The following is a 71,554-nucleotide window of genomic DNA, read 5'->3' on the forward strand; positions in this document are numbered from 1 at the left end:
AGATCTCGGTCTTCGAGGCCAAATCTGGCCAAATGGAGGCCGGATCGGACTTCACGAGTTCAATATCGGCCGAAAATAGTGCTCTGTGTCACTGTATATGGAAGTTCGCCGGCGGCAGAGGGCTGATTGGAATTGTAAATTCGATGAATGACTAAGGATAAAATAGTAATTTGCTACTTATTACCCTTATGCAACCCCCATTACACGGGTGAAACTTGGAAGTGAGGAATAATCATTCACCTTCTATTACACATTGTAAATCCAATATGTTATTGCTGTTACGATTACAGGTGAAAACAAGCGACATAATAGTCATTACAAATCCGTCATGGAATTTCCATTACGTCCAATCAAACGCAGCCTAAGGCTTCATCTTATTCGGTGGGAGATCCGATAAATGTAATCAATAAATGTTATTTTATTATTTATTAAGTGGAAGTAGTATTTAATGAAATATTTCAATGGTATGGATTTAATAAAATGTTAGCAGGGTTACATATGTGATTTTAGTCAATAGGTCAGTAGACTTCTGAAAATACTTCTCTTTATTTTCTATTTCAAGCGACAATTTTGATTCAGTAATTTCAAATTGTTATCAGGCGAGTACTTTATTATATTTTGATACCATCACTTATATTTTAATAAGTATATTCAATCAACAAGGCAAGTGATCCATCGATCACCAATCGATATTTGCCAGAGAAATTAATGGAACAGGAAGGAACATTAGTCGTTCCTTTCTCATGCTTTCTCATGCCAAAGCATGCGGATCCAACGTTCAAGCCCAACAATGGATGCCCCTAGGTTATACTCCTTTCTATATCAAGTAGAAATTTTGTCAATATAATAAATAGGAAAATGCTTTTTTCTGCCAAAAAGAAATCCTCCGATCTGCCGAAAGCTGCGGTAATTATTAATTGCCCACTAAAGCATGTAAAATTACATTCACCTGTCACTGAGTGTATTCGGAGGATCATTTTCGCAGAAATTTCACAGGATTTAGCAGCTCTCTAATAAATAATAACATATCAATTAACAGATTTCCTATGAAATTGCCTACCCAATGCCCTAAGGCAGGAGTTACGAAAACTAGGGCTTCCTCTTATTCGGTGGGAGATTCAATGAATGTTGTTTTACTATTTATTAAGTGGAAGTAGTATTTAATGAAATATTTTTCATTACTATGATGTTAAAAATGTTACCGGACAGTAGAGGTGATTTTATTTAATAGGTCAATAGATATTTATAAAAATGACTTTTTTCTTATTTTCTATTTCAAGTAATGATTTTAATTCAATAATTTAAAATTGTTATAAGCCAAACGCTTTAATTTATTCTAATATCATCACATCTTTTAACAATTATGTTTAAACACTTTAATTTATTTCGGCTACATCTCAAAGCTAAATAAAAAAAAAAAACAAGCATATTTGGCGACCTGCTATTTTCGTGAGATCAACAATGAAAGTGATCCACCGATCACCAATCAATATTTGCCAGAGAAATTAATGGAACATAAACATTAGTCGTTCCAGTCTTATGCCATAGCATGCGGATAAAATATTTTCCATCTCCTAGTAGTTAAAAGTTATAATTAAACAAAAAAGAGCAAATAATTTATTAAACAAAAATAACCAATAGCCTAACAACCTCTTTTTTTTAATGATTTTTTTGGCTAAGCAACAAAAATAAGAACCTTAGCTCCATGAGGGAATTGACCGTTATAGGTCATGGAAGAAATATTTTATTGCAACTCCTGGGGTCGGGCTTCTTTATGGATCAACAATTCCATCGGCCTTCGCTACCCACCAGTTGCTTTTATGGCACTAAAATGTAGCTGGCAATATCGCACCGACAATTAAATGTCGTGGTGGAAGAGACTATCCAACCTGCTCAGTAGGTTCCTTTAAGCACACGGCATGTTTAACATATCAGAACGCTCTCAACACACATATAATAAATATTTATATGTAACAAAAGCGACCTACGTAGAAATCTCTAGCTACTTCAACGGATTCCTGCAATGTAGCACACTTCAACAATCATCGACCCGAGCTGCTACCGGTCCTATCTTATGGTCTCAATCGGATAAAAGGTTAACGCCAACTGCGGCCCTAAGCCTTATGAAACCAGTTTGGCCTTAGCCAGGATGCTGGTCTTTAATTACAGGAATCATGTGGTAACTATGCACGGCCATTTTGCCTAATTTGATAAGAGAGATGAGACTGTCCTCGAAATGCTTCACTTTTTCTTTTTCTCCTTTTCACTTTATCTTCGGCTAATCGCAGGCAGGTCTACTTTCCCTTTAGCTTGCTAAAATATGACCGTCATCAAGTGCATGGTCTATGGGCATGAAATTTTCAATTAGGCCCGACTAATTCAGTTTGAATCGTATCGACAAAGTACGGTATAAAAGAGTTAATTGTCATTTTGGCCCTTGAATTTTGAGCCAACCATCAATTTGTTCCTTGAAAAATTTTTGCCATCAAAATGATATATCGATTTTCATTCCGTTCGTCAAAAAAGGTCCTCCATTACACTGTCGTGATAGAAAGTTTGACGCGGCAGTAACACCAGCCAGTCTCCAGTACTCTCTCACTCAATTTTTCTAAAAAACATAGCAAGAAGGGCAAGCAGATTTGGATCTCCCAGCTGATTGCCTCCCCCTCCGGCGAGGTTGCCCAAAGTGCCAGCCCCTCTGGTGATCACGCCGGAGGGGAAGGTGGGCCGGCTGGGAGCCCCTAACCTATCTAGTCCTCTCAAGTCGTCTGCCTCGGTGTTTTTTAAATTTTTTTAAAATATTTTTGTTTTTTTAAAAAAAAAACTTTAAATTTTTCTAGCTAAAGACACACGGCTTTCTTCTGTTGGTCATCTTCGGATGAGGTAATGGTGTTATTGCTCATGACAGTATAACGAAGGACCTTTTCAACAGACGGAATGAAAATTGATGGACCTTTTTGATGGCAAAAATTTTTCAAGGACCAATTTGATGGTTGGCTCAAAATTCAAGGACCTAATTTAAAAAAAAAAACTCTTGGGGGAATTACCGAGGGATCATTCCTGGTCATTATCGAGGGAATTACCGACGGAATTTTTTCTCGGTAATCCTCGATAAACTTACCGAGGAGCGGAATTACCTAGGGAACCTGACCCCTCGGTAATCCGTCAAAAGCCCCGCCTTACCAAAGAATTTTCGACGGATTACAGAGGGAAGGTTCCCTTGATAATGGTGTGAATTCCAATAGTTAAAAGTTCTTTATTCGGCCATCATAACCGAACCAAAGGATTACTCAATTAACGTTCGTGAGCACCTACAAATCATTACACACATTACGATTTCATTTGACAGCGTCAATAATATATGATTACTAAGGACTAAAATTATCCAAATCACGTGTTTAGAGCATGCCCGGATATATCATGGGAATATCAAAGTATTTTATTACCATGCTAATTATTCTTAACAATATGTAAAATAGTTTTCAAAATTTAAAGAGAGAGAGTGAGAGATCAAGATAAACTAGGGGTGAAAATGAGACGAGACTATTCGCGAACGGTTCGAGCTCTGCTGAATGAAAGCTCGAGTTCGGCTCGCTCTTATTAAGCTCGAGCTCTCCAATTAAACGAGCCGAGCTTAATAGTATTCGGCTCGCGAGCCTAAATGATCTTTTATTGTTATCATCATCATCATACGTAGTATTTTAATTAAACTCCATGTAATTCGAATTTGAGTGCTGTCAAGTTGTAATTTGTACTTTTGAATTATATTTTGCATGATATTGTTATATAATAATTTAGTTTAGTCTTTTTTATTTAGCCTGGACGAGCCCGAGCTCCAGCCTAAGCTCGAGTCGAGCCCGATTTTTCTATTGAACTTGGCCCATTGGCTGAGCCTCACACAAGCCGAGCCCAAGCCTTTGATTTGTCTAACAAGTCGAGCTCAAGCTTAAGCTTTTAGGCTCGATTAAGTTCAAGCCCAAGCTTGAGCCTAGGAAAAATGTGACAAGCCCAAGCTTGAACTTTGCATATTCGGGCTCAGCTCGGCTCTCTTACACCCCTAGGGTGAACTGTGAAACCGGAGAGGATGGCGGTGGTGGCCCAATGCTGATACACCTGGGCAAGGTCGCCAACGACCTTTACCTCGACAGTGGTGGTCGGCCCAAACGAAATTTCGCAACCACCACTAGCTTTGATTTAGTAGTTCGATACTTAAGTTCTGAAACAAACCCTAATAGAACCACAGCCCATAGAGAATTTCGAAACCGAAATGTTTTGTGAGGAGCAAAGAACACCAATAAGTGAAAAATAATTTATTTTAAGTTAAAATTTTCTATTATTTCACTATTCATTAAGTAATTTTTTACTTAATGACAGTTTAGATCGTCGTTTCTCATCTTTTCTTATTTCTTCAAATTACTTTCTCTTATAACTAATTTTTAAACGCTAATTTAATTGAACTAAAATAAAGTATAAACACATTTTCTATTTCTTTCCCCAATCAATAAGTGCCCAAATCAATTTACACCAGCTTCAGTCGACCTCTCATATGCCAATCTCCCCAACAGTGGCCAAAACCTCCCTATTGACATTGGATGTCGATACTTATAATGTTTAAAATCGCAAATAAAGATTATAAATTTTCTTATAAAAGAACAAATATTTACCTTATTAAAATTAAACCATTTCTCAGTGAATTTCAAATAAATTACCACTTCATTAGCATACTTACACATCCACCCACATGCCAGTTCAACAATTGCTAATTCAATAAATTCTAATAACAAAGAGAAACGGTGAAATCTCCATGAGATAAGGCGGAACAGAAAAAGTCAATAGCGCATCATCCAATTATAGATCTTCTTGAATGTAAGTAAAGTTAAATTAATCTTCGATAGATGGCATCGCCGTATCGATGACCTTTGTAATGTATAAAGTGAGAAGAATTCTTTGGATCCGAAGAGAGAAAACAAATAACTTTGCTGACAATTCCATAATTTTTTGTTTGGTCAGAAGAGTCCTCCGAATATTATCCTGGTCTTGGATTAGGGATCGGTAATAACAGGATGATCATACAATAACTTGCTTCGAACAATTTGAAACATCAAGAGAGAGGCAACAATAACTTATGCCGATTTCCATAGCCTATCTATGAAAGAAAGTTACTCTTGATGATGCCGAGCATTTATGTGGTTTCGATATGCAAATTTGGTGAGTTCAAAGATAAAGGAATCAACCAGATTTTATATCCCCTCCGAAACCCGTCTCAAGAAAACCTGCCCGGTCGAGATGACTGACATCACCTGAGGATCGCAAGACCCACTTGTTGCCTCCATCAGACAAGTGGAATATATTGACTGATGTGTTCAATACCTTCCCAAACCGTCTGCTTGGGCAAGCCCGCTGGTAAAGTGATCGGATTACTCCCCCGTGAGTGACCACCACTACTCGTTCCCCTGCACCGGACGGGGAAATGTGTTCAATTTGGGATCTGTTAATCGTTCTGCTCTAGTAGGCTTCCATATGGACCATAAACAAAAATTAAGCAAGGGGAATTACTTGGAGCCAGGCAAAATGGAAATTCTAATGGCTAAGAAAGAGTTCTCTTATTACAAGTTACCTTTGTGCTTCCTCGCAATATTTTGAAGCGAAGATGTGCATCGTTGGTAGAGTTGATCGATACTTTCTCCACCACCCTGTATTCAGACAAATCCTTGTGAGCTTTTGTTTCTTATAATCTGAAAGCAATGTATGCAAAAAATATATAAGTTGAATCAAGTGAAAGGGCTAATGAGGGCCTTGGGGCAGACTAAATCTTCAAATTAGTCCTGAACCACGTTAAAATGACCACTATCGCGCATGATCTGTGGCTCGACAGTCTTATTTAGGCTAGCGTAAATTAACTTTAGACTGACCACCACTTAAGTGCATATATATATGAATATTATATATGTTATATATACTTGGTGAGTGATAAAAACTCTGCATGGTCTGGTTTCTCCCAATGTAGCCTTAGTTTGACCGCGACCAAGAATTTTCCTCCAATCTTGCAATTCCAATAGGAGACAGATGAGCGAGTGTTAAATAATAAATACTGAACTATACTTACATCAGGTAAATTTATATTTGCAGATCAGTTGGTAGTTGTTTTTGAAACTCATGGCAGTCAAATTATATAGGAGACAGATGAGGCGTGGAGAGCCTAGACTACATCCATAAGAAAAGAATGCTTTCGTGTCATTGAGAAACTGCACGACAAACTCTTAAGCTTTCAACACTCTCCTATGAGAGTAGGTTGGCATATATGCTTCCATGTCATTGAGAAACTGCTCAACAAACTCTTAAGCTTTCAACACTCTCCTATAAGAGTAGATTGGCATACCCTGATTCCTCAAGGAGACAAATGGCCTAGAGACTCAAACAAGGAACCTGTCCCTATATCCCATAGCCTCTCATATAAAAGTTAAGTTGGCACAGAAAAGAGTGCTATTGTAGCTAATGATGATTGGCACTCCTCCGCAAGCTTAGGTGTGGTTTCCTACCCGACACATGAAACAAAGCAGACTGCAGCCAGCAGCATCACACTATGCCCATCAAGTTCTTAGTAAGACTCGGGCTAAAAACCTTTAAATGCCACTATAACTTAACTTTTGTGAATGGATTCAACCATTCTTAGTTGGACTCAAGGAGAGTTCAAGCTCTGGATGAGGCATTAACTGCAAACCTGGACTCCCTAGATCAGTTTTGCAGGCTTCCAAACAAATAGTCAGCTGTGAATACAGTTCATGGGCTCATATAATAACTATAACTTACAGGGATTTCTTGATCAGTCCGATTAGACAAAAAGGCCTTATAAGCCAGAGGTTTAAGGTTTGCTGCCTCTTTAAGCTGAAGGCCTTGAAGATCTCCTAGATTCCTTTCCCGTAGCTTTGGGTCTTTTATTACCTGAAAATTTTCAATTAAATTTCCAACTAGCATGACTTCAACTATTGAAGTTCAAACTAAGCTAGTCTTTCCATCAAGCATAATTTCCTCATTTCAGTTAAAGGAAATTTGTTAATGGCGTTAAACCTCAAATCACATTACTATCTAAAGCAAGCAAGGAGCAGTGAAATGAAGACCAGAAAGAATTATCCTTCAAATTCACAATGTACGCATGAATAAATCAGGGGATGCCTGTAAAAATTTAACAAATGAATTGAATGCAGCTGAGTAGAGATTCCTCCCCAATTTCTTGGAAATTCTTCCTGGTTAAGAACAAAATTGTTGGGTATTATAATCCCACATGGAAAAAATGAAAGAATAACCATGAGTTTATATGAGGGTAGAGTACCACCACTGATCAGCTTGAGCTTTTAAGTTTCTTTCTTTCCTTCTTTAACTGTTTCTTTTTTTGGCCAAATCCCATTTCAAGATATGGGAATGGTGAATTTATAAGAGAATAAGAGGCTGAAAGTAAATTACAGCCAGAGTTAGAATCTCAGTCTAACATATTCATCATGTATATAATGTAAAAGATGAAATCTGATATGCACAGATAGCATAATTACATCTATGAATTCTATTTCCCAGGGCCAGGCAAGCTGTACCTGAGTTTCTAATTTTTTACTCAGGGCCAGCCTTATTTTAATTGACCCTACGAATAACAGTAATACGTTTCAAATGCCCTCCATATTTTGACATAAAAGATCAAACTAATGAAGGAAATGAAGATGCTCCATTCTCCAAACAATTGAACACATTTCTCCCACTTCAACCAGTGCACATTACCCTCTCTCCTCCTTCACCCTTTCACCCTTTCTTTATCTTTACCTTCTAACCTATAAGCTTCTTTTCCTTTTCTTCCAAGTGATATGTGGTTCCTACTTATTCATAATGTTGAATAGAAGTCATAGAAAATCCACATATGCAAAGATAGAGCAACAAACATATCTTTTCATTGGTTTGATTTTGGGCTAATAATATTGTAAACATTGAAGCTATCGAAATACAAGCAATAAAGTCATTTCCCAGATTGTAAACAGAAATGAAATAATGCTATTTGAAGAAACAACCATACCTCCAAACCGCCACAGGCAGTCACAATTGCTTGTGCTGTCTCAAAAGCCCGCTTAAGGTCAGAAGAGTATACTGAATTAATTTTGCCTTCCCTCGAAAGTCTATCAGCCACCTTCATCGAAAAATATGGAGTCAAGAGCAACTTATGTCAGTGATTACGACAGAGAGGGAGCAACCACGCTTGGGAAGTAACTCACTGCAGCTGCTTGCTGTTTCCCAGCTTGATTTAGTTCAACATCTAGATGGCCCTGTTTAGAGAAAATTTAGGTTAAATATATAGTAGGGAAGCGAAAAATAGGAGATGCATTGAAAGAAATGGCATTAGTAAAAGAGGGCCCAGAGCACCAATTACTGCAGATTCTACATCATGATGCAAACAGGCAAATTATTTTCACATGATTCTGCATCAGAGCAACGTGCTGGATTTTCTTGAATTAGGATGTTCAGAATATATTGAATCCTCAGTAATATTATTAGTCCTTGTCATGATTTTAAAGTTTCAACATTCAAACCAACAATTATTCAAACCATGCCAGCCATGTAAGTCGGTTTCTAGTTGCAATATCTCCTCTTGATTTATACAGGAATACCAGTTAAGTATGGATATGGCTTATACAACACAGCCGAGAATGTAAAAAATTTGGATAAAGAGAACCCTCTAGTAAACTCAAATGATTACAGCTATCTGCTACTGCTGCCTCCCTTCAGGAGTCAGAGGGAATTAACAGCAGCTGGAGGTTTTATTTTAGAAGCTGGCAATTGAGAGGTGACAGCTGGGGCCTTATGTGGGAAGAGGAAGTTAACCTTGCAGAAAACATATCACACCTCACTAAATCAGTGTTTTCATCACCACCTCCTCTACAGGGTCACAATCTAGGGGTCTTGAAGGGCTGGGAAGATAATAAGGTCAGTTTACTGGAGAACGGAATGGAAGGGCAGTGAATGAATATCTCATCCTTCCACTCCATCTCTTCATTTGGTTGCAGTTTTGATTGAGAGTTGAACGGGCATTCTATGGGAATGAGCTTTTTACTTTGTCTCGATGGAATGGAAAATCCTCAAAGGAATGCTCATTCCCCCACAACAAATCTAAATAAACTAATCAAGAATTAATATGCAATGTTTGATTCCTCAAATGGTATAGAATTCAAATTTCTTAATGATAATCCGTCATTTTTTTTCAAGGCCAACCCACTCCTCCAAATGAATGGAGCTTGCAGCTGAAACCAGGATCACAATCAATCATGGGCAGATAGTAGTTCATGAATATTTGCTATGCAATGCATGTGAACAAACATCTGCTCTGCAGCACCATTTTTCCCATACATTAGAAAGGACATTGGATACACAGACTCAAGCTATCTTTACTCGATGCAAAGAAGAAGACTAACTTTGCGCGAACATAGGAATGAGAGAGTGAGTGATATGCTGAGCAGTGGCTCGAACCTGAATTCTACTGTCGGAGTTCCATTCCGTTTCCCCGTGACGCACTACCACGATCTCAGCATAATCGGCCTCGACCGAGCCGATTTCGGCATTGCCGTTGCCGTCCGATCGGCAAGTCTCCCTGTAAAGAGAGGGGGGGCGGAAACATCAATAAGATCCGAAAATTTAGTCCACGCAGAGGGGGAAATGGAACCCAAACGGAGTGGACAGGGAACAGGGAACCTGTGATCCGAGGCAGACATGTCAAGGAACCGGCGAGGGTACGGTGATGGGGAGAGAGCTTGAGCGGAAGCCGGAAAGAGAGATGGAGACGGAGACGGAGACGGTGATGACTGCCGTCGCGGGAGGGTATTGTTACGGCTGATGAGGAAGATCTTATTAGAGCACGACAATGAGACAGAAATGGTGGGGTGGGGGTGGGGAAGAAGAAGACGGGGTGGGCGGGTTAAGGGCAAAGCGCATCGGGTGCACAGTGCGCTCATTTTGGACGAATCTTGCTCGCGCGAAAATGCACTTAATAATCTCTCGTTTGTTTGTCTGGCGCTTAAATTAATTAATGCTCGATTAGAATTTCCGTGGTGGGTAACAATGTACGTAAAAATTAGGGCGAATAGTATTTAACTCGAGACGATAACATGATATGGATGTGATACGGAGTTAGCAGGTTTGGATTAATGCTAAATGTGTTTCGTGTCTAAATCGGTCAAACCTGTTTAGACACGATAAATAAATAATCCTGTTTAAACGAGTTCAATTATTGTAATCCGTTTAGACATGGTTAGACCAGTTTATATTATGTGTTATCGTATTAATAAATTTATTTCACATATTGTATCAATTTTATAGAAAAAAAAATAAAGTACACTAAAATCATCTAAATTTGTTTTAGAGGATGTTTTGGGTCGTGAATCTATAAATAAGGGATGAGCCTTATAAGTCGATGTCAAATATGAGATCGAGAAATCACGTGTAATCCTTGGGAAGTTCACGAGTTATTCTCTTGGAGTCTCTAGGGTATCATAGAGTGAGAGAACAGTGAGAATTGAGAAGATTGTGAGGCTCTTTTCGGGCTTGGGTCTTGTAAAGGATACTAGGAAACACAAGTGTAATCTCGAGGTTGTAATATTCGATTTATTGATCTAGTGGAATCTCTTGCTTTATTCATGAATGTTTCCCTAACTTAGAGTGTTTTCCCATGTATATTCCGGTGTTCATTGTTCTTTTTTCTTGTTCTAAATTCCTCGAATTCGGCATCTTCAACAACAAATTGGTATTAGAGCTACGGTCTTGGAGCGGATGAAGATGTCGGGAGCAAAGTTTGAGGTGGAAAAGTTTGACGGATCGAATGACTTTGGGCTATGAAAGATCAAAATGAAGGCTTTCTTGGTGTAACACGGCCTTAAGGGGGCATTAGAAAGGTAGAAAAAGCTGCACGAAGTCCTATCACCGACGAGAGGAAGACGGTGATATCGAAGGTTCTAAGTGACATCCAGTTGAGCCTATCGAATAAAATTGTACGGGAGGTATGCGATCAGGACTTGGCACCGAAAGTATGGGCGAAGCTAGAATCGCTATATCAGCAGAAGTCTTTGACGAACAAGTTGTACTTGAAGCAACGATTGTACTAGTTGAAGATGAGTATGGGGACCTCCATAGGTGATCACATGGACCTCTTTAATCAGATTGTTATGGATCTTGCAAACGCAAAGGCATACTAGAGTTTTGTAGATACCATGCTATATGGTATGACAAGCATCACCTAAGAAGATGTCAAGGTATTGTTGAACTTGAAGGAGTTACAGAAGAAGGTGATGGAGTATCATAGAGGCAACAGTGAAGGCCCGGTAGCAAGGGGTAGATTGAGCGAGAATGGGTCTCATTGTAGGAGTAAGTCAAGGGGTAGAAAGCCGATTTGCTGGAATTGCAACGAGGAAGGCCATCTCAAGAGGGATTGTCCAAGGCGAAGAGGCAAGCAATGGGAGCTTTGAGCTCTCGGGGAATGCGGTAGTGGCGGAGGAAAGGTATGAGGAATGAGATATTTTGATAGAAACATGTGTTAGGAATGCAAGTGCCAAGATTCTCATTACATCTGGCATGTCATGAATATCGTGGATTTTTAATTCGGGTTACACTTTCCATGTTTTCCATGATAGAGGATTATTTTCTACTTATTGGTCCATAGAAGGTGGGAAACTCCATTTAGCTAATGGTGACATGTGTGATCTTGTCGGGATGGATGAAGTGCATATCAAGTTGCATACTGGTAGTAAGATATAATTGGCGGATGTTAGGCATGTCCTTGGGTTAAAAAAAAATCTAATCTCATTGAGTACACTCGATAAGCTTAGCTATAAGTATAGGTGCCAAGGCAGAGCCATAAGAATCTCGAATGGCGCTCTCATGGTGATGAAATGACTATTGCAGAAGAGCTTGTATGTTCTACGGCTTCAACGACAACATTCGAGTGTTCAACTCCTGAAGAAAAGTACTTGGAGTCATTTAGGGATGGCGGTAACCTGCTCGGGACTGGTAAGGTGGAAAAGCGCAGGTTGTACACGCGTGGTAAAGTCTTAAAATTCCTTATCAGCATGGTTTTTTCAGAATCGTGATTCGAATCGTAGAATTGTACGATTCAAGGAGGGGCATGTGATTCCGAGTCAGGAGGTTGAGTCGGAAAATATAGAATCGCATGTGAATCGGGAGTTGAATCGTGGAATCGCGAAATCGGGCCGATTCTGCGATTCCGGATTCCGAATCGCGAAATCACCTTCCTCGACGGCTTGACCCCCCCGACAGTCTACGGCCTCCTCACACGGTGTGAGTCACAGCAACGAGATTCTCCACGGTGTGTGAATTTCTTACTTCTAATTGATTTCTGAATTTCTTGCTTCTAATCTCTAAAAAACAACTTTCTTGAACTTGTATCAAATTGATTTCTGATTGATACTATCAATTGATAACAGGTGATTTCTGTTTATGGGTAATCGTGAATCTTGATGGTTCCAGACTTCCAGTGGCCACTACTGAAATTGTTTTTTGCATGGAAATTGGAATTGCACTGTAATTGTGCCGATGAAATTGCCCTGTATGTAATAATGCTGATGGAATTGCTGATGTAATTGTACTAAAATTGTGCTCAGGAAAGTATGTTACATATATATATATATATGCTATTTTTTTAATTACAGGTAGAATCTTACGATTCACGATTCTACGATCCTCGACCGATTTTAGGTAGAATTGCGATACTGAAAACCTTACTTATCAGTAATGTGGCTTTTGATGTTTCTGCTTTAGTCAAGCAGATCGAGAGTACATGTCGATGACAAGTGGAATAGCTTACAAGCATAAGACAGGCAGAAGTAGCAGTTGAGACCATGGGGATGTTGCGGGCTTGCGGAGTTAGTGGTCTCATGTGATGCGGAAGTTAGGAATACGACTTGTCGAAAGGTCAACTTCAAAGGGTGCACCATATTGAAGCTGAGGAAGCTCGACACTTCAGAGGAGTCCAAGGGTAGCTTGGACTTGAGTGATCACACAAAATGAGGTGGAGCCCATGAAGGGTTGTGACAGAGAAGGTTGAGTCTGAATCGATGTGAACTTTGTCGAATACGAGCATAGGTGGAGATTTGTTGAGGTATGTCTCGTATTCAGTAGAAATCCAAAGACCCGAAAACTCAAAAACGATAACGAAGTTCGATTGAAGAAAAGGAAGCAATCAACATATCGTGCCATGGTGAAAATGCCAATGTGCCACGGCACGAACTACAGAAGCGATCAACAAAGTATGCCATGCGAGCACAGTAATGTGCCATGGCAAATTTGGCCGAGAGAGAATATCTCGCGATTTAGTTTCCGTTTGGTGCGATTCATTGTAACTCAAAATCTATTCAATGGAGGAGTTTTCCTAGGTGGTTTAGGGATATTTTGGATCTATTTTAGAGAATATTTTGGGTCTTGAATCTATAAATACGGAATGAGCCTTGTAAGTCGATGTTGGGTGTGAGATCGAGAAATTGCGTGTAATCCTTTTGAAAAGTTCTCAGGTTATTCTCTTAGAGTCTCTAGCATTTCATAGAGTGAGAGAGTGGTGAGAATTGAGAGGATTGTGAGGCTTTTCTCAGGCTTAGGTTTTGTAATGGGTACTGAAAACACGAGTGTGATCTCGAGGTTGTAATCTTTGATTTATCGATCTAGTGTAATCTCCTACTTTGTCCGTGAACGTTTCGCTTACTCAAAGGGTTTTATACGTATATCTCGGTGTTCATTATTCTTTCTTCTCGCTCTAAATTTCTCGAATTTAACATCTTTCACAACAAATAAAAAAACTGAGGATACTGGTCAGTTATAGGGAGGAATTTTTTAAACCATCAAAGGCAGTGGAGGGAGAAGCTAAACGTGGTGTCAGTGGCATCTTGATTACCATTTTATCCATGTTCTGCAATTTCCTTACAATGCTTTGACAATAGAGGAAAGAAAAGGCAAATAAGGAAAGTGAATGATTGACGAAAACTTGCTTCTCCAATTTGCAGTAGTATAGATATAAGTAAAATTCACTTCAGGAGCAATAAATGCTCCAGTTGTGCAATTGAAAGTAGAAAAAAAAAATTAATTTTCAATTTTAGAATTTAAAAAACACTTAAGATATAACAAACATATTGCACATACAAACATTTATAGTGCAACAAATATTATATTTTAGCACGACGTCAAGAACTGTTTTCAAAACAAAGTTAGTAAGTATTAATTTTTTATTGTAATTTCTAAATTAGCGTACATGTAATAAATTTGAATTAGTAATTAACTTAAGTATATTATACATATTAAAAAAAATTAGTTGCAAAATTATTATTAAATTATTTAACTTATTCTAATTTTATAAAAGATTGTGAAATCTATATATAAGTAAAAATCGCTTGAGAATAAATGCTCTTCAGTTGCTCAATTTAAAATAAAAGAATTGATTTTCAATTCTAGAAAATAAAAAACACTTAAAGATATAATAAATAGATTGGCAATTACAAAAAATTATACGTATTTGAGTATATCATATTATAGCACAATGTCAAAAATTGTTTTCAAAACGAAGTTAGTAAATATTAACTTTTGTATTGTAATTTCTAAATTAAAGTACATGTGATAAATTTGAATTAATAATTAACTTAAGTATAATATACATATTAAATAAGATGATTAGTTGTAAAATTATTATTAAATTATCTTACTCTACTTTTAATAAAAGATTAAGAAATTTATATATAAGTAAAATTCACTTGAGAATAAATGCTCTTCAGTTGTGCAATTCAAAATTAAAAAAATTAATTTTCAATTTTAGAAAAGAAAAAAACTTAAACATATAATAAATAGATTGGCAAATACAAAAATTTATACATATTTGAGTGTATTATATTATAGCACGATGTCAAAAATTGTTCTCAAAATGAAGTTGGTAAATATTAATTTTTGTATTGTAATTTCTAAATTAATGTACATGTGACAATTTTGAATTAATAATTAACTAAGTATATTATACATATTAAATAAGACGATTAGTTGCAAAATTATTCTTAGATTAACTAACTTACTCTAATTTTAATAAAAGATTATGGAATTATTGTTTAGAACTTGTAATTAATATGATAATTTAAAATCTTATCGATCTTAACAAAAAATTGGTCTTTCAAAATAAAAATAACAATATATGAAAGAATATAAAAATATATTAAAATGAACTAGTGTAATACACGAATAAAAGCCTAGTATAATATAAATTGATAATATATCATAATAATTTTATAAGCATACACATTTGGGATGAGACGATTAATTATAGTTCTTTTTAATTTTAAAAACTGTTTTTCTTTTGAAATCTCAAACCTAATATTTTCGGAAAAATTGATTAATTTGATTTTTCGGTTCGCTAAGTAACCATTTTTTGCACGGCAGATCAATTATCGAGGTTTTTTCGCACAGCATTACATATAGTTTGTGTCAACATTAAAAAGGGCAAAACAGAAAGAAGGTTTACCACAGAAACCCAAAAAAGAAAAATGTTTTCTACTTGCTATTATCAAACAAATAAATGATAATTGATAACAAACAAACAATCCAAAATTGGAATCGTACTTCTCCAAGTCAAAAGGAATTACATAATTCTTTCCGTCTCTCTCTCATCTCCTACTGTGTCACACTCGCAGGGAGAAAAATTATGCACCGAAACAGATCATCCAATCAGGACCGTCCAATGGAGTCCACCGTCTGATTCGAGAACCTCATCTTGCCCAGCTTCTCAGCCCCATCGACATCTACGCCCGCGCGGCGGACCGAGTCGAACAGGGGCAACACCATCTGGCGGTGCCGGATCGGCCGGGAGAGCTCCTCCGCGAGGTCGATCCCGACACCGGTGACGCCGATCTCGCGCAGGCGGAACCCCAGCTTCTCGCCGACCCGGGAGGCGACGTTGGCGTCCCAGAGGCCGCCGGTGCCCGGACGGGGGCGGGGGAAGCGGCCGAGCTTGGCGCGGGTGCGGGCTAGGAACTCCTGCTCGGTGGAGGAGGCCATGGCGATGATGGAGGAGTCGACGGGGTTCGTCACCTCCGCCGTGATCTTCCGGCACGAGAGGACGAGGCGGAGGACGTGGTGGTGCTTGCTGCCGGCGGACATTACAGAGAGAGAGAGAGAGATGGGAGGAGACTGTTGGATAGATTGATGAGGGCTTATGTATTTCGGCAACGGCAACTGCAAAGGTCCAGTATAATGGGGTAAGAAAATGCGATTACTAAAAAGTAAATAAAATTAAAATTAAATACAAATAAATAAATACATACAATTTTTTTTCTGGAAAATAATCTTTAACATATCAAAAACTATAAGTCAAAGTCTGAAAACTATAACTTTCAAAAAAATCTTCAAAAATTTTCAAAATCTTATGCTTATTATACTTAATAAATATTCCAAAAATATTTCGTTGATAACTAAAATTTTTAAATATTTGTTTAAAATTTTAGAATTATTAAATAAATAATAATAATTTTCTAAAAATCAAAATGAAAACTAAAATATCCTAAGATTTATTATTATTTATAAAAATTAAAAAAAATTGAGAAAGTTTAAGTGATACGGTTATTAGTTTGAGCAGCACAGGTAAAGAGCATCCATATCACTATATCCTGCTGGATTACATTATTTCATAAAAAAAAAAAAAAGAGGATTACAAATTTGACACTGCAAGAACGAATAATCAAAGTAGATTATTTCAAATAACATATCACATCTTTTTTCTTCTCCTAATTCTGATTGAACTAATAAAGATAGATACTGTCGATATTATTGTCCCTAACAATTGGAAAATCTCTATCTATTTGATGCTTATTTAAGCCCGTTCCACTTACAAATTCACTCTGCGCTCTTTATAGTTCCTAGCTTCATAGTCATTGTCAAATTGCTAAGTCATCAGGCCATCCGGATATTGTTGTGCGGCGTGCAATGGCGCTGGGCGGGGACTCTCATTACGTTCCACTTGGTAAGATCATGAAGTTCGAGATGTGGGGCACAACTACTCCCTCCTATGCCTACCCGCTGGAGGGCATTCTTGATGTTTCCCTGCTGCGGAAACGTCAAGTCATCACGCAAGATGCCCATGGCCTTGTAATCGATATTGCGGAGTACATCGAGGACCACACTTTGCCCCGTGTCGTTGCCCCCGTGCCGCTCACATTCCTCCGCCGTCCCAGACTCTTGCAGACCTCTGTAGAGGTTACACTCGCTGACCTGAATGTGGACCTTGTCTTCATACAGGACATTGCTCAAGGTATCTCATCGCACGTCTACAATACGGTTGGGGGGTACATGAAGGTGTTCTCCGTGATAGCCGTTGTAGAGATCACCAAAGTTGTGGTGGTTCGTCAAGCACCGGACTTGGGAATGTTATTGCAAGATGAACCTTGTGGTGCATCTAGGGAAGCCTTACAGAAGTTGAAGGAAATGAGCTTCAGCGATCCAAAGGTCGCAGATGTCGGAACCTGTGCTATCTGTTTGGAAGATCTATCGCAGGGCGATGATGAGAAGAGATTGATAAGTATGCCATGTGATCACTTATTTCACGACTCATGCATCTTCAATTGGCTGGATAGGAGTCGTATTTGCCCGCTGTGTCGTCGAGAATTATCATGATGATCGTGAGGAGAGTGAAACTAGTACAATAATCAGTTGGTATTTTCTCTCAGAAGAAATTAGGTGGAAAATCGAGTTTTTTTTTTCTCTTGAAACTTGATCTTACGTAGTAGTACTATGTATAAGCTTTCTATAGCCACCAAGAACTCGAGAATCAGAAATCCGAGCAATGAGAACGAATGCTCCAAAATCGGTTGGAGGTGGACTCGAGATTTTTCCTATGCCAACATCCGAAAGTTCAAAGGATCTCGACTAATACAATATGAGCAATGTTGGTTCACTAAGAGATGAAGTTCTTTAAGAGTGAATTTTTTTTTTCAATTTATAATACTCGAACATGAAATCTTAGTCAAGAGGAATAAGGGTTGAACCATCAAAAGGTGAAGAGAGATTAGGAGATGCATATCAATGAAATTTGTACATATGGGATGATATTGCTAGGAAATTTATTAGCAAAATGTTTGAACATCTTAAAGAAAATAATAATATTGCAATAAGTATTTCATGGTGGCTGACTTCGTAGTTTTTCTTTGCAGTTAATTAGTTTTCAAAAATCCAAATTGTGATTTTATTGTAAAAAATCCCTATGATATTTTTTACTACATTCTCTATTTTTCTTATAATCTACTACTAATATCTATATTCATATCTTTATTTATATAAACTAACTTAAAATCACAATTGAAGTGAACACTGTAAATCTATGAGACAAATAATAGTACAGTGACACGAGCCATACAAGTGATTCGATAGGAAGTATTCTCCTACATAACTTTTGGGGCTGTTTGAATTTGAGACTTTCTAAAAAGAGTCAGTCTATTTATCATTAGATCAGTCCTATTGAATTGGACACATATAAAGAAAACAAATATTAAATTTTTCCAATTTTATTTGAATTATCCTTTATTTTCAAAATTTTAAAATTCCCAATCTTTTATAAGAAACTTTTTAATACAAAATTATCTTTTAATTTTTCATATATATTTACTAAATTGGATGTATTAATATTCATTTATATTCTCATTAAATACATTAAAATTTTGTAACAAATTATTATATCCTATCCACTTATTTAATAATTATAAGATAGTATGATTTTTTACGATGTAACATTAATAAAAGCAAGGATCTAAACATTATTATCTTAATATTTTAGATTCGTGCAATGCGCGAGCGAGTTAATCTGGTCAATATATAATATATAAAAGTTGAAGCGCGGAATCTACAACCCCGTTTGAAAACTTCAGCTCTTGCTTCAACATCATTAGTCGATTAACCCATACGAAAAACCTCAGCTCTAGAAAAGTTGCCTCCTCAGTTGCTCCAGAAATGTTGCCTCCTCAGTTGCGCCACCTATATTTCCTTTAAAAAAGAAAAACTTTTCCCCTTCTCTGTACCGTTGGTTCCCCCTAAAGTCTTTCCATCTTCCTCTTCCATACTCTTCGTCTCCCAAACAAACCCCCAGTATGCTTCGATCTAGCTGCAAATTCCTCCATGGATGTTCTCTTCGAAGGGTCCTCAAGCTGTTCCTCTCTATCATTGAAGAATTTGCTGACCTCTCAGTTGTTGCCATTGAAGAACTTCGACAGCTCCAATCGGTGGTTGGTATAGGCCCTCCCTTTCTCGGAGCTCCTATCATTTACTCGCAGAGATCCTTTAGTTGCCATTAAAGACTGCACAGATCTTATGTATTGCTCCATCTCTGTCCGACAAATCAGATTGTTGTTGCCATTAAATATATTGCACAAAGCTACAGGTTCTCGTGTTACCATTGAAGGCTTCGCACAGGTTCAACAGTTTTCCCTATGTTGGATATAGATCTATTTTATATATCATATATTGTTGTGAGTGATTTGCAATTTCTCGAACCCAGAATATGCATATTTTCTTGAAAGTGTCACAACTAACACAACAATGATGGAGAGTCCTATAAGCCTTCTGCTAAATTTTTAATGACATGGTTAAAGATTGTCAATTTACGTTCTCCAGCTCAGTAATTAACTGCATTATATATTGATTCGGCAAATGACGTAAGTTCTACAAGATAGATGCTTATGCGCTTCTATATCAAGTGGGGCTCTACAAGATAGATGAAAGTCGGTGCTCGAATGAAAGCCGTTGTTCGAAGAAGCTTGATCTTTCCTGTTAACTTCAATTACCGACTTATCTATGGAGTGACTATTTAGAATCCACTGTATTCAAAAGATACGCTGAAGTGAACAATCAATTCCTCTTTCCCACATTTATCATATGTTGTTTTGGTTGTACCGTGTAAGCCAAATTCTATAGAAGGTTCGAAAGAACGTTTAGGGACAACTAACCTAACAAATTAATGTGATTCTACCGCTCTACATAAAAATTATGTTATGCCTCAGAGATTGGTCTTATGTAATTATTTTGCTATTTTCAGGGTCAGTTATTCGAGCATGAAAAGAGCAATGCCTTGGAGTGACAAGGAAGATGACTCTTCAAAGAGTCGTCCTCCCACTCGGGTTCTGAATCTGACGATGTGGATGGAAAGACGAAGGCAAAAGACAACTCAAAGGTTGGAAAACTTTGAAAAGCAAAATAATGTGAAGGTACATTCATCATATTTTAGAAAGATGATTTTTTTTTTGTCTAATATCCGTTGTTGTTCTTCATATTTGTTGTATAAGAATTTGATCTCAGCTTATACCTTTCACGTTGTCCTCTTACTGTTATGCTTCCTCCACCACAGTGATGGCCTTCGCTTCTCCTCCCTCTTATGCCGAACCATCCCCTTCCCCTGCTTGCTCTATTTTTGGTGTAAGTAATACTAATAGTTCTTCCTATAAACTGTCGTGCAAGATAGTTAGATTGAAGAGACGATTAAAACTAATTTCACAAAGGGATAATGAAAGCACACAGTCCATTAAGCTGCAGAAGATGATTGAACAACTTGGTATGATTGAATGCATATATTTTACATCCTCATACTGAAATTTGTTAGTATTTGTTACTGCTATTGCTTATACTCTGCCGCTTACCTGACCTGGTTTACATTTTCAGAAAATGAATACCAATGTCCCGGTAGGGTTGCCCAATACTGCCAAGCGAGGATTCTAAGGAAGAAATACTAAGTTTGAAGAGGAGTTCTTCATTCTTCCGCCATTCAGGTAAATTGGACCGATTTTTCATATGCATAACAGTTACAGTTTCTTCATCCTAATATGTTATACCTTCCATGTTCTACTCTTACTTTTGTACTTACTCTACTGCAGGGGTGGCCTCAGCTTCTACCCCTCCTTCTTCCATATCTTCGACTTCCTCGGTTCCTTCTGTTTTGGTAAAAAAATTTAGAGGTAAGCTTCATTTGTGTTCTACGTTAAGACAAATTCAAATTTATTTCCTAAATAGGTCATTTATCTTCATGTACAAATTTTCTCCTAACATTCTGTCCCTATTGCAGATGAATTCACCCTCAGTTCAACGACAAGCACAAAAGTTTAAATCAATCTACAAATCCTAGAGGCAGTTGACTTACTCCACAGGTAAAGATTATCATTTTACATAACAAAAAACAACTTTACATCTGTTGAGACATAATGTCTCACACTAAAAAACGAAAGAGAATTCCATGGATTTATAAGTGATTGGGTACCACAACCAATCAGCTCGAGTTTTTGGGTTGGAGATGGGCCCAATCGCTTATAAGCCCAGTGGTATTTTACATAGTATCAAAGCGGGTTACGCTTTCGCGTGCCTACGTGGGCTCACACTATGCCGACCCAATATCGAAAGCAGTCAAAAGAGCGCCTCATATTAGTCTCACTTCGCTCGAGCACGAAAGATGAGCCTGACTCAAGATCAGTTATTGAGGGCGGGTGTTTACGGGCATGTGACAATGTGTAAGTAGAAATAGACCATATGTTGCACGTGAGGGCGGGTGTTGAGACATAATGTCCTACATGGAAAAACTAAAGAGAATTCCATTGGTTTATAAGTGATTGGGTACCATAACCAATCAGCTCGAGGTCTTGAATTGCAGATGAACCCAATCGCTTATAGACCCAGTGGTATTTTACAACATCTTCAAAGGCCTAACAAAAATTAATTATAACATTAGGCATGGAAGAGACGGGACCCTTGTTCACGAAATCCACTCTCAAAATCAAACAGAAGTTGATATAGAGTCCAGAATGATCAAAAACAAAAGGTTCATACAAGACATATCACAAATGCAATGGGAATACCCTGATCATGTTCTATATTTTATGCATTATTAGCATAAATTTACTCAACAACATTCTGCTCACAAATTTACCTAAAAAATTGTAGAAAAACATCTTTACTGTCCGAGCAACAATGGATAGAATAGACGACAATTGCACATGGTGCTATATCGCATGTGAAGTTTGTATGAAGAAGCTTGCAAAAGATGGTGACCATTACAATTGCAATGCATGCAGAATGAATTCAAAGTTACCCACTGCAAGGTAAATTCTAATCTTAAAAAAATAAATTCTCTACAGATTTAAGATACATTTGAAAGTATTCGATGCTACTGGATTGGAAACTTTCACCATGTTCGATAAGGATGCTCAAAATCTGCCTAACACAACAGTTTCGGAGTTATTAACCATTCAAAATGGTGATTGTCAAAAGATACCTCAACTGCTTCGAAATCTGTTGCGGCATGACTCTCATTTTCAAAATCGAGTCGAATGACAACAATCTCAAGGAAGGCTGGTAGAACTACACCATCACGAAGACCTTCATCCTGAATGCGTTTCTAGAAGAACAACATCAAGAAAAGATGCATCAACAGGTCATCACAACCACTTATTCAATAATTTTCTCATTTCTTAGTTCTCATAATTTTACTACAGTAGAATGTTCCTCACAATTCACATTTCACAGAACTCTTTCCGAGATGAATCCCAATCAAAAGATGAAGATCAAAGATCACTTCACCAGGAGGACGAAGAGGCACCCAAACGAGGTTCCTCGGACTCACAACTCCACAACAAAAAAGGGGGAAAGGTTAGAGATTGATCAGGAACCAGAGAATGCTAGCCCAAAAACATCAAATCAGATCATGTCCACGCCTGGCGAGGAACTCAACATGCCAAAAGATTAAAAGAAGACCTCATTCAAGTAGAAACTTAAGCACCATTGATAGATAGATAGAGATATTTATATATCCAAATATCAAAAAGTAATTTCAGAACGATTGTCATTACAATTAACCGTTATAATAAATTTGTTTCCAATACCTTCTTACCCATCCCTTTTATATATTATATGTATTGATTAATTAATTAATTATTATCTTTTTACTCAATTAATAAATCAATAGTAGTTATTTATTCATATATAAATTTGTATCTAATTATTCATGAAACATATTTCTGCGCACTTGCCTCCAACTTGTGCTTACATTGCACTTTGATAGAAAATATTTATTCTAATTGAACAAGGCCTCTTTATATTTTCAATCATCTAAACTTTAAAAATCATTTGTATCTAAACAAATCCACTTACAAAATTTATTAATCTATAAGAAGCTGCAACAGCCTACGTCAAAAATAATTAATTAATTATTTCATTTTTTTTATCAATAATTAATTATTTCATTATTACTCTTCTTACTAAAATAATAAATAAATGATAATGTAAATAACTGAACTCATTTATTTATATATAAAATCATATCCACTTATTCATGAAACATATCCTCCGCCTCAAACTTCGACTTCTGCTTACATTGCAGTTTAATAGAAAATATTTTCCAATTTAACAACGTCTTTTATGTTTGCAAAATTTGCAAGATTTAGAAATCAATTCCATCTAACATTATTTCATTTATATGTATCCACCAATAGAAAACAAAACAATTAAATTTACACTTTCTCATTGCACAACAATAATGACTAATTTATTTAACTACAATATTTCAATCATATCCTATAAAGAATAAAATGTACACTATACAACTAAGTCATCAAATTTTAACTGGAAGTAACCAAAACAGACCCCTGCACAACGCGCGGAAACAATTGCTAGTTTAAAATAAAAGTAAAGTAAAATAAATCATGCTCTCCCTTTCGAGGTGCAAAAAAAAAAAAAAGCGTAAAAAGTCAACCTTGGAAGGCCCAAAGACGTTTTCAAGGCCCAGGCCCAAATCCCGACCCGTTTTGCCCACCCGACAAACAGTAAACTCGGACTTTGTTGTTTGGGGGGGGGGGGGGGAGAAAGAGTGAGGGAGGGAGAGAGAATCCAGCTCTCTGTTCTCTGCTCTCGTGCTTGCTTAATTATGGGAACGACGACACAAATGAGGAAAGCTTCATCGAATCCGTGCTGCGGCCTTTTCTTGCTTCTACTTGTTCTCCAGTTCATCTCAAGAATTTCAGCAATCAGGTATATATATCATCATCTCAACTTTCAAGAACTGAATTATAATCCGTTCCTTTTGATGCCGTCCGTTGTTGATCTCCACGAATCTCGTCTCAAAAACATCTTTTTTCAATTCCCCTGTCGACCCTTTTGAGCATTTTGTGGATTGGGATTGAGGTCAATACCTTTGGCTCTTCTTATAGTTGTGAATTCCGTCTGTTACCTCGGGAATTCCCTGAATCTTGATTGCAGTATTGCTTTCTTTGGGTTGGGAGATATATGGATTCTTTCACTGAACATGCATTTAATGATATGAACTCATTCGTAGTGTCTTCGATCGTGAATTCTTTTCGTTGGGCTGATGTTTCAAATGTTTCGTCAATCGGGTCAACTCGATGAGTTTGCAATGAACAATTTTTAAATTTTGTTTCATGCCAAACCAGTAGATTCTGATTTTAAATCAAACTGATGAACCATTTTCAAATGGAATGTCAGCGGCTACAACTTTATCACGGTGTAGAATCTTTACTTAGAAAATACTCGTGATTCTTGACTAGCAATGGGACTTATCTCATTTTTTTCATCGCGTTTTGGTTATGGTTGCTTTGCGATTTATTTAGTTGATGCATTTGTAAAGCGGGTACCATCATGAAATATGTTAATCTCCCTGGTTTCCTGGTCTTGGAAATTTGGAAGGGAACATTTTTCTGAGTAAGATGGTTGCTGTTTCGAAAAGAAAGCGCACCATCATTATAGCTCCAAGATTCTGAGGGTGCTTTTGAATTTGGAATTTTAGGAAAGATCCAGGTTTTCTTGAGAGACATGCATGCAGAAACACAGTCCAGGGAAGATATTTACTATGCGATGATAACGGTAAGTGTTAAGTATCTCCTTTTTTTTTTTTTTTCCCCTCCTCTGGATAACCATTATGATGGCCTCCCTTATCATGCAATGCACTTTTGCTAGCAACCTTGCACGATCAGTTTCACTTCTTATATATTTTCTTGAAATTCCAATGGGCAAATGAAATGCAGGACATGTATGCGATGCATTTTCTCTGGACCCGCTGTCTCATTGTTGTCCAGAAACAGGGGAGAGATTCTCTTGTTAGTGAGTTATCTTTTTTTTCCTTTCCTTTTTCTACTTCTGGTGGTACTCTCTGCTTGTTTGTTGGCATTGAGGGAATGATAATGTGAATTTTGTTTCTTTTTCTTTTTAGTGGATGCAATCTCTTCTCCCGGTGTTGCAATTCCTACGAGTCTTGTGTTTCCTGCTGCCTTGACCCTTCACGGGTATGTCCTATCTAATTTTCAGTTTTCATTCCAACCTGTTATGCTTATGCTCAAAAATAGAGAATTTATGCCTTATATTGATTCCCAGACTCATGAAGATGAAGTCATGAATGTGAAGATAGCCAAGCCGTCTACAGCTGGTAACTGTTCATCAATATAAATTATAATTCTCCTCTTAGATGTATTCTATTTGGTTTTTGGCTACTGAGCAAACAAATTTTGCCCCTGGTAGATCTCATGTATCAATTTCGCTGCTTATATCATTATGTCTGTCAGGGACTTATGCAAGTGTTTTTGACTTCTGTGCTGGGAGATGCCGTCATAGTTCTGAGAGTGTGGTATGCAAATTTTCTGATAAAACTTCTATATGCTATTCCTCGAGGTTCCTTTGTCATGTTCATCACTCTCTTCCCTTTCTTCTCTTCTTTTTTCGCTGCCTAATTCCTGGTCATTTGTTTGTATATTCCAGGTTCATGAAAATGCTTATATTAGCGAATTTCATCATTGTTTCTCTGTCCCATCAAATTCTTCAGGTGAGCTATCCAATGGTCCTGACCTCACTTTGCAACAATTGCAGCATATAGAGATTGACTTTGGGAAATACAAAAATACAGGAAAAAAGAAATGGCACTAGATCGGGATTCATATGATTCATGTGAAATAAATGCCTTTTGCATCCTATATTTGATGATGGCTCTCAACACCCTGAAACACGCATTGTTGGATGATTTCAAGCTGCATGCTTCTTATCTTGTGTCTCCTGTAGACCTTCTATTTGTTCGTAAACTCACACAATTAATTAGGAGATGGAAGAGAGTAGGAACTGAACCAGAAAATGGAATGCAGATTATTAATGTTTAAAAGTAGTTAAATCTGTTGCTCAAGGCCCTCTTGATTTCTCTCCCTGCAAAGTGTTACTTAGCACCCTTAGCAGTACATGCATATTTTGTGGCCAAAAAAAAGAAAAAAAAAAGATACATGCATATTTTCATCTCAAAGAGAGAGAGGGGGAGAGAGAGAAAGAAAAGTGTAATAAAATGAGAGAAAAGTTATAATAAAATTTTAACGAAGGTACCTTGAATCAAACTGAAACAGGGGCCAGTGATAAACTTGCAGAGGCACACCTGGCCGGTATAAATGTTATTGTTGGAAGGTAATTTCACTTTTAGCACTTAAAATCTGATACTTTGCTAATTATTGTAACTCTGTTAGCTAATGATGTAGCTGATGTTGCTTATATCTAACAGGCAAGGCGAGCCGTGTGATTCTGTTTGCAAGTCCGTCGGGCAATCATGTGTTCCCAGCAAGCTTTCGCTCCTAAATCAATGTGAAATGTATGTTGTACTTCTATATTGTGCATTTAGCTTTTTGTTCCCTTTTTTTTTTCGGTGAAGGTTTTCTCTATCTTTTTGTTTCTTTTTTTTTTATATGGAAAAAGAGCATAAGACTGCCACTTAAGTAATCTCTCTCTCTCTCTTTCTCCCCCTCCCTCCTTCCTCTGATTTAGTTTATTGGTGGTCATCTTAACGAGCATTTGTCCTTCTAACAGTATGCAAAAATATATGAGCTGTAAAGGAGCTTGTTTGGCCAGTGATGGAGCAGATCAACCTGCCGAAGTTGCTGAAGATGCTCCGAGACATCTGGTACGCTTGCTTTGTCTTGTGTGAATTTCCGGTGTGTTTTCATTATTCCCAGAGAAATGTTTCTTGAATGATGATTAGCATTTTTTTATTTAATTAATGTTTCGGTAAATAAGAACATTGCATAAGATGTTTCTGTACATGAGAGCAAGTTGATAATGTTATGAAACCTTTCATATCAGTAAAACAGTAATGTTTGAGCATCAACTTGTCATGCAAATGGGACAATTATCATGGTGGCTATATTCCTTTCCTTCTTCATGCCTTGTCCCAAAATGTCCATATATGGTCGGGCATTAATTCAGTTGGCACTCTTGAAATTCTAGAACCCGGGAGCTTGCCTGTATACTCAAACGCAATCACTTCTTTCTTGTGATGGTTCTCATCGACACACAAGGAGACTCTGTCCCTGTGCTTAAGGTACTCACCTTAGTCACAATTGCTAAAGTGTTCGTGGTTGTTTAAGGTGAAAAAATTAAGTATCCGTATGATTTTATGAAATGATTGTTGTAATCTGGATCACTAGCTGTTCCAGTCTGAGGAAAGACCAGACCCGGTTACGCTAGTGAATCACTGAATCCATATATATTTTTCTAACCCGAATGATGAATCATGGAACTCATGTTGCTTCATGAAATGAAATAATATTACCTCCCCAGGTGGTGTTGATCTGTGAAGATCTTGTTTGCAGGAAATGCCGCGCATTAGGTGGTCGGACAAGCTTGGGAGTGGATTTTTGTAACAATTCATTGAGAAACGCCAATTCTTTGTAGGAATATCGCAATTTGATGTAAATAGTAATTGTATCTCATTCATTGAGCAGAAATTGAATATGATTCTGCAAGATACTCATAAATGTAGCATATTGGATTAGTCTATAGAAATTATTATTTGCAACAGTTTCATGATATGTATGGTGGTGATTGGACTAGTTACTGATCTCTTTCGGGCTTGAGAGTTTTGATATCCCTTGAGAATCGGACCTGGAAGAGTCAATTCCAGTGGTTCTGCAGGGCATCTGATCTGCCGCTGAGAAGGAAAAGAATTTGGGGGATCGGACGGCCGTTGGTGGGGCGTATGTTGTCCCCGCGCCTGGGAGAGGGTAGAAAATCCTTATCTAATTGACTAAAGTACAATAATCTCACCTCTTTTGTGGCCTTATCATCGATCCGTAGGAATTGGATGTCTTAGCAACTGGTAGTTGGCTGAACAGAAACGCTTCCTTATAGCAATGGGAATTGGTAAATCTCCACCTTATTTGCATGCTTAATCATAGTCCTTCACAGGGATTTTTGGTCATCTTTGGCAGAACATTGCCTAAAGTTCCACATGCTAATCCTTCCAAAGCCTAGGCTCGATAACCAATACAAGAAACAGTGGAACGAGTCGCTGTAGAGATCCTACATACCAAACTCGGATTAAAAGCACATGGGTTAATTTGCATAATATGTATTCTTTATGAATTCTGAACTGTAATTGGTTCTGTTAATCACATCATGTATCCCCTTTAATAAATTATAATAGTTCTTTCTTTACTTTTGCTCTTTCCATGCAGTTGGCATAATCTTGCCGCGAGAGGCAAACCTGGTCGAACACTCCAACATTACATTTTGCTCAGAAAAATCAAACCCCATGGCTTCAAGTATATCAAACTTTTTTGCTGTAACTGAACTCCACTTAGTAAAACTAGAGAGAATTGATTTCAGGGGCCTAGAATGACTTGCCCCTCTTTGCAACAATGTTTTCTTTACTTCGATATATATGTTCAGCCTCCCCCTTGATCTGCTTCCAAAACAGGCTCGATTCTTCGATTTGAAGGCTACTTGTGTCACTTCTGATCATATTTTGAGATTTTCCCGACTCGAACCTTGGGATCTTCCATCGCCTAAATAAGTATATGACTTCATAAAAAAGAAATATTTATAGATAGGAGATAAGTATAAAACTACAGGGTAAAAAAAAGAAAATCTTTCTAGACATTGAGGTAGAATTCTACAGAATTAGAGGGATGAAAAATGTCGGAAAATTGGCAAAAAAAAGCGGGGAACAATTCCTCGATTTGATCCTGTCATCCTTATGCAGGTGCCATGCTAATCTTCTTTGTATCATTCCAATTTTATAAGATGTCTCCACAGAGAACCTCTTATGCTAAAGAGCTGCTTATAAACAGTATCCTACTCTCTTTATATGTCTTTTTTTTTTTATGAATTCTGAACTGTAATTGATACTGACCTATCGTCACTCTTGCGTAAGTGTTCAAGGTTGTCTAAGGTGAAATAATTTAATCTCCATATGATTATGTGAAAGACTAGTTATAATATGGTACACTAGTTGTTCCAGTCTCAAAAAAGACCAGAACCGGTTACGCCAGTGATAAGTGAATCCACATATTTTTGTTACCCTAATGATGAACCTCGGAACACATGTTGCTACATGAAATGAAATCATATAGCCCTCCTCGGTGGTGTGATCTGTAAAAATCTTGTTTGCAGGAAATGCCGCGCATTAGGTGGAACGGACAAGCTCGGCAACGGATTTTCTACCAAATCATTGAGAAATGCCAATTCTTAGTAGGATCACAATTCAGATGCAAATGGTAATTGCTTCTTACTCATAAATGTACCCTGTTATTTTTCATAATTTCATGATATATAGTGGTGATTGGACTCTCAAATTTAAATGTAAAGACTAATTCTTGATCCCTTTGGGCTTGAGAGTCGAGAGTTTGTGCTTGGTTTTAGAATTGAGTAGAGTTAAGTTTTGGTTTTAATTGATTTGTAATGATTGTATTATTGAATTATGAAAAAAAAATGTGAAAAAGTAATGAATAGTTGAGAGAAAGTAATGATTGTGTTGTTAAATTGTGAAAAAAAAAAGATAATGAATAGTTGAGAGAAATTAATATTAAAAATTGAATTGAATAGTTTAAAAAATTGAATAAAAAAAGAAAAGTAATAATTGTGTTGTTGAATTGAAGATGAGTGGAGTTAAAGTAGTGTAGAGTGGAGTAGAGTTAAAAAAATTTCCGAAACCAAACGAGGTCTAAATCAACCCTTTAAGAGTCGGTACTAAAGATTATTTTTCTCTCAATACAATTATCTCTTATGTTATAAAATCTATTACATTCATATTATTCAATTTCAGCAACCGCCTATGGCTTCCATATAGTAATGGGAATTGGTCTGTTCGCACCATATTTGCATGCTTAATTGTGGTCTTTCACAGGAATTTTCAGTCATCCTTGGTTGAACATTGCCTAGAAACTAAAGTCCCATAAGCTAATCCTTCCAAAGCCCAGGTTCGATAGCTGATACTAGAAACAGAATGGAACGAGTTGCTGTAGAGATCCTGCATACCAAACTCAGATTAAAAGTGCATGGGTTTACAAAAATCTGTACATAATGTCTTTTTTTTTTCTAATTATTTTTTTAATGAATTATTAACTGTAATTAATTCTGCTCACAACATTATCTATCGCTTTTAAGATATGAATTCTAATTGTTTTTTCTTTCCTTTCGTTCTTCCCATGCAGTTGGATAATCTAGTCACGAGAGGCAGACTTGGTCAAGCCCTTCGACATTGCATTTTGCTCAGATGAATCGAACCCACTGGCTTCAAGTATATCAAACTTGTTTGCTGTAACTTCTTAAGGAACTCCACTAAGAAAAACTAGAGTGAATTGCTTGTACGGGCCTAAAATGACTTGCCACTCTTTGCTGCCATGTTTTCTTTACTTCGATATATATGTTCTGCCTCCCCCTTGATCTTCGAATTCTTCAATTTGAAGGCTACTTCTGTTACTTTTGATAAAATTTTTCGAGATTTTCCTGACTCAAAGATTAAGACGTTTTATCTCTAATTTGTAAGTATAAAACTTTATGATAAGGAAATATGTATAGCTGTTGTATAAGTATAAAACTTCAGGAAGCTTATCCAGAACAAAAAAGAAAAAGAAACTTCAGGGGTTAAAAATGAGTTCTTTATAGACATCGAGGTAAAATTTTACACAATTAAAGGGATGAAAAATGTCAGAAAATTGGCAAAAAAAATTTGGACCATTTCTCGATTTGTGCGTGTCATCCTTGCGCAGGGGCCATGCTAATCTTCTCTGTATCGTTCCAATTTTATCGGATGTCTCCGAAGAGACAACTCTTCGTGCTGGGCAGCTATCTATAAACGTCTATCCTTATTCTCTTTGCACCGATGTGGGAAAATTGGGAGCTCTTTGCTTCATTGGGCCGGGTCAAGCTACAACATTACGTACCCAATAGTGGACTGGAGGCCCATTAAGTCCCTTCTGACAAGATATGCCGAAGCAGATGGGAGTCCCCAACAGGCAAGTCATATGTTGTCCTTATAGATTGTGCATTTAACCTTTGTTTTCCTGTGAAGACGTTTTTTCCTATGCTTTTGCTCTCTCTTTTTTTTTTTTCCTTTTTTTTTTATTACAAGCGAGCCCAATCAGTCTAATACTATGAAATAAATCTTAAGAGCTAATAAAAGAATAGTGGTAATTCCACGACTAGAATCAAACATGCAATCACTTGACTGACCGACGACGGCGTGCGTCACAATACATCTTTTTTTCTAGTTTTCTTACTCTTTATATGAAAGAGTTAAAGACTGTCATTTAGGTAATCTCTCTCTCTTCCTATGTTTTGGTTCCGGATCTACTTTAACATAGTCATGAGGGGCTCAACCTATGATCCAAAACTATAAAGAATATAAGAGACTAACCATTTAATTGAGAAGCGATGGGAACGATGGAACCTATGAATACAAAAGGTAGTCATTCTAACGAGCAAAAAATAGGAGCTTGTTTGGTGAGTGGAGTAGATCAACCTGCCGAAGTTGTTGATGATGCTCCGAGACATCTGGTAGGGTACGGTTTCCATGTCTTGTGCGAAAATCTTGTTTGCAGGAAATGCGCCGCGCATTAGACAGAAGCTCGGGAGCGGGTTTCTGTAACAAATCATTGAGAAATGCCAATTCTTTGTAAGAATGTCGCAATTTTGATGTCAAAATATAGTAATTGTATCATTGAGCAGAAATTGAATATGATTCTGCAAGATACTCATAAATGTAGCGTGGTGGATTGATTAATTAGTCTATAGAAATTACGTGTTTTCTAAATTTCATGATATATAGTGATGATGATTGGTCTCTGAATTTCAAATGTGAAGGAGACTGGGCCGTTTGGATTCATAATTAAAGTTACTTTGATTTTGATTTTGATTTTGATTTTGATTGTGGAAAATGACAAATGAGATGTGATTATAAATTTGACTTGGGAAGCGTGTGTTTTTGTTGTGTAGTGTGTTGAGTTAAAGTTAAAGTTAAAATTTTTGAATTGGGAAATGTGTATTTTTGTTGTGTAGTGTGTTGAGTTAAAGTTAAAGTTAAAGTTAAAAACAATGCACTGTGAATCCAAACGGGACCTAATATTCGATCTTTTTGGGCTTGAGAGTTGAGAGATCTGATTAGCCCTTAAGAGAAGATACTAAAATAGACAGTCCTATAGAACTCCGCAGGGCCATCTAATCCCCCGAAAAGGGTTTGGGGGATCGGACGGCCCTTGGTGGGGCGTATGGTGTCCCCGGGAGGATGTAGAAAGTCGAACTGATCGATCGGAGTTGGATGTCTTAACTAAAGGTAGGTGTTTGAACAGAAACACGCATTCTTGTCTGCAGGTTCGAAGACATTAATGTGTTCTTTGTACGAATTTGATAGATAGCAATCAGTTTGCGGCTGTTACACGTCGTATGTGAATATATACATCACTCATTTGCATCTCAACCGACCCGCTCGAACCAAATTCATGTCATCTATCCACATATGAGCTTGACGTTGTGATGTATCAGCATTTTGGCACACATAATTCTCATTTTCTCATTTTCGGTTACAAAAGAGACATATGAGCTTATTAATATAAGGATATACAAACTACAAATCTAATAAAAGGGTACAAATAGTTTTACAAAGAGAAATCGAACCATAACTTCTAAATTATCAAGCAAGAGTTTGTCTCACTGCACTAAATTGATATATATATATATTTTTTCGTAATTGGTCCTCTTCAAGCAAGAATTTGATGCATTAAACGTTTCATCCAGAGCGGCACCGAATTAAATCTAAAAATTATGAGGCGTGAAAATGTCTCAATCACATTCCAATTATTATGTAAACAGGAAAAAGAAGGCAAACAAAGCCCCTATAGCTCATTGGTAGAGCGTCAGTCTTGTAAACGAGTAGTTCGATCCTGCATGGCGGCAACTTTATTTTCTTCTTCTTTTTTCCTTTTTTTTTGGGACAATTTTTTTTATCCTGTTTGACTTTCATTTTTCTGTTGAGTTGCTGTTGACTTTGGACGACTGGTTTGTGGAATTAAATGTGGATTAATTGTATTGGTGGTCCAAAAAGTTTTATAAATATTACAAATTGGTATAAAAAGTTTTTTTGGTAACTTATTGGTATATTAAGTTTCAAAACCGTTTCGATGTAGTGCATTCTGTCTGTTTGACGTCGTTTCTACTCCAAACTTTTTAAAATTACAAAACAATCCAAAGTTTTAAAATTTTTCAAAATGTATCCTACATTCTCTCTCTCTTCCTTCTCAACTTTCTCTCTCTTCTACAAGTTCTCTCTCTTTCTCTCTTCATCTCAACGATTGATAATCTGAAGATCGAGGATGGTCATCCTGCAATCGTGATCGTGAAGCGAATCAAGGGTTTCCAGATCGTGAAAGGACACTAGACCAAGAGGATGGCGATGATGAATCTACATCTTGGACACAATCGGGGGGCGGGTGATGGGGCCAACAGAGATCTTCATCCTAGATTTGATGAACTCGTCCATGGACTCGACGAGCCAGGAGAAATCGCCCTGGTCCATCTCATCCAACTCCTTGAGGGACTTGACATGGGGCCCCACGAGGCGGATGTGGGGGAGGGAGTTGACGCTGCAGAGGGCGAAGCTGGACTGGGACTGCTTGAACTCAATGTTGCAGAAAAGAGTTTAGATCGGGCAATGGGGTTGTCCTGGTTGTTGGCGATGAAGGAGGAGGAGAGAAGGGCGAACTCCTTCCTCAGGGCGGTAAGGTGAAGCTCCGGCTTGTCGTGGAGCTGCTTGGCATCGAAGAAGATGAAGAGGGAGTAGGGCCTGGGGGTCTTCTGAGAGGTGAGGTAGCGGGAGATGGAGCGGTCGTCGAGGTGGATGACGCCCGATTGGGATCGAGACTAGAGGGTGAAGAGCTCCGTAGTGAGATCGGAGTCGGAGTTGGCGGCGGTGCGACAGAGGAGGAGGAAGAGGAAGATCAGGGGCGGGGTCAGGACGGATCTCGCCGAGTCGAAAGAGAGGGCGGGCTCGGGGTCGGGACGATGAACAGAGGGAACAGAAGATGATGAATAGTGAACGTGCAATGGAAACAGAGGGGTGGGGCAAATTTGAAAATTTTTGAAAAATCTAAGTTGTTTTGCAATTTTTAAAAGTTTAGAGTAGAGCCACATTAGATAAACACTGAAACGTAATAAGCTACGTCAGTGTCGAACTAACGACGTCAAACACGAGATGACGAATGCACTACATCGAAACTGTTTTGAAACTTAATGTACCAATAAATTACCAAAAAAACTTTTTGGACCATCCTGTAACATTCATGAAACTTTTTGGACTACTAGTACAATTAACTCATTAAATGTTCATGTTTGTTTCGAGGTGCTCCTAATTTTCTTGCTCGAAACTATGTTAACGATCGTCTCCTTCAATATGTACCAAATCCATTTTATGACGTGGTCAAAAATAGTGGTAAATCTATAATAAATAATGTAAAGGAGAATTTGTATATTTATTGAGCATTAAATGTACCGATATAAATAACTAAGTTTTTTTTTTTGTAAAATGTTAATCAATTCTAATTTTGTTACCTAAAAAATAATTTATATAAAAATATTGAAACATTTTACGTTAAATAACCATAGGTTTTAGTAATAGAAATTTACTCTCTATAATATTTTAAAAAGACATTGTATGTAACTTTTACATCAATAATGTAATAATGGAGAAATTTGTATAGATTACTATTTACTTAATTTTGTCTTTGTCATTATGAAAAGTCTAAAACGTAATTATTTTTCAATAGGCAATTTATTTATGAGAAGTTGACTGAATATTGACAGTAATTTCCTTTATAATTTTGGTAGGTATCTCTAAATTTCTAGAAGTTACATATCCATATATGTTGTTTAATTGTAATAACTAGTTTAATTATGTAGAAAAAACATGTCTGATTTTCAATTAAAAATATTGTATATTTGTCAAAGAAATTACTTGGAAAAAGAATTAAAAGTAATAATTTTATAACAATTGTGTTTTTCATATGTTAATTTTATGACAAGTAATTAAGTGGCTTTTTTTTTTGTTTTAAAATCATAATTTTACTCTACATCACTCTAGTATATTATTCCATCAATTCAATAGTATAATCATTACTTTTTTTAAATCTTTTTTCTCTTATTTAATAATAATTTCTCTCATATAGTTTTTCTTAATCATTATTATAACTAATTTTTTAATACTAAATTTTCCTAACTATTTATTTTTTTTTCATTTCCTCCAATTTTATAATAAATTTTTTTACATGTTTTTTCTTAACAATTATTATAAATAATTTTTTAATAATAGCTTTTTCCAACTATTTTGTCATCACCTATGGCTAGAGTAGAGTAATAATTCTACTTCGAGACCAAATGCAAACTAGAATAGTAATTTATCAAAAAGCAATTGCTTCACTTATAATGATGATCATCTTTTAAAAATGTAATATTCTATTAAAATTTAAACAAATAAATATATAAAAAAATCCGTGCATCGCACGGAAATAGGCTAGTGTGAGATATAACCTCAAATTTAAATGGTTGAAAGGGAAAGTTCCATATTATATTAATTAGGAGAAAAGAATGAATTAAGATATATCGACGACTTATGGATTACTATATGTAATTTCAGCCTGAGAAATCTTCTTTCTCTCCTTATTTATTATTATTATTTTTTATACTTCTGAAAAAATAGAAGATTTGGAGTATTGGGCAGTTATACCCTCAAGACTCCGATGCGTTGAGCGCTATAGTTATAGTTGGTAGTAAGCGGTAACCTGAACTCTTCAAGATTCATATGAGCCTCTTCTTACCGGCTTTCTCCAGTTACGTACATAACTCTTACTTTAAAAGAAGTACAGTTATACGAGAGCTCTTGACTTCTACCACCAAGGCCACGGCCAAACTTTGGTAGTAAAATTTTGCTACTTTATACAAGTCGAGTCGAGTCAAATTAGTGAAGGTGGGTCTCAAAACAGTTCATCTTGTCCCCCCTCATCGATCCAAGAACGTCAATGTCTGTGCTGCCAATCAATCATGCGCTGACTTTAGTTCTTTTTCGACTTTGTGTAAAGTCATTGACGACTTCAATGGCTTGTTTGAAGTCATGAGATGTCATGCATCTCATGACTTCTTAAATTGCACTGTCCATTTTTCTTGAATGGCTTCCTCCTAAGCTTGCTTGAAGTCAGAAACCATATACATACATACATACATATATATATATATGTATATAATAGTTTCAGTCAAAATGCTTCTGGAATACCCATGAATCATGCTCGTAGGGATAATACTTATAATGAATATTCCTTTAAAACCCATCTTTTTTTGGTGTGAACCACCGAAAGTCCAATAGGATCCAGACTAATCCAGTCGAGCCGGGTTGGCCCACTAAAAGATAAAACCCTCATAGCGTGAATTTTCTGTATTTACAAGAATTCGAACTCGAGATTTTGATTAAGCGAAATAAGCGCTGAACTGCTTGAACCAACTCACATTGTTTTTTAAACCCGTCATTAAGGTTAACTTGTAGTTGCAAATGTGGATTTTTCTGGTATTTTAATAGATAATTATGAAAACTGACTTATATGCTTATTTTGCATCCAATTAAACAATACCTATTGAAATGTCAAAGGTTTTTGTTTTTCAGTTAAATGTATCAACAATTTTAAATCAATATCACTTTAAACACTTTAACTAATTTTGAAATCAACAGAGAATCTATATATAATATATAATAGCAAAACGCAAAAGGAAATTTAACGAGGCTACACCACGTGTCATTCTAAGGTTAATAAGGTAGTGCCACGTGTCAAAGAGAGAAATGGGGATCCTTGTGGGTCAACTTACCTTCATAGAGTAAATGAGCAGTCATGTAATAGAGAGTTTAAAGTAATTAATATTTTTAAAAAGGAATTTGTAATTCATATAGCCCATGGTTTACCCGTTTGTTAAATCTATCATATACTTTAAAATTTATCAAATATATCCAATGGTTTAGATTTTGCTCCAAATCTATCCCGGTGTTATCTTTTTCGTCGACATCTAACAGCCGTGCTGACATGGCACGTTTTTTCAGAATAAATTTGAAAAAAAGTAAAAACCATGGGATATTATTGAAGTTAGTTGAATACCATGGGATATGATTAAAGTTAGTTGAAAACCATGGGATAGGTATAGGAATGATAAAAAAAAATATAAGGCACGACCACATAGGCGCCGTTGATTTTCAAATGTGCCATGTCAACAGGCCGTTAGATGTCGAGGAAAAGATAACGCCAAGATAGATTTGGAACAAAATGTAAACTATGGGATATATTTGACAATTTTTAAAATATACGATAAATTTGACAAAACGGATAAATCATGGGCTATATGGGGTAAAAATCCCTTTTTAAAATAGAAATATATACCAATTTATTGAACTTAATTAATCTTATTTAATTATGTAATTCAATTTTGACATTTCTTAGCTTATAAACATGTAATTCAAGGCCGTAAACTATATATAAAATTAAATTTGCAAAAATATTAATAATTAATATTTTCAAAGAATTAATATGCTTTCCATGATTTTTCACTTAATAACTGGTATTATTTGATGAAAATCATTTACTTGAATAAGCATTAAGTAATTTCTTTAGTAAATGAAAAAACATATTGCAAAATAATTTAGATATAAAACTGTAAATGCGAATTTTCAAATAAAATGCATTACTAAATGATAAGTAAACCATAAAATTGTTGGATAATTATATTAATTAATTATGTTAATTTTGTTCAAAATATTTTTTACTTTTTAAATTCACGCTGGGAGAGTTTTACCCCTTAGTGGGCTGTCCTAGTTCAACTGAATTAGTCGGGCCCTAAAGTAGCTTCCGAATACTAAGATTTAGTCGAAGAAATAATTTTACCTTCTTAAGGAATCATATTGATAATATATATATATATACATATATATTAATGCCTTTTAAGTGAACAATTTAACATTTTTTATTTATGTTTTATGGGGAAATAGCTTGAAAAATAAATTACTTTCATGAAATTTCTCGATCTACCAACTTTTTCAATTTTGGCTTGAAAATTCACAATGTTTGCCTCTGTTTCTCTGATCTACCAATCCGTTAATTGGGTCATCAAAATTGCTGATGTTGTAGTTAATGGAGCTATTGTGGCAGATGGTTGTCCAAGTGGATGGCATGCCACAAACTTTTTAAACCAAAAAATCACATAGTTTTTCCTTTTTTTCCTCATCTACCAAACTATCAATAAATTTTCCCTCATTTACTAAAATATCAATAACTTTAAACAATCACATAGTTTGCTTTTGTTCCCTTATCTACCAAAATGTAACTTCTTTCAAAAATTATATCTACATAAATATGACTTGTTTGAATGATTATAAGTTTGAATTAAGGACTTATATATATGTATGTTGATTTGAATGTTAAAAGAATTTTTAATAGAAAATAAGTGTTAAAACAGTTATAAGTTTATCATTTACAAATAAAAAAATGTTCATATCTGTTATCACATTAAGTAATATAGGAACTTAGACATATTATACTGCAAAGACAATAACGATGCCCAAAATAATAATTCTAATAGAACTTGTGCACACCAACATCTATAACTTTTAGCATGGTTCAACTTGTCGGACACAAGTTATGTTGGAATGGTATTTTATCATTGTTGTTGTCTTTGCAGTATAATATGTCTAAGTTCCTATCTATATATATATGAAAGCAGGACTAAAAGTGGGTCGTGCTAGATGGTCCTCAAATACTTTGTTTTTGAATGAAATATTCTCGATCTTTTGAGCTTTTTCTAAATAAAAAATTTTGAATTTTAGAAATATATAGTTATAAATTTGCAGAACCGTTTATTATTTTATTGATTTTATGAGTTTTCTTTATTTTAAAATTTTTATTTTTAATTTTAAAAATAAATAAATAAAGATGTTAGTGTGCACAGGTTCTGCTAGAATGGTTATTTTTGCATGGTTATTGTCTTTGTAGTATAATATGTCTAAATTCCTATATTACTTAATGTGATAACATATATAAATATTTTTTTGATTTGCAAATACTATGTGATATTTTCGGTTAAAAAGTTTGTGGCATGCCAACCACGTAGGCAACTGTTTGCCATATGAGTGTCTTTAAAGGTGATGTCAGCAGTTTTGATGATCTAATTAACGGATTGGTAGACTAAGGAAACAAAGATAAACGTTGTGAATTTTTTAGGTCAAATTTTAAAAAATTGATAGATTTTAGGAATTTTATGAAAGTAATTGATTTTTTAGATTATTTCCCCATATTTTACTTGAAAACAATTAAAGAGTTAATTTTATAATTATAAATTAATTGAAATGTTCATGGACCCATTTGAATAATATTCTTTTAAAGTTTAAAAAGTTTCTATTATGAGTGATATTTCCGCACAATGCCCAGGTGAAACGGCTAGTTTTTCAAATATTTGGATTCAGTAATTTTCATTTAGAGCATCACTTCCAAATTAAGCATTAGTCCCCTCCAAATCTTCGACAGCAAGTATTATACTTGCTCACATGATCTTTCATACATATAGATATATATATAATCGACTCCCCTATCGATGGAAATGGAGGGAATCAAAAGGAATCAATAGTCCTTTTTATGGGAACTTTCTTGGACAAGCGCACCCATTCTCCTATATTCAAATATATACAAAATTCTTGTAAATGGAAAAAATTTATGTTAGGAGATTTTTACCCTTTTAATTGGCCAACCCGGTTTAAACTGGATTAGTCGGGACCTGTTGGGTTCTCAGATATCAGAGTACACACTAAAAATATATATATATATCCAGAGTTACATTTAACCCTAATCTCCTATAAGCTTCACCTTGCTTCAATGATTGCTTTATTGCATCTGATGAAAGTGACAATAGGAACAGGTAATCAAAATCAAATTTCTGAGTAGATACAGAAGAGGTTCTACATAAATCAAAACATGGAATATCCGAACTTTAAAATCTTAAGTTTCTATATATACACAATAAACATAAAAAAAATTTTATAATGTTAAAATTAAGTCTCAACTCAAATTCCTATTAAATGTTCGGGTAAATTGCACTGATGGTTCAAAAAGTTTTACAAATGTTTCAATATGGTACAAAAAGTTTTTTTTGCTACTTGACGGTTCAAAATGTTTCAAAGTTGTTTCAGTATAGTACAAACCGTCATCTCGCCATTAACGCCGTTAAGCCCTCCCTTACAAGACTGTAAATTTTACACCATCATATAACTTACGTAAAATAGTTTGTACTATTAAGTTACAACTTCAAAACATTTTGCACCATCATGTAACGTTCCACAAAAATCGGTTTTGCACAATTAACGTCGACTTGACGGCGTCAATGGCGAGATGACAGTTTGTACTATACTGAAACAACTTTGAAACATTTTGTACCATCAAGTAACAAAAAAAACTTTTTGTACCATATTGAAACATTTGTAAAAATTTTTGGACCACCAGTGCAATTTACCCTTAAATGTTCTCCTTTCGATACTATTCTGAACGCTGAATTTGCTTGATAAAAGTGAGATTAGTGAAAGTTATAAATGAACTTAGGTTTTTTTGACCTGCAAGTACCTACGATTTTCAGTCAATTATAAGATTTATTTTTCTTTTTGGTTACAAGAGATGTCCATAAATCTAGTACAATAAATTAGAAATCTTAATAATTAATAAAAGAGTACGATAGTCCTGTAAAGTATCGAACTTAGAACGTCTTGGTTATCAGGTGATGTGTGCACCACTGCGCTATTCCTCTTTGATAATTATAAGATCCATTAGTTACTTTTTTTTATTAGATTACAAAATATGGAAATGAATTAGTTAAATATGCCAGATTTTATGTTTTATCTTTATGGACGAGTCATCACAAATATTGCCTTATTTTCATCCCGTGGCTCACAAGGTCCATCAATTGACCTGACTAAGTCAACCAACCTGGACCGACCAGACGTGCAACTGGAGGATGACTGCCTCCCCATAATCAAACCCCCTGAATTTCTCTATAATTATATATAATTTTTGCTTATATTTTTATTTTCCTACTAATTGCTTGTGAGTTTTGCCAGTTTGATAATTATGTCTCCCTTCTCCCCCTCATCTAATTTGTAATTTCATCCACCACATATGCCTTCCCCTTTAGATTCGCTTCTAACCCTAATAAACTAATTTCAACAAGCCTCAGAAAAATGATAAAAATTGCCATCTGTTTTGTATCTTGCAGCTCATGAACGGGTGATGACAGGGTGTGCTTCCCACTCGTGAGACTCGATTACAAAATATGAAAAGTGTCGACAAATTATACATACATACATATATATATATATATATAATATTACACTATATATCCATAATACACATAGCACGAGATGGCATGCCCACACTGTCTCTTCCATGTGGAACAGCATGCCGGAGCTTGAGCTTGGTCAACACATCACGACAAGCGATCACAAATTGCAGGTTACAAGTTGTGACTTTTAGTGGTCGTTTGGAGCGCGAGTTATAACGGGTAATAGAGGATTATGGAAATTTTTATATTAATTTGTACAGATATTCTCATAATTTTCGATAACTCATTCTTATAATCCTTTATAATTGGCAACATAAACAAGCTATTAAGGATTTAGGTTGTTCTAATTTAGTGCCCATTATTTTTAGGATCAATGTAGTCCTCTGGCCCCCTCATCTGTCATCACCAACACTTCACTTTCCTTTTTTATTATTATTATAAATAATTACACATTTTCAATGAACTAGTTAGAGAGCACCTCCAAACTCACTCAGATGTTAATGGCAAGTCTAAAACCATAGTAATAGTTGAAATGATTCCAAACTTTGTAACACTATAAACTTAACACTGTTCTTTTTTTTTTGGTGCGTAGAGTATCTAGAAGTCTAACGGATCACGAGTAATTCAGTTCGAACTATATCGCCCATTAAAAACTTAAAACACAATTAATTCAAAACTAATCATTATAATAATTTTTAGTCACTTTAATCATACGTCTCAACTCATTAGGTGTATTTTGGAATCGGTTGTTAGTCTTATTCGTGCTCTTACTCAAAAATGAGTTCGATGATACCTCTTTACTAAAACATTAAATATGCTTATAGGAGTATATATATGTGGTTCCGTGCTACCATAGCCATATATTGAAGCAAAGATCGATGCAAGATATTGCTTCAAAAAGAAATTTAACAAAAAGATAATCTAGCACATTAAAGAGTGGAGACCCAAAATCAAATCAGCCCCAATCTTGAATTCAACAGGACAATTTGACCCCTTTTATCTGTGAATATTTGACTTTTTTACTTCGCCACGAATTGGTCCCGCAAATATGGGGGAAAGGTCACGTTCTAGGACAAAGTTGCATCCACCTAGAGATGTATAATGCTTCCTGATATTTCTGACAAAAAAACAAAAAGCATTAGTGGGGCCCACCTAGTTGAATTACTAGTCCTAGTCAACTCAGCGGGTAAGCATTATTTGTTAATTACTTTCTTCTCAAATTTCAGATCTCGACACACTAGAAGTTAATTAAGGCTACTATCCAAAAACAAATAGTAGTTAATTTAGCCTGAGAAAGCCATTGAGTGCAATCAAACTCACTATCAATCGGGAATCAGAAGAACTAGGTAGGGATGCCCGTGTGTCGCAACGGGTCAAAAATTACGTTTACCAATTAGCAGTAAAAATATAAAGTCAAAATAATTAAGCTTTGATTTTTTTTTATTACAATGGAGACTCGTGACCCTAGTTCAATGAAGTTTTTACTTTTTATCTCTTTAAAAAAGGATTGATTTTGATTTTTCATAATCGTCTAATTTAAAATGTTAACCTTATCAAACACGTCATCATTTAATTATTCATTATTCAATACTCAACCTTTAGGGGATGAACTAGTTTTGGAAGCCTACCATATGGAATTAATTAAATGGGGGCCAAACGCGTGCGCAACATATTAAACCTGCATTCTAATACCTTCTGAGATTTTGAGATATCATAACCGTTTAATCTAAAAGATTAACTTTATTAAATATGTTGTGGTTTAATTATTTATTATTTAATTAAGATAATAATCGAATTAACTTAAAAAACATATATGGTAAGTGTGTATATTAATATTATTTGAAAATTGCATATGATTGATTTTTCTTTTTACTAGTAGCCAAAAAGCCACGTGCGTTGCACGTGATATACGTCTCCATTGATTATATATATTTATAATTTTCTTTTTAAATATATAGTATTGTTTCATTGGACTACATACATAAATTTAAGTTTCAAGTATTTTTTCTCAGTTTATAATATTTTGGCTTGTGAAACGTGTATTTTATTGAATTGTAACATATACAAAGATTATAAATCGTGCATGGTGCAAGGTACAAAGCTACCGAGCAATTCCTAAATCTAACAATTAAGTCAGGTGACCAGAAAAAAATTCATTGTAAAGCATACTATTTTACTGATGAAAATCAGAATTGCACTATCATGCTAATACAGTAATCTTAGATAAATAAACTCATTGTTATCGAGCATGGAATTCACTTTTTAACATAAAAAAGGAGAAACATGACATTGTATTATATCTATAGTTCGACAAAGATCCTCTTATGCTCGTTAAGCAAGCCTCTTTTTACTATCATTGTCTTCAGGCAATAGACCTTTTCCCTTCCCTACAAGAATCGCAACGATTAAAAGGCAATAATTTTTGGTTGATATGGTCATGGTGAAGATACCAATACATTCCACAACCATCTATCTGACTATGAAAGTATAAAGAGAAGAGAAAATAGATAAAATGATGTATTTCCAAAACAACGTATCATCACTCAGAGCCATAAACTTAGAAACCATACTCAATTGTTCCAAGTCTAAAGCATAAATGAAAGCATACAACATTGTTATAACTGCAAATATATGCTATCAATCTCAATACCTCAACTTGTTAACATGTTAAGTTTAGCTATATCCGTCACATCAGTTGAGGAATTCAATTATTATTGTTTTATGTTCGTTAAAGAAAAAAAAACAAAGAAAGGAAGACCTAGAACAATTTGAAAAATGAGTGTACCCTTCAACATGTTAGAAAGTTAAATCAGCAGTATTAAGTATTTCAGAAATAAAAACAATCTAAGCTTGAGATTATAAGTTCAATTTAAAGAATCCATGAATCATTCAAGATGAATGCTTAGGGCGGCAAAGACTCAATGTAAATACCACTTTTCAAAATCCGCATTTTACTAAGACCGTATGACAAAAAACTGACATAGAGAGCAGGAACTATAACAATCATAACTCGCCTGGCTTGGTCTGAATATGATGAGGATTTGCTCAATGGCTCTGTCATTCCTTGGAGGTCGTCAATAGGATCATACTTTTGCTCCATAGCTCTTCTTGTGGTGTTAGAGCATGTTTAACCAAAGAAAACAATACAAGGAAGTTCAAGATAAATTTTGATCAGTCAATGATAGAAAACCACAAGTTCTAAATTAAATATGCAGCATGAAACAAAATATCCTATATGAGCTTTTAAGGGCTTATAAAATAGATAAAATAAGTTTCAGAATATAACCTAAAATCATTTGTGAAACTTATAAAAGCAAAGGGAGCGATTCAATTGAAAAGGAAAAGATGTTATAAGCAACCATTTGGAAGGGAAAAGAAAGGCTAAGTGAGATCAGTCTAACAAACATTTGCATGAGCAAAATTTGCTGTAGCATTGGGACGCAACGCACTTGTATCTCCTCTTGCCTAGCCAATTCTTCTAACATTTACTCGTGCCAGTAATTATTATGGCATTATATATATGCAGACAGCAGAGACCTGGCCCATAGCAAGCATGGACTCGAACAACTTAAGAGTATCAGCAAAAGATATAAAAGAAAAACGAAAAGAGAGAGAGAGAGAGAGAGAGAGAGAGAGAGAAAAAAGACAGCATTGCAACTAACCAATTTTCCTTCGTAACAGTTTTCTCAAATCATATATGAGTTTTGCGGTCGAGACACTTATCTTCATTATTTAGTCTCTGTCAAATAAATATATATCAAAATGCAAAAGATAACATCATAATTATAAAACATTAGAGACAGACTAAACTATAAAAATAAGGCAAGGCCAATAACAAATGCACAGGAAGTGCAGATCCCATGGAAAATGGAATAGAGAGGAAGAGAAAAATATAATTTAATAGATAGAGAAGCACTTGTAAAATGTGGTGTACTAATAAAAATTGGATGTGGAGAACGGAAATTGGAGCAACATTCTAAACTGCGGGAGAGCAATAATAGATTTTTAACATTGGGATCAGCAACCAGAGTACCACCTTAAATTACAGAGAGCAAAGTTTAAAGGTGGCACTGATACGTACAAAAAAGGAAAAAAAAAGAAAAAGGGACGTAATTTACCTTGATAAGCATTGGACAGTAGAATTGACTTCACCGATCGTCTCTCTGGGGTGAGATGAGTATGGGTGACAGTTCCACAAGCAGCGAGTCTGAGAAGAACACACAGAAGAGAAGGAGGGAGTCAAAGCCGTAAAAAGGTAAAATAATGTAGTGAGGAGGCACAAGCATAAAAGGGGAAGAAAGAGTTACCCCTACCCCCGAACCCGAGAAATTACTTTCATACCAGTTTGAAAAGGGTGCTCAAAAAAGAGCTTTGAATCTTGTAGTGCCCTAATCCAAGCAAGGAGAAAAGGGCTACTTGGAGCAGAGATGCTACTAGCATGATGCCGTCACTATATACGGTTGGGGGAGCGGGCAAGTGGCATATGAGTTCTAGATGTCTCCATGACATATGTTTATGATATATGATTAAACACAATGATAATCATGGTAGTTTAGGTTGTAATTATTCATTAGGTTTCAAGCTCACCTCTGAGATATACTATTTCAATCATTTTTACATGTTAGAGAGGCATTAGAAGCATGGATCTTTTTGGGATTTTTACACCCGAATCTCACTTACTCGGTCAAAATTCTATCTTTTTGAATATTCAAAATTCATACCGAAATTCTTCTATTATCGATTTCTTTAAGGCAGAAATGAGGTAGAAGTCCTGTAAGATTAGGAATGTGTTTGGTTTTAGAGTTGAGTTGAGTTGAGTTTTGGTTTTAATTAATTTATAATGATTGTATTTTTGAATTATAAGAAAAAGTGTGAAAAAGTAATGAATAATTGAGAGAAAGTAATAATTAAGTAATGATTGTGTTGTTGAATTGCGAAAAAGTAATGAATAGTTGAGTAAATTTAATATTAAAAATTGAATTGAATGGTTAAAAAAAATTTTAAAAAAGGAAAAAAAAGTAATAATTATGTTGTTAAATTAAAGATAAGTGGAGTTGAGTTGAGTTGAGTTAAAAAAAGTTTTGAAGACAAACACACCCCAAACTTTTTTGGACTTCAGTGCTATGAGTTTCATTTTGAATTTTTTAGTCTTATATGTTTGCTCCATAACACATTTTTGGTCATATCCATCAACAACCATTAGGGATCTGTTGACATGGATTTTACATCGTTAAATATGTTTTAGGTGGCTGTTAATTATGCACGTGGTAATTTTCTATTGGCTGAAAATTAAAATGTTAGAAAATTTAAAAAAGAATTTCAGAAATTAATACAAGAAATCGACATGGCAATTTTTTATTTGCTGAATTTTTTTAAAAATTAAAATTTAATTAATTAGTATCTTTAATAATAAATATATTTTAGAAAATAAACTGCGGGAGAGCAATAATAGATTTTCAACATTGGGATCAGCAACCAGAGTACCACATTCAATTACAGAGAGCAAAGTTTAAAGGTGGCACTGATACGTACAAAAAAGGAAAAAAAAAAGGGACGTAATTTACTTGATAAGCATTGGACAGTAGAATTGACATCACCGAACGTCTCTCTGGGGTGAGATGAGTATGGGTGACAGTTCCACAAGCAGCGAGTCTGAGAACACACAGAAGAGGAGGAAGTCAAAGGTGTAAAAAGGTAAAATAATGTAGTGAGGAGGCACAAGCATAAAAGGGGAAGAAAGAGTTACCCCTACCCCCGAACCCGAGAAATTACTTTCATACCAGTTTGAAAAGGGTGCTCAAAAAAGAGCTTTGAATCTTGTAGTGCCCTAATCCGAGCAAGGAGGAAAGGGCTATTTGGAGCAGAGATGCTATTAGCATGATGCCGTCACTATATACGGTTGGGGGAGTGGGCAAGTGGCATCTGAGTTCTAGATGTCTCCATGACATATGTTTATGATATATGATTAAACACAATGATAATCATGATAGTTTAGGTTGTAATTATTCATTATGTTTCAAGCTCACCTCTGATATATACTATTTCAATCATTTTTACATGTTAGAGAGGCATCAGAAGCATGGATCTTTTTGGGATTTTTACACCCGAATCTCACTTATTCGGTCAAAATTCTATCTTTTTGAATATTCAAAATTCATACCGAAATTCTTCTATTATCTATTTCTTTAAGGGAGAAATGAGGCAGAAGTCCTTTAAGATTGAACTTTTTTGGACTTCAGTGCTATAAGTTGTCTCATATAATTTGGACCCGTCCATTTTTATTTTCCTGAAGAGATGTTTTAGTTAGCTCATAAAGCACTCATAGCGCGTTGCTTTAAGTAAACTGACCTAAAATCACAAATAACTACTACTCCGTGCAGCATTAATGTGAATGAGGCATTTTAGTGATGTTAGGTCCCGAATTTTGGTACATATTAATGGACTACCAAATCTAATAAATTATATAATAAATGTCTCCCGCCAATCAAAATTCATGATTAAGCTAGCAATATCAATAATCAAATGCTACTTTGGAATGCTGAAGACACGAATAATATGTGGACCCATTGAATGCCTTAGTGGTTGATGATATTGAATGACCAGACACAACTCCATCCAAAATGTGGTTTCTTTTTCTAGTGTGAACTCTAGTATCCGAAAACTCAGTTAAACCCCAACTATTTCAGTCGAGTCGTGTTAGCATACTAAAGGGTAAAACTCTCTCAGTATGAATTTTTTGCATTCATAAGGACTTGAACTCTAAACTTTACTTAAACGAAACAAGTGTCGAACCGTTTAAACTAATTTACGATGGTTGGTTTCTCAATTACTACAATGTACGTATATATGTATGTATGTATGTATATCATGCGGAACTTTTTTATTAGGTAATTTATCATGAGACAACTTAAACCGGCTTAAATCCACAAAAAAAGCACTTCAAAGTTATTTTTTTCTTTGGTGAAACGCTTCAAAGTGATCTGTTCTCATCAGTGCATGGCACTTCCCATGTCCTTATATTTCCTTTCCTGAATCTATACCCAATTTTAGACCGGATTATGGGCCTCGACCCAGCTCGTTTGTATTGAAAAAAAGAAGAAGAAGAAGAAGAAGGAAGAAGCTGATCGATAAGTTGAGAATACCTAAAGTTGTTGCTTGCTCTATTTCACGTCGAACTAAACTATACCCGACCCGGAATATATAGTTAGTTCTAAACATCAGATATTGATTATAACAATCAATATGCTATGAGAACGTGATTAACTGGTAAATTAAGATCCTAGTGGACGGACTTGATCTGTAATACAAATGTTCAATACTAACTGGAAGTACCTCGTGACTAGGACTATATTAATTCCCAAATAAGAATTAATCTCAATAAATAGGGGGAGAATACTTGTGATTTCATTAAAAAAAACAAGTATAGTTATTAGCTAGCACACATTAAATGTCAATTGAATGAACCTTAAATTATTTATTTGCAGCAAAAAAAAAAAGAAAAGAAAAGAAACGATGTGGATATTCAAAACTAGGCACATGTGTGCTCACAACTATTTTCCATTTTATTTACTTTCTTCGCTGTGGATGAGGACCTCCCCACCCCCACCCTTTTATGTATTAATCAAGTCCAAAGTCAAACGAGTAGACCTACTCTGAGTTCTGACTTGTGGGATGTGGTTACTCTCGAAGAATATATGTGAGCTGGTGCAAGCTCACGAAGTACTAATTACCTACTTCGCACCTCCATTAGGATGGTACCTCCACAAATTTCCTGAAATTATATTAGAGGTAACCTGCACACCCAAAAAAAAAAAGCCCTAGAATAAATATAATTAATTAAATTTATGGTTCTTTCTAATTTAAGAAAATTTTCCGTGACACTTTTTCACAATTACATAATGGGAAATATAACTAATACGATATTTTTTTCGATAGGTAAGCTAATAAAACATTTTTCTTATATAAACTGATTTATGGTTCACCATCCACTAACTAATAGGTTCATGTATCCATTAACTGCAACCTTGTTAACATTTTCTCATGTATGCATGTAAATATATATTCATTACTGCAGCCCTGTAATGTTTTTAATGGGCAATCACAATCATTTACGTACTACACGGCACATAGTAAATCACATAATTTATTTTCATTTTCTTAATTTCATATGTATGTGGTTATCTGGTGATATTATTCATAATACGAAATACTAAAAAACACATATCTAGGGGGAGGATTTGAAGTGAGAAAAGAAAAGAGAGGAACGAGAATGGTGGAATGGAAGGATGAGAGGAGAGAAGGGAGAGGAAAGATAGTGGGTAATTATTTTGGGTAATTTTACCAATATATCATTAGTGTTGAATCCCTCAGAGATGACACTGTTGTAAAGTTTCTAGAAAATTTTGGGGCAACTTCATTGACATAAGGAGTCGACAGATTTTCTTCGAAGGGAAATTATCTTTCATTTGATCTAATTACTTGTATAAATTAGAGTATATCAAATATATTGATAATTTTGGAAGAAGTAAAGGTTATGCAAAAAAAAAAAAATCGACCGAAAAATTTATGCAACATGGGATATAATCTCTCTATAATATTAGATTTTATATTCACGGGCCGTGGGGTTTTGTATAAGCTTTTAAATTATAAATTTTACGCATGGTTCACATTTTTTTTTCCATCAACAACATCCTCTAATTCTGAATTTACATACAAATACTATTATAGTTAGTTTTCCGAATATGTTAAGAAGATATTTATTAATCAGTATTTGTATGAAAATGAATTTGAATTAAGAAAACAATGAAGTAAAATTATTTTTTACAGAGGAAGAAAATTTGATACAGTGACACAAGTCGTCACATGTAATCATGAGATCTCGAATTCAATCCTTATTAGTAGGACTTTCGTGCTCCTTTATTATTTAATTTTGTTACTTTTATTATCGTATTAAACCATAAGACTTCTTTGTAACAAAAAATTATTTTTACATCGGTAACATGTCAAAATAACATAGGGATAAAGGAAAAAAAATGTGAAATATTATGCGGAAGTGAATGGGTGACAGATAGAGATATAAAATCGGTATATTATTTTTTTTTGTGTGAATGGTGAATTGATATGTCATATCATGTGTCATAGTCAATAGGTCAATTATGTAACTTAATTTTCTTTTTTAGTTGTTACTTGATGTGGCCTTCTCATTCCAACTCTCCCTAAACAAAAGAAGCATGAATTATGTTAAATAATCAATATTAGGAGAATTGAGTTAATCTTAATGTCCATGCATATTTAATTGAAAGACAATGATTGATCGAATCAAAAAGGGGAAAAGTTGAAAAAGAAAGAACAAATTCCGTTCCCTTACAAAAGGCTAACGTCGTCCGCAACAATTCTTCTTTTATTCACATATCATGACATGACGCAGTCTCACCAGGGAATTGGAAAAAAGTCCAACGGTTCATAGTTTAATTATAAGACAAGCGGCCGTAATGCAATTGTTACATTCTCATCTGAAACTAAGAAATTTTAAATTCAATTTTTATCAATAAAACATTTTGCCTTAATATTACAATGAAATACACAAAAATTACAGTGATGAGATTGATGTGTGTGTCCATATATGTATATATATTTATCGAGGATGCAAATTGTAATAGCTGAAATTAATTGCATTCAGATATCGATTTGACTCTGACTACGAGATTCTTTAAGCGAATCGTGATTCACATATTTGACGCTTGATTCTTTTTATGGACTACTTAGGCCTAGTTTGATAACGTTGTTGTTGAAATAAAAGTAATAACAGTGCTGTAATATAATTATTAAAAAATAAATGATGATTTCAGAATAAGTAAAAGTATTTGAAAAGTAACAATTTAAAACTTTAAAAATTAAATTAATGTTTAAAATAGAGAATCCGCAGAAGCAGATTTTATTAATATCTAGTAACTTGTCAAAAAAAATCATGTTTTTAACTGACAAAACCAAACAAATTATGATTTTAAAATTGTTTATCAAATACTATTTACTTAAAAATCAACAGAAAAATAACTTATGCAAACGCCATTACACATTCAAACCAAACCTTAGTGGCTGTATAGTTCCGCGGGGAGCGGAGTAGAAATTATTGGTAATCTCATGTATGGGGACAACAAATTATTCCTGATGAAAAGCGTCCCCGGTCCAGAACGTGCCAGGTGCCACGACACCTTGAATAGCGCGTGGTTAGCTGTTGAGCTGATCCAGCGGTCACCATCAGTCAAACCGGCCCCTAAACTTTTTTACTTTAAGCGTGGCCCTTTCCCCAACGTCTCTTCCCTTCCCCTTCAAGATCCGTTATCAACGGTCTCATCTCATGTCATCAACATTACACATTGAATTGAACCACATAAAAAAAAAAAAAAGAGTTGCTCTAGCATCAAGTCACCACAAGCAACCTCTACTCTCACTCCGATGCGATCAGAGGCACAATGTGTCGATAAACTTTACGATGCGCCTCGTTTATTAGTATTACGAAAATTTCAAGTTTACTAAAGATTTCTTATAGTTATATCAAGTCAATGCTTTAATTAAAATTAATCTAATCAATAGACTGAAAATACTTCATAATTTTATCAATGAAATAAAGAAGAGATATAAATCATCATTTTACAAAACCAATTCGATATGACGAATAGAATTCTCACATGAAATACGAATGGTGTTGATTCCGTTCTGATCAACTGAATTAACATCTTCCTAACTTCTCGTCGTTTTCGTTGTCGTTCTCGTCCTATTTTCCCCTCTTCAGCGCCAAACCAAGGCCGAACTTATAAAATACATACACACACATAAATATTTAATGCTAGGGGACACCATGCATGTATTTGTTTATAGAAGCAACCATTATAACAACGCGTCTTTGAAAATGATGACAATAACATTAACAAATCCCCCCTTAACCCCCCAAACGCGCTTATATGACAGACCAACTCAAAACCCTCCGCACTCCATTCCTTTTCCCATTCCCATTTAAAGAATCCAACCCCCGATTTTCTCTCTCGACCCAAACACCTCACTGACTCTCTTCCCTCTCAATCATTCAATCAATCAGAAGAAGAAGAAGAGGAAGGAGGACGAAATGCTAATGCCAACCATTTTGAAAAGGATTTTCCTTATTTACAACCTCCTCCTCTATTTTGTCCCCAAGAAGCTCAGACCCTTCCTCCCCTCCCCCTCTTGGTTCTGCTCCGCCGTCTCCGGCACAGCCAACGGTAACGTTGTGCTCCTCCCCTCCCCTTCCCTCCGGGCCCGCAAAGCCACCGTCATGGACCCCACCGAGCTCAGGCGGGTCTTCCAGATGTTCGACCGCAACGGGGACGGCAGTATCTCCAAGAAGGAGCTGGCCGACTCTCTCGAGAACCTCGGCATCTTCATCCCCGACAAGGAGCTCGAGGACATGATCCGCCGGATCGACGCCAACGGCGACGGCTGCGTCGACATCGAAGAGTTCGAGGCCCTCTATCGCTCCATCATGGACGAGCGGGATGAGGAGGAGGACATGAAGGAGGCCTTCAACGTCTTCGACCAGAACGGCGACGGCTTCATCACCGTCGACGAGCTCAGGTCCGTGCTTGCCTCTCTCGGTCTCAAGCAGGGCAGGACCATCGAGGACTGCAAGCGGATGATCATGAAGGTCGACGTGGACGGCGATGGCCGGGTCAACTACAAGGAGTTCAAGCAGATGATGAAGGGCGGAGGATTCAGTGCTCTGAGCTGATCATCAATCAAACCGGGGAAAAAAAAAAACACGAAGTTTGGAACAATATGCGCATTGGTGAAAATTTTTTCCCTCTTTTTTTTCGATTTCTCTCTTTATTAAATTTTTTTTAGCAGCATGTAAATATTTTTGGAGAGGGAAGGTGTACTACCAAAGTCGTCTATAGAGCTCCTGCCGAGCAGATCTCAACCGCTAGATCTGACATCCTTAACGAACCCGATGATTCGACCTGATCCGAGTATGGACGTTGGACAATACGGTGGCGAGTTTTGACTTTTTTTTCGTGGGTGTCTTGACAAGTGGCATCATCGGGTTGGTCTAGAAGAAAGCAGCTATTGTCGGACCCAATGGAATGTTGCCTCGTGGAAAAGCAGAAATCCGTCCCCGGGGGAGGGAGGGAGAGGGGTTGAAATGTGAAGGCGGGCAGGTTGGTTGGGGGAGCCAGCCATTTGTTACACAAACAAAAGGACCGATCTGTACTTGCTTTTGGGACTTTAATTCATATCCAATTTTTGTCTATTGTTTTGTCTGTTTTGCTCTTTGTTCTCTATGGCTGTCAACGTAGATAGATATTCGTTCAAGTTTTATTATCTTTTTCATGATTAATGATTCTTTTGGAAATTACTTGTTCTGTTGCAATTGAGTTCCAATTCCGTTTCATTCCACCTGATCCCGTTTCAGTTTCCCTTTCCGTTTCCGGAACCCGAGCCAAACAGACCCATTTATATATCTTTGGCGACTTACATATAGTTATATATATATATATCGAGGCATATGATTTTTGACCTAATGCCGTGTAGAAAGTATACAGTGGATCTGTGTTACCACGTACAACCACGTAGTTCCATTGCTCATGATTTCCCCATCTGCCACCTCCGCCGGCTCCACGACAGCACCGAATCCATCGGCTGAATCAACAACGTTTGAAGAATCATCGGGCAGAGGAGAGCAAAGAAGGAAATACAGGGGAGTGAGACAGAGGCCGTGGGCAAGTGGGCGACCGAGATAAGAGATCCATACATGGCCGCCGGTGAGGGGAGAGTTGTCGGAAGCCCAAGCGCTGGGATGGGCAGATGTGGAGGTGGACCAATTCACTCTCGGATCAATTCAGCAAAAAAATGTCAGCACGCTTAAGAGGTCAATTTTAAACTAAGTAAAGCCAATTGAACCTAATTAAGCCTAATTTCAAGCTATATGAAGTCAGTTACCCCTAATTAGGCCTAATCAAGTAACAATTCATCAAATTGACTCGTCTAAGCCTAATTTATAAGAAATTACAGAATGTACACAAGTTCAATTTCATGCCAATTTCGACTAATTAAGCGAATTCTAGCCTAATTGCCCGTAGCCAAGTTCGTATAGTCCGATTACACACAATTCGAGCCAAGTTACAATCAATTGACCGTAAATTGGACCTAATTACCACATGACTTGAACGTTATCACAAGTAATTAAGCAAGATTAAGCCCAATTAGAACCTACTTAGCTCATGTACAAACTAATTACTCCCATTGTTATCTGAACCGGACCGGACCGGCCAGTTCGACCGATTGGACCGGAAACCGAACCTATGACCGGTCCGATTCGCCTAAAATTGGAAATGCATAAAAACCGGTGAATCCAAAAAATCGGCCGATTTTTACATGAACCCATTTGAACCGGTCGATTCATGGGTCTAGAAATTTTAAGCGGAATCCTACCTGAACTCCTTGCATCCCGACCTGAGCGGAATTGTAGAAATCAAAATGCAGACAACAGACTGCAGAGTTGAATTGAAATCTGAAAAAAAATCGGAAACCTTCCTGCCCTAGTCGTCTTCTTCTCGAGTTCATCTCTTCCTCTTCGACTCTTCGTTCCGCTGTTCTTCTTCATCAGCTCATCTTCATGCGTTCTTCTTCCTTCAGCTCCGAGTCTTCTTCATAAGCCAATAAGCTTTCCGACCGGTCGCTCCTCTGATTCTTCTTCTCCTACGAAACCCCCAAGACCCGAGCGGAAATTGCATAGTTTATCTTTGAGATTCTTCCCGTTGTTCTTCATCAGTTCGTCACTCCTCTGATTCTTCTCCTTTGAGCAGTAGAGCCGACCCTTACTGTAGAATCAAGCGGCAACAAAGTCGACCCATTTTGGTTCGAGGTTCTTCTCCCTCTTCTCCTTTACTTGTGGTTGCGGTGACAAATTGAGGCATTGGTTGGTTGATTTTTCTGATAATATGCGGTCTAAATTAGATTTAGAGTTCTTCGATGAATTAGACTTATGACCGGCATTTGTGATTTGTGATGGAATTTGGAAATGCCGTGTGAAAGTTGTCTGGCACAAGAAAGTTTCTTGTGATACTTGTATTTCCAACAGTTTGAATAAGTTTTCCAGCAACATATAATGTGTCTAAACTGACTTTGGTCCAACCAGTTTGGATCTCAAACCAAATTTTCAAAAAAGATTTTCTTTAGAACACATTTGATTGAATGATTCTTGAAACTGGCAATGCAAACATTAATCAATCAACCTGAACCAATAGGTTATGTAAACGCCGTGCTAGTTGATGAGAAACAGGAAATTTTTTGTTATAGTCATGGTTCCAAGACTGGATAAGAACTAGATGGATCAGTCCTCACTTGATTAGGTTAACTATGTTTACTCTTTCCAAAATCTCATGACTTCTTGAATGGGCACCGGTATCTTTTACTAAAATTCTTGCTGTGAAATGAGAAACAGGGTCTTGAGAAACCATCATCTGTCTTTCTCACCCTTATTAGTAGGATACAAAACTGAACTTAGATGAAAACTTCAGTTCTCAAGTTCAACTTTCCAATTATCTTTTGTTCTATCCACCGGTTTAAAAAAAAATGCCTTCAAATAGAAAAATGCTTTCATTATATCGGGGCTTGCAATTTTTATCATAGCATATGATTATCAGGTACTTAATTTACTTTTGTTTGTACTTGCAATTGCAGATATTTAAATGTCTATAGTGAACCACATTATACTTGCTGTGTCTGTGATATGTAGGAAATTGGGGTTGTAGTATCATTATTTTGCTTGTTTCATGCTTGTATTGGCTTACCTTCTCTTGCCAGATTAAGGACCATGTGAGTCAGATACTTGTACTTCCGTTGACTATCATAGTGAAGATTCATAGTTCTGATACTTGGAACTGAAGCTAGTACTTATGCGAATTATATTTGCTAGGTATGTGCCGAATGAGTTCATATCGTATCAAAAAAAGAAGAAATGGGATGGAATCATTTGCAATGGGAAGAAATGTGTGTTGAGGTTGTTTTGATCTTATCAGTTATAACTCATGTGTAGTATGTTGTTTCTAATCCATTCTATCTTTTCAGGCAAATTCTCCTGACATTGGAAAAGTTTCGACTCTTGACTAATTGTGCACTGTCAAATGACTATTAGTTCTTTTCTACGAGTCATTTACAATCAGATGCAAATAATTTTTTTCTTATATTTTTTGGACACATATTAATTATTATTTAATATATATTACTATTTTTTTGTATTTTATATTATTTTCTTAAAATAATATTTATTTATTTATTTTATAAATAAACATGCGGTCCGACCTATCGAACCCCCGGTTGAACCCATGAACCCATGCCTCGGCTGGTTCGATGTCCGGTCTGGTTCTGATAACACTGATTACTACTGATTACACTTAATTATACACAAATCGACTCGATTATCACCAAATAAAATCCAATTAACATGTAATTAGTCTTTTCCCGAAGACAATCAAGCTTGATTTAACCGAGTGATATCCTAATTAAACATGGTACTACCCGATTAATCCTAATTAGACTCTAATACACACAAATTAGCAACCTATTAGTCTAATCTACATATAAACACATTGATTAAGCACATGTCGACCAAAATACAAGCTAGCAAGCTCGATGTCGGGTCTAACTAGAGGAGTACGACCTCATTTTACCTTAGTTCTGATACGGTTTTGGACTTCGAGCTTGAATTTGATGAAATTTGGATTTAAGCTCTCCAAAATCCTACTGATTATGAGAACTATAGGTATAATTTGAGGATTTAGGGTTATTTTGGTAGAACCTCAGCATATAAAGCTGGCCAAAAGTCTTTTCTTTAGAAAATAACCTCTAATTATATGTAAAGGGGAGTTGGGCGTCATTTTACAAATAACGAAAGTTCAGGGGCAAAAACAAAAGATTATTTTAAATTTTCAGAGGTTGGATTGTTAATTGGCCATCTGGATGAGGATGGCCTGCCGGTCCTTAGGCGCGGTTACTGATCGCGCGCTCCCATCCTAAATTTCACATTTTGGTATAAGTCAGTTTAACTATTTCGAGTTGAACTAGTTTTGTCGGAAATAATAACGTGTCCGCCTTCAAACTTATTTAAAAACTTCTTTTTCACCATTTTCAGGATTTTAAAGCACATTTGAGCGAAGGAAAATTATCGAAAAATATCCTCAGTTCCATAAAATAATTTTTTACTAGAAAACACCCCAACTTGAATATTTATCGCTACGTAAGAATATCTATTTCTACGTCTTGAACCATTTCCCTACTGAATAAATTATATGAATAAAAGGGGTTTTAATTAAATATTTAATGTGCCTTTTTTTGTCAAAAATACGAGTAATTAGGGTTTAAAAATAAAGTTTTTTAGGCTGGGCACTACTTTTCACAATTCGTTTTACACGCGTTCCTCATAGAATAAAATGCTACATATTAACTCGTATTGTTTTAAAAATAGGCAGTGAAAGTAGAAATCAGATACTTAGCACTCAAGGACTTATCCGTATCATCTTGAAAGTTTGTCTTCTGTTGTGTAATCCCCGTGTGCTTTTGTTTGTTCTCTAATTCAATGTGCTCCCTGAATGGTAGACCTAGCCCGAATAGGAACGAGATACTTACAGGGAGGCTCGACAACTTACCCTTTGAAGGAGAGGCTTGCCGGGCCTCCCTTCCAATGTAGGCTCGTCAAGCCTCCCCCAAGGGTAAGCTCATCGAGCCTCCCCATCGATGGTATGCTCGGCAGCCTTTCCCTTCGTTGCCATAGGGGAGGCTCAGCGAGTCTCCCCCAAGAAAGAGGCTCGGCAAGTCTCCCCCTTTCACACCGAAACCGGGGTGCTTGACGAGCATCCGCTCACATTGGGAACGTGAGGCTAGGTGAACCTTGACCTTAAGTTAAGAGGACAACGCAATGGGGACACTTGACCTAGCAGGCTTCAGCCCAACTTAGCATCACCAGTCCATATTAGGCCCAGTCCTACAGGCATGCCTGATAGCACGATGGCTCAGACTATTGCAAGGTATGTTCCAACCTATAAATACCAGTTCTCAAGGCATAATTAAGTAGGCTCATTTTCCACTATTGCTCTCTCTGTCGATCTCTCCCCCATAGGCCAGACTTGAGCTTCGGAGGGGTTCCTTGGAGACAACTCTCAAGGCCCCAACTAAACTCCAATTTTGTGATCCAGGAGGCCCATGACAACGGTTGTAGACTCGAAGATTATATTAATTGGTTCGGACTTTGAAGAAGATTCTTCGTGGTGGGAGAAGAACTCAGCCGGATTCTTTTTCCGCATAAGCAGCAATAGCAGCAGAGTAGGATGACCCTGAGAAACTTAGATTGCACCGCTTGAATAATTCTATGACCTTGAAAAGCTTCACTTCATCAAAGTGTGAATAGAGTGATCTAACTGAACTAACCCATCTTCAAAAACTAGCTGCGATTTGCTCCATAGAAGAAGTTGTACATTTCATCTCAGTGAATACTACTGAGAATGGATGGGTTAAATTTCATGAACAGATCCTTTTTGTAGATGGAGGTTTCATGCTGTGTTAATTGGTGAGGATACGTGCTTGTTTTTTTTATCAAACCATTGTAATTGCATCATCCTAGTGATGATTCACTGTTTCATATTTGAAATTTATTAGTCGGAATAGTTCCTTGCTGAGTTCTTTTCTCCTGTTTTGGGCTCGATTATGTGTTGTTGAATCAACTCCTGAAAGTCTCTTTCTATTTCGCTTACGGGAGTGATGAGTTGATGCTTGGCATGGCTTGAGCTCGTAATCTTAAAGGGAGCGAGCTCTTAGCCTCCCTACCCGAGAAGGATGTTGAACTGTCCAAGTCACTTGCATCGGAGGAGCGCATCAGGGAGCAAGATTCAAAGTGCAAGGAGTCTTAACTGAAGGATCGCGAAAGTAAATTGGAAAGAGAAAAGAAGAAAGTTTCAAAGACCTCAAAAAAGGTAGTTCAAACCCACATATTTAAGATCATGTAGCTCTCTTAGACTCCCTTAATGAAAAGGATGCCGAAGTGGCCATAGAGTGTCAATGAATGTATTAGAGAGGGCAAGAAGCTTAAATGCAAGGAGTCTAAGGTGAAGTATCTCAAAAGTGAATTGGACCGAGAAAAGAAAATAGTTTCCAGTTCAGGATTCAGGCCTATTTAGCCTCAGAAGGATCTATGGTATTTCTTCATTGAATCTGTGTCAGAAGGCATCTTGGCCTTTTTGGATCCCATTCCAACTGATGACCTCAATCTGAGTTTTGCCAACTGGTGCATCTGGAATCACAAGCTGCAAGTGCTACGAAAGATATATAGTGAGACAAGTTAAGGACAAGTTCTTAGACTGGTACCTTTTACACAAGCCAACAACAGTTAACAGCTACAACCAAAAAAAAGAAAAGACAACTTTTGCTTTTCTTATGATGAGTACAATTTCATGGTTGCTTAATTTTGTATTAGGTGGATGAAATTCGTCTAGCTGCAACTAATATGCTCTCGGCAAAAATAAATTTGGCATGTAATTAGCATCACTAAATCTCATAGAAGTACTACTATTGGATGAAATTTGGTAGTTAATTAGTATTGGCATATGTTTACATGTACCGTGCAAGTGCTAATCGAAGAAGAGCCTTCAAAAATAAACTTCATTAGCCTCCTAGCCCAAAATCAGGTTTTCTAGGAACATCTTTTCAATTGTTGTGAGGCCTAAGCCAACGAAGTAAGTAATGCAAGCATGACAACACAATCATTATCCCAGTGCCAAAACCTCCTAAAAAGTCATTGATCTTGTCTAACGTTATTTTTGCGGTGTGCACCACTTGATATTTGGAATTTAGTAGGCTCAACCTAATTCAGGATTCTCCCCAATCATAGAATCCGAAATTCGTACCTGATACTAAGAAAAGAAGTTGTCGAGCCACCTCCTCAACCAATCCATATAGGTTGGATAGTGTTATTATACTTTCCCTGGAGTAAGGAAAAGAGCCAAAGTAACACATATCCTGGCCATGAATACATTTAATGCTAGTTTCACAGGATCTACGGAAGCGTAAAAGGAATAGAAATTCATAATTTTATACTCGTGAAACTAATCCCAAGACCTACTAGAAGAATAAGAGTAAATAAAAGCGTACCTAGAATATTTAAAATTGTCGATCAAGCGTCCCACGCGTGACGCCTCTACCGGTATCCACACCGACTTTGTTGATGAGTCTTCGAGATCCGCGGTGCTAGCAACCAACACTCAAAAGAAACACCGATGCGACACCCGAAATTTATTAAACTAGTAGAATTAATTAAAGTTGAACAATTCAACTTTGACTTTTCCTACAATTATACGCATACACACTTATATATGCATACACTGTCACATATATATATATATATATATATATAAAAGCATACATTCACACTAACACACTGTCATATATATACCCATATATATAGGCTTGGGGAAAGGGGCAATTTGCTTGTCCCACCGATGTGGGATTAACCCAAAATGGATTTCTACAAGCCATGTGTATGTATAAATGTCATTAAACCATTGGCTCATGTGTGTTCACATGGATCGTGTATCAATTGGGTCCATTTAATCTAATAAATCGAGTCTAATTAATCGACAAATTTAATCTCATTAAATATCCGATTAATCGGTCGCACCATAAATCATCTAATCTCTATTAGACGATTTTACTGTTTCAAAATATCTCGTCAATTTAGTCGTAGTGTGTGACCCTGTAGGTTCTCAATTACGTTGACAGTAATATCGAAATCTCTTTTTCGATATTACAAACAGTGAGTGGCATCTAGCAATGCATTACTATTACTCAAGTAATTAGAAAGTCAATTTCTCGACGAATCTTGTGACCTACGCTACTGTGTAATATAATCCATTTGTCCTCTATATCTCTATTGAGCCCAAGGCATGGTCGATGACATCCTTGTATGGCTCAATATCTCTTTTTCTTGGTTTACCGGGTAAGTCTATCAGAATAAATGAGCTCGATATCGCTATATCGACTCATTTGGGTATGCATACACTTTTAGACTTAACCACCAAGTGGCCGTGAGATATCGTTCCCGTTTCGTAGGAGGGACAAATCCTATCTTGGTTACTCACATTCTTCTCCATGCTTTGTGATATACCCAATAACTGTCTTTATAACCAGCCTGTTACGGTAGCGTTTGACAGTATCAAAGTATATGACATTTCATGTAGGAATCCATGGTGACCTCAAGTCAAAGGACCATTACATTATAATCACTTTGAGATATGCTAATGACAGACACGTAACAACCCATGTAGCAATTTCATGGCGAGTCAGTCCAATACACATTACTCTTAATGTATACATGTAGTGTGACTTGATATCTCCATATCCATGACCTGTGAGACTTGGTCATCAATCAACGCTCACACTAGTCTAACCGTATTATCATTGTCTTAATTAACGATAATACTTTGACTAAGGACATTTAGGAATAATGTTTGGTAATTATAGGATCTCACAATCAAGTCACACTTGATGCCTATTGAATCTACTATTCCAAGGACATTATTGTGTAAAATCATATTTTAGCGCAATCTACACAATAACATAAATGCCTCGTAGTATAATGAAATACATGTCATATTACAGAACTGATGATAGATTGCCTCTAGGGCATACACCAATTCCTAACAATCTCCCACTTGCACTAGAGCCAATCTGGCATTTGCCTAATGCCAATAGATCTAGTGTGAGCCTCGTGCTTGCGCTGCACAAGAGGCTTCGTAAGTGAATCTGCGAGATTCTCATCTGTTGGTATTCTGCATATCTTCACATCTTCTCTGTCAATGATCTCGCGAATGAGATGAAAGCGCCTGAGTATATATTTGGATTGCTGGTGGGACCTGGGTTCCTTAGCCTGCGCAATGGCTCCATTGTTGTCACAATAGAGATCCACTGGGTCTGCGATGCTAGGAACCACAGCAAGTTCTGTCACAAACTTCTCGATCCAAACTGCCTCTTTTACGGCATTAGAGGCAGCAATATACTCGGCTTCTGTGATAGAATCGGCTACTGTCTTCTACTTGGAACTCTTCCAACTTACAACACCTCCATTCAGGCAGAACACATACCCTGACTGCGATCTACTGTCGTCCTTATCGGTCTGGAAGCTAGCATTAGTGTAACCTCTTACAACGAGCTCTTCTTCGCCTCCATATACCAAAACATCTCCTTAGTCCTTCGTAAGTACTTAAGGATATTCTTTACTGCGATCCAGTGTCTCTCACCTGGATCTGATTGGTATCGACTCGTCATACTCAAAGCATACGAGACATCAGATCGAGTGCACAACATAGCATACATGATGGATCCAATAGCCGATGCATATGGAATCCTATTCATGCGGTCCCTCTCCTCTCGAGTAGAAGGACTCTGAGCCTTCGAAAGGCTTATGCCATGTAACATAGGCAGCGACCCTTTTTTAGAATCCTGCATGCTAAAACGCCGAAGCACTTTATCTATGTATGCACTCTGACTTAGGCCAAGCAGACTCTTGGATCTATCTCTATAGATCTTGAGACCTAGCACGTAGGTAGCTTCGCCTAAGTCCTTCATAGAGAAACACTTTCCCAACCAAGTCTTCACAGACTATAGGAAAGGAATGTCATTCCCGATCAAAAGTATGTCGTCTACATACAACACCAGGAAGATCACTACGCTCCCACTAACATTCTTGTAAACACAGGGTTCATCTTCATTCTTAATGAAACCAAACTCTTTGATTGCATCATCAAAATAAAGATTTCAGCTCCTAGAAGCTTGCTTCAGCCCATAAATAGACCGTTGTAGCTTACAAACCTTTCTGGCACTATGTGGATCGATAAAACCCTCAGGTTGTGTCATATACACATCCTTGAGGAGCTTCCCGTTCAGGAAAGCAGTTTTGACATCCATTTGCCAGATCTCATAATCATAATAAGCTGCAATTGCAAGTAAGATCCTGATGGATTTAAGAATAGCCACCGGGGAAAAGGTTTCGTCATAGTCAACACCATGAACTTGTCTAAAACCTTTTGCCACAAGTCGGCCCTTAAAGGTAATTACATTACCGTCCATGTCAGTCTTCTTCTTGAAGACCCATTTACACCCAATGGGTTTTGCCCCTTCAGGTGGATCAACCAAAGTCCATACTTGGTTAGTGTACATGGACTCCATCTCAGATCTCATGGCATCCAGTCATTTATCAGAGTTAGGGCCTATTACGGCTTCCGCATAAGTTGTAGGCTCATCATTATCTATGAGCAATATGTCATTATTTTGAGTCACGAGAAATCCATATCTCTCGGGCTCATGACGTATCCTACTAGACCTACGAGGCTCCTGTGTCACCTGTGCAGAAGATTGTGCCACAACACCTTGTGGTACTTGTTCTGCAACATCACCCGTCGTTTGGTCAATGTCATTTTGTGGTAGAACTTTCCCAAGTTCTAATTTCCTCCCACTAGTTCCTTTGGAGAGAAACTCTTTCTCAAGGAATACCGCAGTTCAAGCAACAAACACTTTGCCCTCGATGGGATTATAGAAATAGTATCCTCGAGTTTCCTTAGGATACCCCACAAAGTAACATTTGTCCGATTTAGGGCCAAGCTTATCCGAAGACAATCTCTTCACATAAGCTTCGCAACCCCATATCTTTAGAAAAGACATCTTGGGACGTTTTTCATATCACATCTCATACGGTGTCCTTTCAATTGATTTCGATGGAGCATTGTTTAATATGAGAGCAGCTGTCTGTAGAGCATATCCCCAAAAGGAGTCAGGTAAATTTGCATGACTCATCAAAGATCGAACCATATCTAATAAAGTTCGATTCCTCATCTCAGTTACACCATTCCATTGTGGTGTTCCAGGTGGAGTCGGTTGAGATAAAATCCCATACTGTTTAACATAGTCAGCGAACTCATAGCTCAAATATTCACCTCCTTAATCTGATCGAAGAACTTTAATGCTCTTACCCAACTGATTCTCCACTTCATTCTTAAATTCTTTGAACTTTTCAAAGGATTCAGATTTATTTTTCGTCAAATACACATATCGAAATCTATTGAAATCATCAGTAAATGTGATGAAGTAGAGATACCCACCTCTAGCAAGCTTGTTCACTGGTCCACATACATCGGTATGTATGAGAGCCAAATGATCACTAGCTTGCTCACCCTTTTCGGTAAAAGGGGCCTTAGTCATTTTCTCCATTAAGCAAGGTTCGCATGTCTCGATCGATTCTAAATCAAACGAGTCCAGTAATCCATCCTTATGGAGTCTAGAGATGCGATTCTCGCTAATATGGCCTAAATGACAATGCCAGAGGTAAGTCGGGTTCGAATCATTAGATTTGAGCCGTTTAGTTTTCACATTATAAATAGGCGTATCTAGATCAAGAACATACAGACCATTACTTAAATGTGCATTGCCATAATATACATCATTCATGTACATAGAACAACACTTGTTCTTGATAGTGAAACAAAATCCTTTCTTGTCCAAACAAGAAACAAATATTATGTTTCTACTAATAGCAGGTACATAATAACAGTCGTTAAGATCTAATACTAGTCCAGTAGGCAAAACCAAGTGATAAGTCCCTACAGTTAATGCAGCAACTCTTGCTCCATTTCCAACTCGTAGATCCACCTCGCCCTTTGCCAACGATCTACTGTCCCTTAGGTCCTGCATATTTCCACAAATATGAGCACCACACCCGGTATCTAATACCCAAGATGTAGAAGTAGTAGATACATTAATCTCTATAACATAGATACCTGAAGTGGAAGTCTCACTTCCATTCTTCTTCTTCAACTCCTCCAAGTATACCTTGCAATTCCGCTTCCAATGTCCAGTGTTGCCACAATGGAAGCAATAATCATCCTTCACCGCCTTGGCTTTAGGCTTCAACGCACCCAAGTCATACTTGGATGCACCTTTAGCCCTCTTGCCTTTACTCTTACCCTTGCCTTTTCTTTTGGTCCCCTAGACCATTAGAATGGACTTCCCCTTGCTGATATCATGCTCAGCTGTTCTCAACATGTTAAGCAGTTCAAGCAATCGTTTATTGTAGTCATTCATATTATAGCTCATGATGAACTGACTATAACTGCTGGGCAGTGATTGTAGGACTAAATCTGTGGCCAACTCTTGACCCAGAGGAAATCCCAGTCGTCCTAGAGTCTCGACGTACCCAATCATATCTAGTACATGAGAACCTACCGGGCTGCCCTCAGTCAACCTTGCTTGAAAGAGTGCCTTAGAAATCTCGAATCCCTCATGTCGGGCCTGCTCTTGATAGAGCTGCCTGAGATGCACGATCATATCGTACGCCTTCATGTTCTCGTGTTGCTTCTGAAGCTCCGAGTCCATGGTGACTAACATGAGACATCCAACGTTTACGGCATCATCATGATGCTTACTATAAGCATCTTTCTCAGCTTGGGGGGACATTGTCAGGTGGTAGCGCAAGAAGAGGTTGTTCTAAGACATATAACTTTTTTTCTTGGGTGAGAACAATTCTCAAGTTTCGATACCAACTTAGGAAATTATTCCCTGACAGTTTGTCATTATCAAGGACGGATCGCAAACAGAAAGTATTAGAAGTGCTACCTGCCATGGTAACTACCACAGAAATATGCAAAATAAGTATTATGACATAACAATATTCAATGAGGACTTTATTAAATATTGCTCCCAATATTTATATCAAATCAATGACCCTCACCATTGATTCAGAGAATATCATTCTCATAGTAGTACAAGATCCATATCTCACCAAACTCTGAGTCAGCGAGGGCTGATTCACCCAGAACTGGCTATTTAGGTAGGGAACTCACTTTCCCAATTGCATCACATGCAACTCTTGATTAGTTGGGTAAATAACTCATTATTCAAATCTATCTTGTAGATCGATGCCCAACTACATGTCTCTGAACTCTTAATCCTATTAGGCTTGCTCAGTTAAGTCCGACGCACTTGTAAACACCACGTCTTACTAGGATAGATGAGCGTATCCTGCGAGGGCAAGGTCTACACACTTATCGATCTTGGTCTTGACGAGCGTTACACTGTGGAAGGATATGAACTTAACATTTTGAGGGATTTTATTAACATTTAATCGATCTCACCATACACTATTATGTAACCATTACATAATAGTCCACACGTATAACTATTATACTAACACAACTAGGACCTAGTCCATGTCTAACAGTCATGCATCGCAAATATCAATACCAAGCATAAAATCATATTTTATGCTATTATCTACTCAGATTCTAACTAGCTAGGCTCTGATACCAATTGCTAGTTTCACAGGATCTACGGAAGCGTAAAAGGAATAGAAATTCAAAATTTGCTACCCGTGAAACTAATCCCAAGACCTACTAGAAGAATAAGAGTAAATAAAAGAGTACGTGGAATATTTAAAATTGTCGACCGAGCGTCTTACGCGTGACGCCTCTACCGGTATCCACACCGACTTTGTCGACGAGTCTTCGAGATCGGCAGTGCTAGCGACCAACACTCGAAAGAAACACCGATGCAACACCCGAAATTTATTAAATTAGTAGGATTAATTAAAGTTGAATAATTCAACTTTGACTTTTCCTACAATTATACGCGTACACACTTATATATGCATACACTGTCACATATGTCAGCACCCCATTTCGGTCCACCGACTCCAAAGTGACAAAATCGTCACCCCGTATGAGGGAAGTATTTCTAGCAAATTGCTCGAGCATTCATGGCCTTTGAAAAAGTGACATTTTTCTAATTTAACATCAATTTTATAAAAATATTTTACGGGATGTCTTTGAATTTCACGCGTGTCGATGTCAATTTTCAAAATCCGGGAAGAAAACTCAAGGCTAGAAAAATATTTTATTGCATAATATTAATCCGTAAATTTTTCTGAACACAATGCCGGTCTCGGATCATTTTTGGACATCCAAGTGCAAAGACGAGATTTTGATCTCTACGCGCGTTAAATTTGAATTATCTTAAAAAAAAAAAGGTCAAGTCGGTCAGAACCGGTCAGAGCCGGTCTGACCAACAGGACGAATGGGCAGGGTCGGTCAGAGCTGGTCTTACCGACCGTTACCAAAAAAAAAAAAAAGTCAAACTGACAGTTTGACTTTCCTGCCATCTTTCTTCCCGCCCGTTCCTTCCCTGCCATCCCTTCTTCCCTTCTCCTTTTCTTTCCTTCTTCTTTTCTTTCCTTTCTTCCTTCCCCGCGGCTCCTTTCTTCCCCGAAACGAGAAAACCCTAGCTGCTCTCCTCTTCTTCTTTCCATTTTTTTGTTAGCTGAAAGGGAAAGAAATAAGAAAAAAAAAGAAAAAAAAAAGAAAACTGAAACTAAAAAGGAAGAAACAAGGAGAAAAATAGAAAGAAAGAAAACCCTAGCCGGATTTCTCTCTCGAAAAAAATCAAAAAAAGAAACGACAGCTCTCCGATAGGAGGCTCCTACGTCCTCAGCGGATGATCTGGGGACCGGGGACTGAGGCATAAAAAGAAAAGAGGAGGAAAAATCTCTCTCTCTCTCTCTCTCTCTCTCTCTCTCTCTTTCTCTCTCTATCTCTCTCGGGTGGTCGAAAAAAAAAACCGAGCTTAGCCCACGCTATCCCTCACGACGTTCTCCCTCAGCTGGTGCTGGTCCCTCAGCTCGAGTTTCTCGGCCTCCAACTCCAGCGGTGCCCCCAGCTCGGATGCCGCAGTGCTTGTCTTCCTCCGTTCGAATCCGGACCGAATCCCGGAACCAATTCCTCCACAGACCACCGGAACCCCTCGAAGTTGGAAATCGCTGTGACCAGTCACCACCGCCCCAAACCGTGTCCTCTCTCGTCGATTCCCGGCGTCAGTTCTTACCGGGTCGAGTTCTGTTTTTTTTACGCACAGGGAACGCCCGTGAACGCCAGCAGCCCAACTCGTGGCAGCCCGGCCCAGTCGCAGCAAACCCCAGTCCAGCAGTCAGCCCGACCCGGCAACGGCCTGATTCGGCCCAGCCCGGATTCCAGCGACAGCCCGCCAGTGTCGCCCCCTGTCGGCCCAGTCAGCCCTTCGGCCCAGTTCGGCCCATTATCCCAACAGCCCAACAGATCCGGCGAATTTTTTTTATTTACAGATCTGCCCCTATTCTTCTCAAATAAGGTAAATCCTCGACTTAGTGGTATGTCTAGGGCTCCATTTTTGAATATTAATGTTTGCTTGGATGAATATGATATGAAATGAGCGTTATTGGGTAACGTGGGTGATCGGATTTTTTTTTCGAACTTGATTTTACAAATTCTCTGTTTGTCACATTTCAGTCCAGACGATGCATTTTTATTTTCTCAGATCTGTCTCGAATTTTAAAATTATTTTCAACCAAGTCCTAGCCATTTTTATTATTTTCCAATCAGTCCTGGAATTTTTCAGAATTTTTCAACCATCCCAAGGAACTTTTCAAATTGTTTCAGTTTAGTCCCAGGGCTATTTTCCAACTTTTCAGATCTGCCCCGAATTTTAAAATTCTTTACAGTCAAGTTCTAGTCATTTTATCAATTTTCAATCAGTCCCTGAATTTTCAGAATTTCTAAACCTATTCAGGGAATTTTTTCATGATATTTCAGTTTAGTCCCTGGAGCATTTTTCGCTTTCCAGATCAGCCCAAACTTTCAAATTCGTTTCAAAAAAATCCTGGGACATTTTCAGTAATTTTTACATAGTCCTGAAATTTTCCAGAATTTTCAAATCAGTCCCCTGAATTTTTCCGAATTTTCAAATCAGTCCTTGTTGTTCTTTTAAAATTATTCAATTCAGTCCCTGGACATTTTTTAAAGATACCTAATCCTTTCCTACTTGGATTCCCGACGCGTGTGCCCCGCTCAAATATCTTTGTTTAGTAATTATATGTATATAACATGACAATGTGTGTTTTTTTATGTTTTCTCGCTTCCATGAGTTGTTGTCGTTTTATTGATTCCATTAAATATTATGTTTGCGTATGTTTGTATGTGCTTATCGTGATCATGGCGGCACCGATTATGTAGAATATGTATGTTTATCGTGTTTGACGTGATAATGTGCTATTAATCCGTGTTTAAACGCTTTATTTTTTTTTTCATTTTAATCGAAACTTCATATGAATCGGTTTAATCATGCAAACTCGACGTGAAATCAAAATTTTAAATTTCAAGACGGTTGGAAATTAGAGTTTATCGGGCGGTCAATTAATGGATATTTCCGACGACTCGAAATCCGTAGATTAAAGCATTCGGAAATTTTTTTTAATTAACCTAAAATTCTACACACGGGATAATTAGGACGTTAAATTTGGCTAAATTAAATCACTTGACTTCTTTAAACAAATTGTATGAACCAATTAACAATTTGTAATCACGTCGACAGTTCAAGAACTGTTAGCCATGCCCTTTTCAAATTCACAATTTCAAAAGCACCGAGATACGTGCAACGTAATCTTGATTTTCATACACACACATATTTACCGATTCAAGGGCATGATTACCGGTTCTTGTCCTGCCGTAATCTTAGCGTAGGTTTGTGCATAGAATTGGTCAAAACATGGGAAAACAAATTAATCACAAACTCGGTTTAATCAAACATGGGCAAATAGTCAAGTAGAGGGTTAGGTTTTGGGTTTTAGGTGAAAATACTCTTAATATGTAAAAGTCATATTGTCACGATACAAAATAATTTAAAAATAACCCACACATTCGAGACTTGATTACAAATATCATGTCTGTCGGGTCCGTTAAAATAATACCGAATGCTACATACCCTATCCATCATCCCTTTGTTTGTTTTAAGGTAGGATTTGTATGCTAATATATCCCGGTTAATAATCAGTTAATTCACGTAAATTCGGCGATCACAAGAAACCCCCTTTGTTTGTTTATTTGAGCTTGCCTGTTACATTTTTGCACTTGTTTGTTATGCGGATCGAGCCCGATCCTTTAGGACTCGATTCACACTGGGTCCAACACCCATAACCGTCGATCACGGGGTCCAATGCCCCCATACACCGAGTGCGCATTTAATTTAATTTCCGGTCTTTCCCAAAACCATATGGTGAGCATGAGTGAAATATTGGCCGAATGCGAACCGACCGGAATTTAGTCATTGTAGTTTGTCTTTTATTTATTTGAGAGAATAATGTAAGGGTTTATGATGTATATTTATTCATGTAATAATCCCGGTCGGAGAGTGGACGGTTCAAGTGTCTTTTCGAATTTACGGTGTCAAAACGTGCGAGTCGAGTGCAATCCTAAATCATGCGGTAAATAAATAAAATGGCAAGCCTAGCAAGTTAGAGTACCGAAAGGGCGTGTGGGATATAGGCCCACACGTAATAGAACTCCCGAATTCGGAATTTCCGGTTCCGTACAAGACCATTGCCTTAGCATACTAGGTGTATCCATACCCCTAGACCCGGGCGACTCACCGGCCCTCGACCTTCGGGTCGTAAACTGGTAGTGGCGACTCCTTCTCACGTGCGTCCGTCGCGCATCCCCGGGAAGGTGGACAATCCCAAGCCGCGTTGCATTTAGGCGCGCGCATGCGTGCCCGGACGAGACGAAGTTCGGGTGCGCATAGCTTGGCGACTCCACTGGAGACACTTAGAATGTTCGGGCTCGTTCTCGCTTGTTTTGTTTGCTTGTTTATTTATCGCTTTCCGTAATTTTTCGCTTATTACACACTTTTATTTCTCGCACACGCATTGCATATCATACTAGCTTCTAGGTACCTATGGGTCGCGTCCCACGACCGGTAATAGGAGCATAGGTTATATAGGGGTTCGAAG

General features: G+C 36.9%; 5 protein-coding genes, 1 long non-coding RNA gene, 2 other non-coding genes and 1 pseudogene across 16 annotated transcripts; 4 read left to right on the forward strand and 5 right to left on the reverse strand.

The window, feature by feature from the left end:
• Nucleotides 1-4,959: 4,959 nt before the first annotated feature.
• On the reverse strand, nt 4,960-9,937 carry LOC116197370 (phosphoglycerate mutase-like protein 4). 3 transcript variants are annotated; one of them, XM_031527494.1, is made up of 8 exons: nt 9,724-9,937; nt 9,502-9,622; nt 8,253-8,303; nt 8,057-8,167; nt 6,811-6,942; nt 5,961-6,043; nt 5,618-5,693; nt 4,960-5,453 (listed from the first exon to the last, which is right to left on the reverse strand). In XM_031527494.1, the coding sequence occupies exons 1-8, from the start codon at nt 9,741-9,743 to the stop codon at nt 5,442-5,444; spliced, it is 606 nt and encodes a 201-aa protein (XP_031383354.1). In that variant the 5' UTR covers nt 9,744-9,937; the 3' UTR covers nt 4,960-5,441. The 3 variants fall into 3 exon arrangements, with proteins under 3 accessions (XP_031383354.1, XP_031383353.1, XP_031383355.1); XM_031527493.1 differs by lacking the exon at nt 5,961-6,043 and having other exon boundaries at nt 9,724-9,932; XM_031527495.1 differs by lacking the exons at nt 5,961-6,043; nt 6,811-6,942 and having other exon boundaries at nt 9,724-9,933.
• A 5,604-nt stretch (nt 9,938-15,541) lies between these two features.
• Nucleotides 15,542-16,194, reverse strand: LOC116193610. The gene has a single exon (XM_031522352.1). It carries the CDS (start codon nt 16,162-16,164, stop codon nt 15,733-15,735), a length of 432 nt encoding a protein of 143 aa, XP_031378212.1. The 5' UTR covers nt 16,165-16,194; the 3' UTR covers nt 15,542-15,732.
• Nucleotides 16,117-17,953, forward strand: LOC116193609 (E3 ubiquitin-protein ligase SDIR1-like). Of its 5 annotated transcripts, none has more exons than XM_031522349.1 (2): nt 16,117-16,247; nt 16,917-17,953. In XM_031522349.1, exon 2 carries the CDS (start codon nt 16,987-16,989, stop codon nt 17,671-17,673), a length of 687 nt encoding a protein of 228 aa, XP_031378209.1. In that variant the 5' UTR covers nt 16,117-16,247; nt 16,917-16,986; the 3' UTR covers nt 17,674-17,953. The 5 variants fall into 5 exon arrangements, with proteins under 5 accessions (XP_031378209.1, XP_031378208.1, XP_031378207.1 ...); XM_031522348.1 differs by having other exon boundaries at nt 16,125-16,262; XM_031522347.1 differs by having other exon boundaries at nt 16,131-16,247; nt 16,958-17,953.
• A 1,009-nt stretch (nt 17,954-18,962) lies between these two features.
• On the forward strand, nt 18,963-22,900 carry LOC116195236. Of its 3 annotated transcripts, none has more exons than XR_004154603.1 (9): nt 18,963-19,461; nt 20,084-20,252; nt 20,393-20,460; nt 20,704-20,810; nt 20,916-20,996; nt 21,104-21,185; nt 21,973-22,130; nt 22,259-22,462; nt 22,555-22,900. It is a non-coding gene; the product is annotated as an uncharacterized LOC116195236 (long non-coding RNA). The 3 variants fall into 3 exon arrangements; XR_004154605.1 differs by lacking the exon at nt 20,393-20,460 and adding an exon at nt 20,507-20,596; XR_004154604.1 differs by having other exon boundaries at nt 18,963-19,278.
• Nucleotides 22,901-23,871: 971 nt separating this feature from the next.
• Nucleotides 23,872-27,872, forward strand: LOC116194194. Its single transcript, XM_031522943.1, has 12 exons — nt 23,872-24,054; nt 24,827-24,903; nt 25,065-25,140; nt 25,250-25,322; nt 25,411-25,462; nt 25,599-25,660; nt 25,792-25,855; nt 26,418-26,475; nt 26,570-26,656; nt 26,872-26,965; nt 27,289-27,382; nt 27,654-27,872. Exons 1-11 carry the CDS (start codon nt 23,951-23,953, stop codon nt 27,379-27,381), a joined length of 840 nt encoding a protein of 279 aa, XP_031378803.1. The 5' UTR covers nt 23,872-23,950; the 3' UTR covers nt 27,382; nt 27,654-27,872.
• A 1,125-nt stretch (nt 27,873-28,997) lies between these two features.
• LOC116198286 lies at nt 28,998-29,101 on the reverse strand. The gene has a single exon (XR_004155225.1). It is a non-coding gene; the product is annotated as a U6 spliceosomal RNA (small nuclear RNA).
• A 1,905-nt stretch (nt 29,102-31,006) lies between these two features.
• On the reverse strand, nt 31,007-31,109 carry LOC116198283. The gene has a single exon (XR_004155223.1). It is a non-coding gene; the product is annotated as a U6 spliceosomal RNA (small nuclear RNA).
• A 2,630-nt stretch (nt 31,110-33,739) lies between these two features.
• LOC116193818 lies at nt 33,740-34,741 on the reverse strand (annotated as a pseudogene).
• Nucleotides 34,742-52,650: 17,909 nt separating this feature from the next.
• On the forward strand, nt 52,651-54,100 carry LOC116197987 (calmodulin-like protein 7). Its single transcript, XM_031528277.1, has one exon. The coding sequence runs from the start codon at nt 52,802-52,804 to the stop codon at nt 53,438-53,440; it is 639 nt and encodes a 212-aa protein (XP_031384137.1). The 5' UTR covers nt 52,651-52,801; the 3' UTR covers nt 53,441-54,100.
• Nucleotides 54,101-71,554: the final 17,454 nt, after the last annotated feature.

Source organism: Punica granatum, chromosome 2 (genome assembly GCF_007655135.1).
Source record: "Punica granatum isolate Tunisia-2019 chromosome 2, ASM765513v2, whole genome shotgun sequence".
Classification (NCBI taxonomy): Eukaryota; Viridiplantae; Streptophyta; class Magnoliopsida; order Myrtales; family Lythraceae; genus Punica; species Punica granatum.

Excerpts from the sequence above, each read along its gene's own strand:
- LOC116197370 (XM_031527493.1), bottom strand. The coding sequence starts at position 9,743 with ATGTCTGCCTCGGATCACAG. Across the intron at positions 5,694-6,810 it reads GGACTGATCAAGAAATCCCT|GGTGGTGGAGAAAGTATCGA; the intron begins GTAAGTTATAGT and ends GTCTGAATACAG. Across the intron at positions 5,454-5,617 it reads TATTGCGAGGAAGCACAAAG|GGGAACGAGTAGTGGTGGTC; the intron begins GTAACTTGTAAT and ends CGTCCGGTGCAG.
- LOC116197987 (XM_031528277.1), top strand. The coding sequence starts at position 52,802 with ATGCTAATGCCAACCATTTTGAAAAGGATTTTCCTTATTTACAACCTC.
- LOC116194194 (XM_031522943.1), top strand. The coding sequence starts at position 23,951 with ATGGGAACGACGACACAAATGAGGAAAGCTTCATCGAATCCGTGCTGC. Across the intron at positions 24,055-24,826 it reads TCAAGAATTTCAGCAATCAG|GAAAGATCCAGGTTTTCTTG; the intron begins GTATATATATCA and ends TTGGAATTTTAG. Across the intron at positions 24,904-25,064 it reads TTTACTATGCGATGATAACG|GACATGTATGCGATGCATTT; the intron begins GTAAGTGTTAAG and ends AATGAAATGCAG.
- LOC116193609 (XM_031522347.1), top strand. The coding sequence starts at position 16,220 with ATGTATTTCGGCAACGGCAACTGCAAAG. Across the intron at positions 16,248-16,957 it reads CGGCAACGGCAACTGCAAAG|GCCATCCGGATATTGTTGTG; the intron begins GTCCAGTATAAT and ends CTAAGTCATCAG.
- LOC116193610 (XM_031522352.1), bottom strand. The coding sequence starts at position 16,164 with ATGTCCGCCGGCAGCAAGCACCACCACGTCCTCCGCCTCGTCCTCTCG.